At 43.6% G+C, this 72089-nt stretch overlaps 1 long non-coding RNA gene across 1 annotated transcript; it reads left to right on the top strand.

Moving 5' to 3' along the window:
* Positions 1 to 28226: 28226 nt before the first annotated feature.
* On the top strand, positions 28227 to 61073 carry LOC128639715 (uncharacterized). The gene is made up of 3 exons (XR_008399246.1): positions 28227 to 28324; positions 28975 to 29105; positions 59518 to 61073. It is a non-coding gene; the product is annotated as an uncharacterized LOC128639715 (long non-coding RNA).
* Positions 61074 to 72089: the final 11016 nt, after the last annotated feature.

Here is a 72089-nt window from a genome sequence, read left to right as displayed (position 1 = left end):
CCCCCCCCTTCCCCCTTCTCTCCCCCCCCTTCCCCCTTCTCCCCCCCTACTTCCCCCCTTCTCCCCCTTCCCCCTTCTCTCCCCCCTTCCCCCTTCTCTCCCCCCCTTCCCCCTTCTCTCCCCCCCCTTCTCTCCCCCCCCTTCTCTCCCCCCCTTCTCTCCCCCCCCTTCCCCCTTCTCTCCCCCCCCTTCCCCCTTCTCTCCCCCCCCTTCCCCCTTCTCCCTCCCCCATCTCTCTCCCCCTTCTCTCTCCCCCTTCTCTCCCCCCCCTTCTCTCCCCCCCCTTCTCTCCCCCCCCTTCTCTCCCCCCCCTTCTCTCCCCCCCCTTCTCCCCCCCCCCTTCTCTCCCCCCCCTTCTCTCTCCCCCTTCCTCTACTCCCCCTTCCCCCCTTCCTCTACTCCCTTCCCCCCTTCTCCCCCCCTTCCTCTACTCCCTTCCCCCCTTCTCCCCCCCTTCCTCTACTCCCTTCCCCCCTTCTCCCCCCCTTCCTCTACTCCCTTCCCCCCTTCTCCCCCCCCTTCCTCTACTCCCTTCCCCCCTTCTCCCCCCCTTCCTCTACTCCCTTCCCCCCTTCTCCCCCCCCTTCCCCCCTTCTCTCCCCCCCCTTCCCCCCCCTTCCTCTACTCCCTTCCCCCCTTCTCCCCCCCCCCCTTCTCTACTCCCTTCCCCCCTTCTCTCCCCCCCTTCCTCTACTCCCTTCCCCCCTTCCTCTACTCACTTCCCCCCCTTCCTCCCCCTACTTCCCCCCCTTCCTCCCCCTACTTCCCCCCCCCTTCCTCCCCCTACTCTCCTTCTCCCCCTACTTCCCCCCCTTCCTCCCCCTACTCTCCTTCTCCCCCTACTTCCCTCCCCCTACTTCCCCTACTTCCCCTACTTCCCCTTCCCTCCCCCTACTTCCCCTACTCCCCTAGTCATTCTTTGCCTCTGCAACTTGGAGGAAGGCAAAGATAGTGCTCTGAAGAAAATCGGATTTAAGTCTTTTAATGGGTAGTTTCCCTGCAAGATAGGACTGGGGTCAATGCTGTGTCCATGTCATCCTCTTAGTAAGAGTACTGTTAGCTGCAGGGTGTCACAGAGAACTTTTCTGTCCCCCACAAGGCAACCAGTGTTAGCTTACACTGCTTTCCTTTCTACCTCAGGTCCCTGTCAGAAGTTGGATGAAGCTGTCAGACCTGGATGTGCTGTGCCTGCTCCCCAGCAATGGCCCTAGCGGGTAAGTCCCTTTTTTTTTTCCCTCCCCTCTAGGGGACCTACTAATAATGGGACATTGTCTCTGGTGACCGGATGGCACCTATTCCATGCAGCTCATATCCTTGGCTCAGGATACTTTTTATGAGCAGGATGATCAGGGTTTTGGCTGCACGTATATTTATCAGGTCAGCTACGGATGTGCTGATTTTTAGGGATTCTTTGTATATTGCTAGTGGCATACTAGGGCTGTGGGCTTTTATTGAGGATATGAATACATATTTGGCCGCTTTGTTAGAGCGATTTACGCGGTCCTCTTATCAGGGATTAACTTCACTTTAGCGCGATTTACACACTTATATTTTTCAAATTATCCTTTTTGTTTGGCGCGATTGCGGCGCCGTGTTTGCGCGCTTGCATTTTTTAACTACGGGCCTTGATCGCGGTGCCACATTATGCGGCGCGCAATGTATTTGCTTCTCTCTGCTCCGATATTGATCGGAGGTGTTTGCAGCAGCTCCTAAACCTCCTGAGAGGGGAGGTGGCGAGTGCTGCAACACAGGCAGGGGTTCTTTGTGTTATCTTATGTGTAAGGCCTGAGCTTTATCTCATGTTATCCAGGGCTCATTATCCGTCCATTTGCTGTTTATAGCCTAGATGGCAGAGTTCACTGGGTTTTTTTATGTTATCAGGATGTTTCTTCACCTTACTTGGGAGGATATTCTTTATTAAAGGGACATTATACACTAATTTTTTCTTTACATAAATGTTATGAAGATGATCTATTCATATAGTCCATCAAGGTTTTCTTTAAATGTATAGTTTCTTTCTAATGACACAATGAGTCCACGGATCATCTAATTACTATTGGGAATATCACTCCTGCCCAGCAGGAGGTGGCAAAGAGCACCACAACAAAGCTGTTAAATATCACCTCCCTTCCCTCCCACCCCAGTCATTCTCTTTGCCTACGTTAGAGCAAGGAAGTGGTAAAGTTAGGTGTTAGAAAAGATTCTTCAATCAAGAATGTATTATTTTTTAAAGTAGTGCAAGATTGTGCTGCTTTGTGCTAGGGTGTAGCCGTAGTCCATATCAGTCTCTTCAGTAGAGCATTGGTGGCTTTAGAGCAATGGGAACTTGTGGGACATAATTCTCACTGCGCCTCCCATGTAGTTAATGCTGCCCTAATACTGAAAGCCTGAGTAAGATTACTCGGTCTTTATCTCTTGTTTCCACAGGTCCATGTGAGGGAGAAGACCTCTCAAACCTAGTGAGCTGCCTTGCTTCCTTGCAGATTTATGAGGTAAGTGCTGACTATTTTTCTGGGTACAACAGGATAAAGTGGGCACTTTATTCAATAAGGGACATTTCTCCTATATGTTAAGGGGAACATATAATGGCAGTATGTTATGGCAGGCACTGGGGCTGAGGATTGTTAGAAAAAAGGTTCATGTTATGTGGTTTCATTTCTCCCGGCGGCTTGAATCTATAATATGCCGACCGGGAGGTGCATTTTTTTTTTAGATGCCCACGATGTGCGTGGCTAACTGAAGCAGCGGTTTACTGTTGCGCACCATTTTCCCCTGCATTCACTGTGACCGGATAACAATCTCCCTGGAAAGCGCATAATAAGTTTTTAAAACTGCGCTTTTAGGATCGGACAGCTGCTCATTATACTGCAGACGCTGTTGTTGCTATTTTGCGAGTTCCGGATCTTTTAATAGAGAGATTCTATCCGGTGTCAGCAGGGCAGGGAGGCACCTCAGCAAAGCTGAGGTGTGCAGGTTGTTAATAGTACTTGCATAACACTATTCAGTTACTTACTGCAGAATATAAAAAAAGGTTAAGTTTTAAAATTTAAAGTGATAGTAACATTTTTTTTGTGTTTACATTTTTATTAAAATTTAAGTATTTTTTTGTGGTAATTTGTTCCATTGTGAGTCAGAATGGACCAAGATGCCTTGCAAATTGATTGTTTTGGTGCTAATGTGGAACCACCTATCCCTTCTGAACTTTAAATTACAGGGATAGACTTTTTTTTCTGAGCCGACATTGTCTAAGGCGGATGCTGTTCAGGTGCTTAAAGACAATGTTCAATATATACCGCAGATTTTTCTCCTCAAGTGTCTAGAAAATGTTATCGCCCACTCAAACAGTGCCCTGCTCTTCCTCTGTAACTCCACCTGGAGTTAAGTTGCAAGACATCGCTTCCCTCATGCCCTCTGCAGTCTCTGATGCGTTGTCTGCTTTTCCCATGCTGCAGGGAAAGCGCAAGAGGAAAAGTAAACATTCAGTAAGTGAGGTTGCTGACGCTGTTGTTGCTTTTTTGAATGCCCCCTCCCAGAAGCCTGAGGAGGAGGATACTTTGGTAGCATCTGAAGGTGAAATCTCAGACTCAGTGTAATTTCTCCTACTGATTCTGAAGTTGTATCCTTCAGGTTTCAGCTACACCATGGTTGCTGTCAATCCTATAAAGTCCAGTAAGCTACATAAGTATTTTGATGTACCTTCTAGGGTGGAAGTTTTTTCCTGTACCAGATCGAGCTACTGAGATTATTGCTAAGGAATGGGAGAGACTGGGTATCCCTTTTTCTCTATCCCTTTTTCTCTATCCCTTTTTCTCTATCCCTTTTTCTCTATCCCTTTTTCTCTATCCCTTTTTCTCTATCCCTTTTTCTCTATCCCTTTTTCTCTATCCCTTTTTCTCTATCCCTTTTTCTCTATCCCTTTTTCTCTATCCCTTTTTCTCTATCCCTTTTTCTCTATCCCTTTTTCTCTATCCCTTTTTCTCTATCCCTTTTTCTCTATCCCTTTTTCTCTATCCCTTTTTCTCTATCCCTTTTTCTCTATCCCTTTTTCTCTATCCCTTTTTCTCTATCCCTTTTTCTCTATCCCTTTTTCTCTATCCCTTTTTCTCTATCCCTTTTTCTCTATCCCTTTTTCTCTATCCCTTTTTCTCTATCCCTTTTTCTCTATCCCTTTTTCTCTATCCCTTTTTCTCTATCCCTTTTTCTCTATCCCTTTTTCTCTATCCCTTTTTCTCTATCCCTTTTTCTCTATCCCTTTTTCTCTATCCCTTTTTCTCTATCCCTTTTTCTCTATCCCTTTCTTTCATGTAATTAGCAAGAGTCCATGAGCTAGTGACGTATGGGATATACATTCCTACCAGGAGGGGCAAAGTTTCCCAAACCTCAAAATGCCTATAAATACACCCCTCACCACACCCACAATTCAGTTTTACAAACTTTGCCTCCGATGGAGGTGGTGAAGTAAGTTTGTGCTAGATTCTACGTTGATATGCGCTCCGCAGCAAGTTGGAGCCCGGTTTTCCTCTCAGCGTGCAGTGAATGTCAGAGGGATGTGAGGAGAGTATTGCCTATTTGAATGCAGTGATCTCCTTCTACGGGGTCTATTTCATAGGTTCTCTGTTATCGGTCGTAGAGATTCATCTCTTACCTCCCTTTTCAGATCGACGATATACTCTTATATATACCATTACCTCTGCTGATTCTCGTTTCAGTACTGGTTTGGCTTTCTACAAACATGTAGATGAGTGTCCTGGGGTAAGTAAATCTTATTTTCTGTGACACTCTAAGCTATGGTTGGGCGCTTTGTTTATAAAGTTCTAAATATATGTATTCAAACATTTATTTGCCTTGACTCAGAATGTTCAACTTTCCTTATTTTCAGACAGTCAGTTTCATATTTGGGATAATGCATTTGATTTAATCATTTTTTCTTACCTTCAAAAATTTGACTCTTCCCTGTGGGCTGTTAGGCTCGCGGGGGCTGAAAATGCTTCATTTTATTGCGTCATTCTTGGCGCGGACTTTTTTGGCGCAAAAAATTCGTTTCCGTTTCCGGCGTCATACGTGTCGCCGGAAGTTGCGTCATTTTTTGACGTTATTTTGCGCCAAAAATGTCGGCGTTCCGGATGTGGCGTCATTTTGGCGCCAAAAAGCATTTAGGCGCCATATAATGTGGGCGTCTTATTGGCGCGAAAAATATGGGCGTCGCTTTTGTCTCCACATTATTTAAGTCTCATTTTTCATTGCTTCTGGTTGCTAGAAGCTTGTTCTTTGGCATTTTTTCCCATTCCTGAAACTGTCATTTAAGGAATTTGATCAACTTTGCTTTATATATATGTTGTTTTTTCTCTTACATATTGCAAGATGTCTCACGTTGCATCTGAGTCAGAAGATACTACAGGAAAATCGCTGTCTAGTGCTGAATCTACCAAAGCTAAGTGTATCTGCTGTAAACTTTTGGTAGCTATTTCTCCAGCTGTTGTTTGTATTGATTGTCATGACAAACTTGTTAAAGCAGATAATATTTCCTTTAGTAAAGTACCATTGCCTGTTGCAGTTCCTTCAACATCTAAGGTGCAGAATGTTCCTGATAATATAAGAGATTTTGTTTCTGAATCCATAAAGAAGGCTATGTCTGTTATTTCTCCTTCTAGTAAACGTAAAAAATCTTTTAAAACTTCTCTCCCTACAGATGAATTTTTAAATGAACATCATCATTCTGATTCTGATGACTCTTCTGGTTCAGAGGATTCTGTCTCAGAGGTTGATGCTGATAAATCTTCATATTTATTTAAAATGGAATTTATTCGTTCTTTACTTAAAGAAGTACTAATTGCTTTAGAAATAGAGGATTCTGGTCCTCTTGATACTAATTCTAAACGTTTGGATAAGGTATTTAAAGCTCCTGTGGTTATTCCAGAAGTTTTTCCTGTTCCTAATGCTATTTCTGCAGTAATTTCCAAAGAATGGGATAAATTGGGTAATTCATTTACTCCTTCTAAACGTTTTAAGCAATTATATCCTGTGCCGTCTGACAGATTAGAATTTTGGGACAAAATCCCTAAAGTTGATGGGGCTATTTCTACCCTTGCTAAACGTACTACTATTCCTACGTCAGATGGTACTTCGTTTAAGGATCCTTTAGATAGGAAAATTGAATCCTTTCTAAGAAAAGCTTATCTGTGTTCAGGTAATCTTCTTAGACCTGCTATATCTTTGGCTGATGTTGCTGCAGCTTCAACTTTCTGGTTGGAAACTTTAGCGCAACAAGTAACACATCATGATTCTCATGATATTATTATTCTTCTTCAGCATGCTAATAATTTTATCTGTGATGCCATTTTTGATATTATCAGAGTTGATGTCAGGTTTATGTCTCTAGCTATTTTAGCTAGAAGAGCTTTATGGCTTAAAACTTGGAATGCTGATATGGCTTCTAAATCAACTTTACTTTCCATTTCTTTCCAGGGTAACAAATTATTTGGTTCTCAGTTGGATTCCATTATTTCAACTGTTACTGGTGGGAAAGGAACTTTTTTACCACAGGATAAAAAATCTAAAGGTAAAAGCAGGGCTAATAATCGTTTTCGTTCCTTTCGTTTCAACAAAGAACAAAAGCCTGATCCTTCATCCTCAGGAGCAGTTTCAGTTTGGAAACCATCTCCAGTCTGGAATAAATCCAAACCAGCTAGAAGGGCAAAGCCTGCTTCTAAGTCCACATGAAGGTGCGGCCCTCATTCCAGCTCAGCTGGTAGGGGGCAGGTTACGTTTTTTCAAGGAAATTTGGATCAATTCTGTTCACAATCTTTGGATTCAGAGCATTGTTTCAGAAGGGTACAGAATTGGTTTCAAGATGAGACCTCCTGCAAAGAGATTTTTTCTTTCCCGTGTCCCAGTAAATCCAGTAAAAGCTCAAGCATTTCTGAAATGTGTTTCAGATCTAGAGTTGACTGGAGTAATTATGCCAGTTCCAGTTCCGGAACAGGGGATGGGGTTTTATTCAAATCTCTTCATTGTACCAAAGAAGGAGAATTCCTTCAGACCAGTTCTGGATCTAAAAATATTGAATCGTTATGTAAGAATACCAACGTTCAAGATGGTAACTGTAAGGACTATCTTGCCTTTTGTTCAGCAAGGGAATTATATGTCCACAATAGATTTACAGGATGCATATCTGCATATTCCGATTCATCCAGATCATTATCAGTTCCTGAGTTTCTCTTTTCTGGACAAGCATTACCAGTGTGTGGCTCTGCCGTTTGGCCTAGCTACAGCTCCAAGAATTTTTACAAAGGTTCTCGGTGCCCTTCTGTCTGTAATCAGAGAACAGGGTATTGTGGTATTTCCTTATTTGGACGATATCTTGGTACTTGCTCAGTCTTTACATTTAGCAGAATCTCATACGAATCGACTTGTGTTGTTTCTTCAAGATCATGGTTGGAGGATCAATTTACCAAAAAGTTCTTTGATTCCTCAGACAAGGGTAACCTTTCTGGGTTTCCAGATGGATTCAGTGTCCATGATTCTGTCTTTAACAGACAAGAGACGTCTAAAATTGATTGCAGCTTGTCGAAACCTTCAGTCACAATCATTCCCTTCGGTAGCCTTATGCATGGAAATTCTAGGTCTTATGACTGCTGCATCGGACGCGATCCCCTTTGCTCGTTTTCACATGCGACCTCTTCAGCTCTGTATGCTGAAGCAATGGTGCAAGGATTACACGAAGATATCTCAATTAATATCTTTAAAACCGATTGTTCGACACTCTCTAACATGGTGGACAGATCACCATCGTTTAATTCAGGGGGCTTCTTTTGTGCTTCCGACCTGGACTGTAATTTCAACAGATGCAAGTCTCACAGGTTGGGGAGCTGTGTGGGGATCTCTGACGGCACAAGGAGTTTGGGAATCTCAGGAGGTGAGATTACCGATCAATATTTTGGAACTCCGTGCAATTTTCAGAGCTCTTCAGTTTTGGCCTCTTCTGAAGAGAGAATCGTTCATTTGTTTTCAGACAGACAATGTCACAACTGTGGCATACATCAATCATCAAGGAGGGACTCACAGTCCTCTGGCTATGAAAGAAGTATCTCGAGTTTTGGTTTGGGCGGAATCCAGCTCCTGTCTAATCTCTGCGGTTCATATCCCAGGTATAGACAATTGGGAAGCGGATTATCTCAGTCGCCAAACGTTGCATCCGGGCGAATGGTCTCTTCACCCAGAGGTATTTCTTCAGATTGTTCAAATGTGGGAACTTCCAGAAATAGATCTGATGGCGTCCCATCTAAACAAGAAACTTCCCAGGTATCTGTCCAGATCCCGGGATCCTCAGGCGGAGGCAGTGGATGCATTATCACTTCCTTGGAAGTATCATCCTGCCTATATCTTTCCGCCTCTAGTTCTTCTTCCAAGAGTAATCTCCAAGATTCTGAAGGAATGCTCGTTTGTTCTGCTAGTAGCTCCGGCATGGCCTCACAGGTTTTGGTATGCGGATCTTGTCCGGATGGCCTCTTGCCAACCGTGGACTCTTCCGTTAAGACCAGACCTTCTGTCACAAGGTCCTTTTTTCCATCAGGATCTGAAATCCTTAAATTTAAAGGTATGGAGATTGAACGCTTGATTCTTGGTCAAAGAGGTTTCTCTGACTCTGTGATTAATACTATGTTACAGGCTCGTAAATCTGTATCTCGAGAGATATATTATAGAGTCTGGAAGACTTATATTTCTTGGTGTCTTTCTCATCATTTTTCTTGGCATTCTTTTAGAATACCGAGAATTTTACAGTTTCTTCAGGATGGTTTAGATAAGGGTTTGTCTGCAAGTTCTTTGAAAGGACAAATCTCTGCTCTTTCTGTTCTTTTTCACAGAAAGATTGCTATTCTTCCTGATATTCATTGTTTTGTACAAGCTTTGGTTCGTATAAAACCTGTTATTAAGTCAATTTCTCCTCCTTGGAGTTTGAATTTGGTTCTGGGAGCTCTTCAAGCTCCTCCGTTTGAACCTATGCATTCATTGGACATTAAATTACTTTCTTGGAAAGTTTTGTTCCTTTTGGCCATCTCTTCTGCCAGAAGAGTTTCTGAATTATCTGCTCTTTCTTGTGAGTCTCCTTTTCTGATTTTTCATCAGGATAAGGCGGTGTTGCGAACTTCTTTTGAATTTTTACCTAAAGTTGTGAATTCCAACAACATTAGTAGAGAAATTGTGGTTCCTTCATTATGTCCTAATCCTAAGAATTCTAAGGAGAAATCGTTGCATTCTTTGGATGTTGTTAGAGCTTTGAAATATTATGTTGAAGCTACGAAATCTTTCCGTAAGACTTCTAGTTTATTTGTTATCTTTTCCGGTTCTAGACTTTGGCATCTTGGTTGAAATCTTTAATTCATCTTGCCTATGTTGAGTCGGGTAAAACTCCGCCTCAGAGAATTACAGCTCATTCTACTAGGTCAGTTTCTACTTCCTGGGCGTTTAGGAATGAAGCTTCGGTTGACCAGATTTGCAAAGCAGCAACTTGGTCTTCTTTGCATACTTTTACTAAATTCTACCATTTTGATGTATTTTCTTCTTCTGAAGCAGTTTTTGGTAGAAAAGTACTTCAGGCAGCGGTTTCAGTTTGAATCTTCTGCTTATGTTTTTCGTTAAACTTTATTTTTGGGTGTGGATTATTTTCAGCAGGAATTGGCTGTCTTTATTTTATCCCTCCCTCTCTAGTGACTCTTGTGTGGAAAGATCCACATCTTGGGTAGTCATTATCCCATACGTCACTAGCTCATGGACTCTTGCTAATTACATGAAAGAAAACATAATTTATGTAAGAACTTACCTGATAAATTCATTTCTTTCATATTAGCAAGAGTCCATGAGGCCCGCCCTTTTTTTGTGGTGGTTATGATTTTGTATAAAGCACAATTATTCCAATTCCTTATTTTATATGCTTTCGCACTTTTTTATCACCCCACTTCTTGGCTATTGGTTAAACTGAATTGTGGGTGTGGTGAGGGGTGTATTTATAGGCATTTTGAGGTTTGGGAAACTTTGCCCCTCCTGGTAGGAATGTATATCCCATACGTCACTAGCTCATGGACTCTTGCTAATATGAAAGAAATGAATTTATCAGGTAAGTTCTTACATAAATTATGTTTTTTCTCTATCCCTTTTTCTCTATCCCTTTTTCTCTATCCCTTTTTCTCTATCCCTTTTTCTCTATCCCCTCTGCTCTATCCCCTCTTCATTTCGTTTTTTTGCCATACTGTCCCGCAGAGCTTCATGGTTAAGATCTTGGTCTGCAGATGTGTCATCTAAATCTAAGCTTTTGGCGATTCCTTACAAAGGAAAGACTTTGTTTGGGCCGGGGTTGACGGAAATAATTGCTGGCATCACGGGAGGAAAGGGACTTTTCCCCCTTAAGGATAAGATAAATAATCATTAGGGATGTCAGAGTAATTTTCGTTTATTTCGAAATTTCAAGGGAAATCGTTCCACTTCCTCCTCCAAGCAGGAGCAGTCCAAGCCTTCCTGTAGTCCCAATCAATCTTGAAACATGGGAAAACAATCCAAAAAGCCTGCTATTGCATCAAAAGCAGCATGAGGGGTCTGCCCCCGATCTGGGACTGGATCTTGTGGGGGGCAGACTTTCATTCTTCGTTCAGGCTTGGGTTTGGGATCCCTGGGCGGTGGACATCGTGTCCCAGGGATACAAACTAGAGTCAAGACCTTTTCTCCCAGGAGCAGTGTTCTGCTTTCAAGATTATCTGTAGACCAGACACAGAGAGGGGCGTTCTTACACTGTGTTCAGGACCTGTCCAACCTGGGAGTGATAGTTCCTGTTACAATGCAGGAACAAGGTCTGGGGTTCTATTCCAATCTGTTCGTGGTGCTCAAAAAGGGAACCTTCAGACCGGTTTTAGATCTCAAGAGTCTAAACGAATTCCTCAGAGTACCGTCCTTCAAGATGGAAACTATTTGTTCCATTCTTCCTTTGGTCCGGGGTCAATTTATGACAGTGGATTTAAAGGACGCATACCTGCATGTTCCTATACACAGGGACCATCACAAGTTTCTAAGGTTTGCATTTCTAGTCGAACATTTTCAGTTTGTGGCTCTTTCATTCGGTCTTACCACAGTTACCAGAATTTCCTCAAAGGTCCTGGGATACCTGCTAACGGTGCTCAGATTGTGGGGCATTGCAGTGGCACCTTATCTGGACAACATTCTAGTTCAGGCATCTTCCTTTCAACAAGCAAGATCTCACACGGAAATGTTATCTTTCCTGCGGTCTCACGGAAGGAAGGTGAATTGGGAAAAGAGTTCCTTTAGTTCCAATTACTAAGGTGATTTTTTTGGGAACCATAATAGATTCCTTTTTCAATGAAGATTTTTCTGACAGAAGTCAGGAAATCAAAGATTTTCGATTCTTGCCTAGCACTTCAGTTCTCTCCTCAGCCATCAGTGGCTCAGTGCATGGAGGTAATCGGGCTGATGGTAGCGGCAATGGACATCATCCTGGTCGTCCGTTTCCATCTCAGACCTTTACAGTTAAGGCGCAAGCAGTGGAACGGAGATTATGCGGATCTGTCTCCGCGATAACAGCTGGATCAGGAGGCAAGGGATTCTCTATTTTTGGTGGTTGTCTCTGGATCATCTCTCCCAGGGATCCTGCTTTCGTAGAACCTTTTGGGTGATTGTGACAACAGATGCCAGCCTTCTGGGGGCTCTCTAAAGGCTCAGAGAACAGGGACTCGGTCAGAGTCTGTTCTTCCCATAAACATTCTGGAACTGAGAGCAATCTTCAATGCTCTCCTGGCCTGGTCTCAGTTAACTTCAGCCCGGTTCTTCAGGTTCCAGTTGGACAATTTAGCCTCAGTGGTGTTCATCAACCACCAGGGAGGAGCTAGGAGTTCCTTGGCCATGATAGTTAGCCAAGATCATTCAGTTGGCAGAGACCCACAATTGCTGTGGCTGACTTCCTGAGCAGGCAGACCTTTCACCCGGGGGAGTGGGAACTCCATCCGGAAGTGTTTTCCTGTCTGATTCTCAAATGAGGTCAGCCAGAATTGGATCTCATGGCATCTCGGCAGAATGCCAAGCTCCCGAGGTATGGGTCAAGGTCAAGGGACCCTCAGGCGGTACTGAGAGATGCTCTAGCGGTACCTTGGATTTTCAGTCTCGCATACCTATTGTCTCCATTCGCTTTTTTTTCCTCGAGTTATTGCTCAAATCAACCAGGTGAGGGCGTCGGTGATCCTCATTGCACCGGCGTGGCCTCGCAGGATTTGGTATGCAGATCTGGTGGACATGTCATCTCTTCCATGTCAGTTGGGGAAGGACCTTCTATTTACAAGGGACCTTCCTTCATACAGATCTAGTTTCTCAGAGTCGGACTGCTTGGAGATTGAACGCTTAAATTTATCTAAGCGTGGATTTCGGACTCGGTCATTGAGACCATGATTCAGGTTTGTAAACCTGCGACTAGAAAGATTTACCATAAGATATTTATATTGGTGTGAATGTAAAGGCTACTCTTTGAGTAGAGTTGGGATTCTTAGAATTCTGTTTTTTCTCCAAGAAGGTTTATTGGCAAGTTCCCTAAAAGGTCAAATATCTGCCTTCTCTATTTTGTTACTTAAGCGTCTGGGGATATCACAGATGTGCAATCGTTTTGTCAGGCCTTGGTCAGGCTCAGACCTGTGTTAAAACCAGTTACTCCTCCCCTGGAGTCTTACTTTAGTTCTTAAGGTTCTTCAAGGGGCTCTGTTGGAGCCTATGCATTCCATAGATATTAAGTTATCTTGGCAAGTTTTGTTTCTTGTTGCTATTCTTCTGCTCGTAGAGTGTCGGAGCTCTTGGCATTACAGTATGAGTCCCCTTACCTTATTTTTCATCAGATAAGGTGGCTTTATGTACTAAATTAGGGTTTCTCCCTAAAGTAGTTTCAGACCGGAACTTTTATCAGGAGATTGTTGTTCCTTCCTTATGTCCTAATCCTCCTCCTCAGGAGGAACGGCTTCTACACAATCTGGACGTGATACGTGCACTAAAATTATATTTACAGGCGACTAAGTATTTTCGTCAGTCTTCTGTTTAACGTAAGGGACAGAAAGCTATGGCTGCTTCTCTTTCTTTGTGACTGAAGAGTATCACTTGCTTTGCCTATGAAACTGCTGGACAGCAGCCTCCTGAGGGAGTAAGGTCTCTTTTTATGAGGGTTGTTTCCTCTTCTTGGGCATTCAAAGATGAAGTCTCTAGGGAACAGATTTGCAAGGCTGCAACTTGGTCCTCTCTTCACACTTTTTCAAATTGATTCTTTTGCCTTGGATGAGGCCGCTTTTGGGAGAAAGGTTCTTCAAGCAGTGGTGCCTTCCTTTTAGGTTTCCTGTCTTGTCCCTCCCTTATCTGTGTACTCTAGCTTGGGTATTGATTCCCAATAGTAATTAGATGAGTCCACGGCCCGCCCTGTTATTTAGACAGGTTGTTAGTATGTTATAAACTTCAGACACCTCTGCACCTTGTTGCTTCCTTTCTCTCCTGTACTTCGGTTGAATGACTGGGGTGGGAGGGAAGGTAGGTGATATTTAACAGCTTTGCTGTGGTGTTCTTTGCCGCCTCCTGCTGGGCAGGAGTTATATTCCCAATAGTAATTAAATGATCCGTGGATTCATCGTGTCAAGAAAGAAAGAAATTTATCAGGTAAGCATAAATTTTGTTTTTCCACTGGTTAGGCCAGTGTTGACTTAGAAAGCCCTGGGAATTGTCCTTTTTGGACTTTAAAAACCTAATCACTGAAGGGGGCGCTCAAGATGCAGTATAATCATTAATCTAGAACAAAAGTATATATGATGGGGCAATGTTAAGCTATCATAGATGAGTATATACACAATAAAGGCAGAAAACAGTAAATTCTTAGATACTGTAGTGAAAATACACTTGCAATTGTGACAAATTAGACAGTCCTTTATATGTTCTTCAAAGGATAACGATTGCTGTAGCGGCTGCCTCCTCCTCACTGGATGGTCCAGGTGGTACTATATAAGATAAAACAGAATGGAGGGGCGCCTCATGTGTGGTATCATCTATTAATTAACAATGAGTCACAGAACTATTGCCAAATGGGTACTCACAAATTTGGAGAGCACACTTATGTGCTGGTAGGGGCGGGCTGCAGAATTAAAGGTGTGACAGCTCACCCACTTGAAGGCGCTCTTGGCGTAAGATGGTGGTGCTATAAGGGAGACAAGAAATACGGGCACCACATGTGCAGACTATTAATGGTACAACCACAACAGATTCCTTAATGTGGAGGGTACTCACATATTCCCAGAGCACACCAATGTGCTTGTAGAAGCAGGCTGCAGATTGGTAGAGGTGTGGCAGCTCACCCAAACTCTAGGTATCTTGATATTTGTATGATAATGTGTTCCCTCAGGTGCTGGGCTGGTCTCTCATAGGTGAACAATGGCAGATGGTGGGTAGAAATGAATCCACTCAAAGGATAAAAGATATATCCAAATTTATTTTAAAAAGCATAAAAGTTTAAAAACAACAGCACAATGATTGCTGATGAGAGTGGATAACAGGGTGTCCAATAATCACCCAATCATGCAACGCGTTTCACGGTTCACAGATCGTTTCATCAGGCATAAAAAAATCATAATAAATCATGCTACCCTTCACTGCCTTATATACCTCACTAATGAACAGAACAAAACACCTCTTTTTGCTGGAGAATGATTGATGTGGTACACCTGTGTGGGTTAGTCCAAATCACTGGCCTAGAGGTGAAAAATGCTTCTTGACTCTGTAAACACTCACCTATGTTTGCATTTATTAATCTATTCTCTGCAGTACAATTATCTGGTGGAATAAACTTCATAGCTAATTATTGTTATTAAAAAGCTCCAAACTGGTGAACATGTAAAAAGGTTCCCTTACTGGGATAGATGATCCCTCCCACCCCTTTTATTTTACACATTTGAGGTGGTATAACCCTTCCAAAGATATTTTGGGAGTCTGTATTTGACAACACTATGATTGATGTGGTACACCTGTGTGGGTTAGTCCAAATCACTGGCCTAGAGGTGAAAAATCCCTCTTGACTCTGTAAACACTCACCTATGTTTGCATTTATTAATCTATTCTCTGCAGTACAATTATCTGGTGGAATAAACTTCATAACTAATCGTTGTTATTAAAAAGCTCCAAACTGGTGAACATGTAAATAGGTTCCCTTACTGGGATAGATGATCCCTCCCACCCCTTTTATTTTACACATTTTAGGTGGTATAACCCTTCCAAAGATATTTTGGGAGTCTGTATTTGACAACACTATGTAATGAAAAGTTATATCGAAATGCGTGTCAATTTAAATGTTTACTTCAATTTGTCTAGTTTAAACTACTAGTAGCAACTAAAACTGTATAATTCCTACTTTGTTATGAACACATACAGATCGTGTAGCGGTTCTATGTTGTTATTTACTAGCCTGAACACTCTTATTCTATTGGTCAAAGCTGCTATGTGGGCAGTGGCCGCGTGACGTGGAGGCCGACCGCCACCACCCACTTGTTACCCAGAACCAGTGATTGTTCATATTGTCATTTGACAGGGTGCCGTCTATGATAGACGCCCCCTGAGTCTCTCACAGGTGTACCACATCAATCATTCTCCAGCAAAAAGAGGTGTTTTGTTCTGTTCATTAGTGAGGTATATAAGGCAGTGAAGGGTAGCATGATTTATTATGATTTTTTATGCCTGATGAAACGGTCTGTGAACCGTGAAACGCGTTGCATGATTGGGTGATTATTGGACACCCTGTTATCCACTCTCATCAGCAATCATTGTGCTGTTGTTTTTAAACTTTTATGCTTTTTAAAATAAATTTGGATATATCTTTTATCCTTTGAGTGGATTCATTTCTACCCACCATCTGCCATTGTTCACCTATGAGAGACCAGCCCAGCACCTGAGGGAACACATTATCATACAAATATCAAGATACCTAGAGTTTGGGTGAGCTGCCACACCTCTACCAATCTGCAGCCTGCTTCTACAAGCACATTGGTGTGCTCTGGGAATATGTGAGTACCCTCCACATTAAGGAATCTGTTGTGGTTGTACCATTAATAGTCTGCACATGTGGTGCCCGTATTTCTTGTCTCCCTTATAGCACCACCATCTTACGCCAAGAGCGCCTTCAAGTGGGTGAGCTGTCACACCTTTCATCCTTTTTGGACTTACTCCTTTAGTGATTCTCTTCATTCATTGAGACTTTCTTGGACTTTGTCCGTTTTTCCTTGTGGATTGGGTCACCTTCGGGGGACTTGGCTTACCTTCGGGAGTTGGGTGTTCTTTTGCGGGACATTAGACTGTGAGGGCCTTTTGGGCTCTGGTTAGGGGCCCTTCCACGGTGTTGGGAATGCTCTGCATCTCCTCCTTGGGATAGAAGAGGTCCTAGTGGTTTTCCACTCGGGTGGTTCAGGTATGCCATTCAGGTGGCTTCCAAACCCATGTTTTTACTGTCCTCTGACTTCGAATCTGAGGTGATGTGGAGGCTTGCGGTTGCTCGGTTCGGGTGACTTGTCCTCACTGTTCCCCTTGTGTCTGGAGCTTGTGGCTAGCTAGACGGCTAGCCCAGCATACTAAAACTCTGTGGCTACTCTGTACTGTAGCAAACCGAGGGTTTCTAGTTAGATCCCCGGCGAGGTTTACTTAGCCCTTCCTCTTTCTAAGTTGATAAAATGAGCAGCGCCTTGTGTCCCGTAAGCGGGATTATCCGTGCTTTTCAAGCACACATGTTATTGTTGCTTGGACGCCTGTTGGCTCTAGTGTTGAGCTCCTGCAAGGGGTGGTCTCTTCCCTTTTGGTTGGGCTTTGCAAGGGCGCATGCTCTTGTTATCCGGGTTATTCTGGATTTTCCCCTGGGAGGTCTGTTTTTTTTATATCAGACGAGGGATTTTTGTTCCGGGACGATTGTTTAATCTAAACATTTGTGGGGCCCGGGCATCTTGTCCTGATCTTCCGGTTTTCTCAGCGTTTTCTTCTTGTGTATCCCTCTGTGGGATGTTACCGGACCTTATGATTCTTGGACTGGCCTGGTGGTTCCAGTTTCCGGGGTACTTGGGTTTAGCCCTTGTTCTAGCTGTTCTGTTTTACTACTTGGCCAGATTTACTGAGAGGCCTAAGGGATATCTACCCTGCCTAGCTAACAGGAGGCTTGGAGTTTGAATCCTGCTGTAGCAGCTTTCTTTACTTGTCTAGTGTCAGACTGTACGGTTTCCTTGGGACGGCCATCTATTGTGATCTGATGGTGGGCTTTACTGCCTAGCAACTGGATGGTTTGCGGTTGCTCGGCTGTCCCTCTTGCGTATGGTATGGGTGCTAGCACGATGGTGCTTTGAGGGCATCTTTCTGTGTTAGTTAGTGAAGCGGCCTTGTGTTCTCTTGGTTGTTCCTACGACTTCCTGCTTTTTGGGCAGGTATTTTCGATGCTCTCCTTACTGAGGTGTGGTTCCTCTTTAGGGGCCTCTCCTGTATCGGGAGGTTGGAACAGATGTTTTATCTGGTTCGGGGATTGGTCTACTCTTTGAGTTGTTCCCTTCCATCTGGGGAGCTGCTGACTCCGCATTGAGACTTAGTTGGGTTGTTTTGCTGGATCTAACGCCTGCTCGATTGTCTCTAGGTTGAGGTGGCTGCGTCCATTTCCCGCCCTTTTGGGGGCCGGTCTGGGGTTCTGTTCCCTTGCTTTCAGATCTGCCGTTGCTTGGGCTGGTCCAGCTAGGTGTAGGATCTGAGATCGGTAGTTCATCCTCAAGTCTTAGGGGGGTCAGTGGACCTTTTCTTTTTTAGAGGTTCTGTGCCTTTCCCTCTTGGAGGTTGGGCAACCTGCTATTCTGTTCGGACTCTTTTTCCTTATGCATAGAGTTCTCCGGGTCTTCCTATGGATGGCAGCGTGTTACTGGACTCAGATTTTTATCTTCTGAGTTTACTGCTTGTTATTTTTCTGTTTACTCAGTTTTTGAGCTCTGACGTTTGAGGACTTTGTCTTCAGCTGTCTTTCCATCTAAAGGGGAGAAGAGACCACGGCTTCATTAATTACTGTTGGGAATTAAAAACCTGGCCAATAGGAGGAGACAGACACACCCCAGCCAAAGGCTTAAATACCTCCCCCACTTCCCTCATCCCCCAATCATTCTTTGCCTTTCGTCACAGGAGGATGGCAGAGGAGTGCCAGAGTTTCGGAGTAGTCTCTTATGGAGGGTAGTACTCTTCGCAATGGGACTGGAGTTTTAAGTAGTCCTGTCAGCCTCTCAGTGAAAGCCTGGGCGAAAGTTAGTCCAGAGATGCAGGGAGGGTCTTTCTGCGAAACCATCCCGACTCATATTAACAGCCCCACAAGCAATCAGAGTTGACGAGTTTCACTGCCTGCTTTCTACACTTAAGTCCATGTCAGGAGTGAGGCTACTAACCTGTCACAATTGAAGGGCCATGTTCCTGTTCCACGGCGTAGATTCTGGTAAGATAGTTTCATTTTTTTTATTAATATGATAACATAGAAGACAGGGTCACAGTGTGGCACCTTTTTTTTTTTCTTTCTTACAGAATCAAGGGTTAATATTCCTGGAATGGGGATTATTGAACAGAGGGGGGGTTTATACATATTGTTTGAGTCATTGCTGCGTTATGTGCGAGATGAGGCTCTGGCAATGGGTGGAACTTTCAGGTTACTTGCGGGAATCTTCCGCAACTATTTTTTGGCGGGTGGTCCTGCAAGGCACGCCATGTGACTGGGTGTGGCTATCTCTCCTTCTCTGTTGATCTGTGACGCAGGAGACGTAACAGTTTCTAGAGTCCAGGTCCTAGGAAGTGGTGAGTGCCCCGGCCATTGGCGGTATAAGGGTGCCCTTTTTGTAAATTAAGTTAGTCTATCAACAGCGCAAGCTATGGAGGACACAGAGGGCTCTCCCTCTTTAACAAAGTCTTATTCCTGTGTTTATTGTGAGGAGGTTCTGGTAGATCAGCCTGCTCAACTATGTTCCACATGCCTTGATAAAGTCACAACATCTAAATGTAAACGGATGTCTAGTACTACTGAGCCGTCCACCTCTGAGGGTTCTTCGTCTTGTGAGGTGCGTTCCCTGCATTCATCTCCGATTGCGCATGCAGTGCCCTGAGGTCCAACCGTTACTCCTTCGGGAGAGATTCATTGGCCGTCAGACTTTGCGGACAAACTGGAATCAGCAGTTTCAAAAGTGATCCATGCCTTACCAAGTTCTGCTAAGCGCAAGCCTAGGGTTTGTCCTCGCCGATGGAAGATCCAGAGGCTCTATACGATGACGGGGCCCATTCCGACTCTTTGGAGGAGGCCCCTTCTGGGTCGGAGTCCGTGTCATCTAAACCTCCTGCTGCGGAGGAGCCTGTTTATAGGTTTAGAATGGAAAATTTGCGTTTTCTGCTGCAGCAGGTGCTTGCTACTCTGGAGGTTCCGGAACCTAAGATCCCGGAGGAACCTGCGATTCCTAAGCTTGACAAGGTATACGAGGTGATTCAGAACTTTATCAAAGCGCCAACTTAAGAAGGCCGGGTCTTGGATACACTAACACTTCACAAATGGATTTTGGTATATTTATTAGGATACAATAAAAACAATAATAACCAGTGAAATTCCAACAGTGTGTATATATGTTTTGGTTCAATCTTGTATTTAAACAATATTGGTAGCTAAAATTGGTAAATGATTTATTTTAAAACAGTCCTTCTTAAAATCTTTAAAAATAAAACGATCTAAAATCTAAAAGTCCCTCATGGATCCATGTTAACAGTCTAATAGTTCAACACTAATAATTGCTAGTTGAATTTCTGACGGTTTGGAAAGCTTCCTTAAGCAAAGCACTGAGTTGGGATAGCTTTGATATCCCAAGCAGTGCTTTCCACGTTGTAAGTGGGGAGCAACAAAAAATAGCTTTCAATGTCTCCTATTATCAGTATCAATCTGGTTTTTGTTAAAATACAAATCAACAGTGATGTAAAAATAAATAAATAGACGTTATTAAATACCGGTGTTCAGTGATGCAAATAATGTATATATCGTGTAACACTTTCAAAATTAAACTAAATGTTAAAGTGACTTCCTAAAATCAATATGAAAATCTTTCAAAAACGTGCTAAATATTCCTTTCAAAAAACGTGAAAAAGAGAACAAAGTATAATCCTCAAGTGAAAAAATATATATAAATACACTTGTGAAAAATAGTCAAATGAATGATCTTCAATTAAGTGCTAATTCCAAAACTGTATAAAAAACTATATAAAAAATGTAAAAAATACTAAACAATATAAATAGTCAATAAAAATAGTCCGTGAAAATAAGTGATGTTGTGTGAAAGTTAGAAACCTTGCTTGCAAAAAATGTCCTCACAATCCTATGCGTGCGAGATTTTTCAGGCAGCCCTGGGTCCCTTTGCCCTCAAGTGTTGGGTCCCTCAGCCTTTTCAAGCCTTTGTTCCCTCTCCTTGCTAGCTCGCGGTCCCTCTGCCGAAAAAGTATATAATAGTGTAGATTGCTACAGATATGTGGATAATATGAAATGACACTTACCAGCCAACGCGTTTCGGTCCAGAATGACCTTTCTCAAGACTGGTTTTACCTGTACTGCCGGGCATTTAAATACCCTGATGTTAATGACCTTTCCATAGCACCGGAAGTGTTTGTTTAACATCTCCGTTTTTTAAGTCATTCTAACAAATGTTTTTATCTGTAATATCTTGTATTATCCTCCTAATGTTTGCAAAACTAAGAGACTTCTGTGTATTCCTTTAATTATTAGGTTATTTTTTAACCGATTTTTGTCCTTTTCTATTGGCTATTCTGGTGGCCTAAATTTCGCCTGTGATTCGCTGTTCTTGGGGGTGTGTAAAAACTATGTTCCCTTATTGGATGGTTTGCCGTATGTGTTTGTTTATACTTCCTTACGGTGTCATTATAACGAATGTCTATGACTATAGAGTTGCAATTGTTTGCGGTCAAAAACCAATAGTAGAGGCCTTTATGTATTCATTTCTTAGGTTATTTTACAACCCGATTTTTGTCCATTTCTATTGGCTATTCAGATGGCCTAGATTCCTCCTATCAATCGTTGTTCTTGGGGGTGTGTGAAAAATATGCTTTCTTATTAGATGGTTTGCCGTGTGTATTTACTTATATTTCCTTATGACACATGGATCAAAATATCGCTACAAAAAAACGGCTTTTTCATCTACTTTAGTTGCATTCTTAATACTCATGAACTTATTCAATATGTAATTACCTCGTCATTTGTGAACTTATTAATTTATTAGGGTTTAGTTAGTTAGCTATATTGCTCCTTTACTTACTACCCTCAGGGGTGTGTGCCTTATGGGTTTTCCTATTGGGTGTTTAGACCCATTTGTGTTCTTCCCTATTGGGTATTCAAACCTCTAGACGTCAATCTATTTCCCTATATGCCAATAGGTTCTACTTTCTTCATAGTGGAAAATCGCCACAAGGGAAACAAAAAGCTTATTTTCATTAGTGGTCTTTGAATGTATATTATATGAATCTGCGAAGTTAACTTACCCTTATGTTTTCATTCTAAAAGAATGTTTCTCAACTTGAATGTTTCTCAAGTTAACTGACCTTTATGTTTAATTCTAAAAGAATGTTTCTCAACTCCTAAAAGAATGTTTCTCAACTTGAATACTTTCATGAATTTACCTTATTCCCTAATATCGCTTACAAAAATGAGATTGATTTTCTCTATAATAAGTATAATCAGTCTAATCCGCACCCTTCAATTCTGATATTCGTTCTGAATCTTTATACATCCACCAGTTTTTGCTGTCAGCAATGTATTTGACTCTTTGTCTGCCGGTTCAAATTATCCGAGCTTGAAAACTTAATATTGGTTTGTCCTAAACACTATTCGTTATGATTGGTTAGTTTTTTCTTTATCCATATGTGGTATTCGGTTTTCTATCTTTAAATTGAATTTGTACAATCCATATATTTATATAAAAAACGCTCCTAAAAGCTTCACTCTAGTGCCCGTATTCTATAGTTCTCATACTCCTCCTATTTCTAAGAGGTTCTATATGTGATTATTGGTATATTTGGGAAAGTAGTAAGAGGTTTTTTCCCATGCCACACATGCAAAGCATGTAAGAGTGGTATAAAAACAACAGAATTCCAATCGAATAACAGCAGGAAGAAATATAAAATTAAAAATTTGATTCGCTGCCACGACCAAAATGTCATTTATTTAATCCAATGTCCCTGCGGCCTGCAATATGTTGGACAAACATCGAGGCCACTAAGGGACAGAATACGGGAACATATTCTTTGTATCGAAAAACTTAACAAAGAAACCCCCCTCTATAAACACTTCTCCGAAAAACATCAGGGAGACATCAAAACCTTGAAATATATAGGGATACAGAAAGTCCCTACCAATTGGAGAGGGGGAGACCATGGAAAAAAGTTATTGACAGAAGAATCAAAATGGATATTCCATATGGACTGTCTTTACCCAAGAGGGTTGAACAACAAAGAGGATCTGGCTCACCTCCTGAATTTGAACTGAGAAAGGCTGAACATCAATTTAAAGGGATACGGTTGAACTCTTTGGCAGGCTCACCTCCTGCACTTGAACTGAAAATGGCCAAACATCAACTTTAAGGGATACGTTTGAACTCTTTGGATAGAAGAACCTAAATTCCAAACCCCCTCACCTCGCAGATCCCATCTAGTGACCAATTCCAAACCACACTTATCCTATCTGGCAGAAAGGAAGACCTGGAAAAACAAAAGGGAAAGATCTGAAAATGATTGGGCGTCCGATCACATTGATCTAAATCAAAATAAATCAAAATAAACATTTCCATGGATTTATTTTCTAATATTTGAAATCCATCTTACCACACTCAACTTGACTTAATGTCAAGGAATAACTTACAACTCACATAAAGAATATATCTCTTACTTGATATAAAAAAGATATATCTCTCACTAGCTGTAAGAGGAGCCCACAATATTTGGGGCTACCAAACATACTATATGAAAGTCCCATTGTGTATATGAAGACACTAATCCTAATTCCTGTAGGCACATAAATTTAAAGCGGAAATTTTCTCTCTGTTTATGCTAAATTATTGAATTAAAATACTCCCAAAGAAGACTTTGTAAACTTTTAAATATACAGACCATCACTCAAATATTCAACACATTGTATACCAATAATCACATATAGAACCTCTTAGAAATAGGAGGAGTATGAGAACTATAGAATACGGGCACTAGAGTGAAGCTTTTAGGAGCGTTTTTTATATAAATATATGGATTGTACAAATTCAATTTAAAGATAGAAAACCGAATACCACATATGGATAAAGAAAAAACTAACCAATCATAACGAATAGTGTTTAGGACAAACCAATATTAAGTTTTCAAGCTCGGATAATTTGAACCGGCAGACAAAGAGTCAAATACATTGCTGACAGCAAAAACTGGTGGATGTATAAAGATTCAGAACGAATATCAGAATTGAAGGGTGCGGATTAGACTGATTATACTTATTATAGAGAAAATCAATCTCATTTTTGTAAGCGATATTAGGGAATAAGGTAAATTCATGAAAGTATTCAAGTTGAGAAACATTCTTTTAGGAGTTGAGAAACATTCTTTTAGAATTAAACATAAAGGTCAGTTAACTTGAGAAACATTCAAGTTGAGAAACATTCTTTTAGAATGAAAACATAAGGGTAAGTTAACTTCGCAGATTCATATAATATACATTCAAAGACCACTAATGAAAATAAGCTTTTTGTTTCCCTTGTGGCGATTTTCCACTATGAAGAAAGTAGAACCTATTGGCATATAGGGAAATAGATTGACGTCTAGAGGTTTGAATACCCAATAGGGAAGAACACAAATGGGTCTAAACACCCAATAGGAAAACCCATAAGGCACACACCCCTGAGGGTAGTAAGTAAAGGAGCAATATAGCTAACTAACTAAACCCTAATAAATTAATAAGTTCACAAATGACGAGGTAATTACATATTGAATAAGTTCATGAGTATTAAGAATGCAACTAAAGTAGATGAAAAAGCCGTTTTTTGTAGCGATATTTTGATCCATGTGTCATAAGGAAATATAAGTAAATACACACGGCAAACCATCTAATAAGAAAGCATATTTTTCACACACCCCCAAGAACAACGATTGATAGGAGGAATCTAGGCCATCTGAATAGCCAATAGAAATGGACAAAAATCGGGTTGTAAAATAACCTAAGAAATGAATACATAAAGGCCTCTACTATTGGTTTTTGACCGCAAACAATTGCAACTCTATAGTCATAGACATTCGTTATAATGACACCGTAAGGAAGTATAAACAAACACATACGGCAAACCATCCAATAAGGGAACATAGTTTTTACACACCCCCAAGAACAGCGAATCACAGGCGAAATTTAGGCCACCAGAATAGCCAATAGAAAAGGACAAAAATCGGTTAAAAAATAACCTAATAATTAAAGGAATACACAGAAGTCTCTTAGTTTTGCAAACATTAGGAGGATAATACAAGATATTACAGATAAAAACATTTGTTAGAATGACTTAAAAAACGGAGATGTTAAACAAACACTTCCGGTGCTATGGAAAGGTCATTAACATCAGGGTATTTAAATGCCCGGCAGTACAGGTAAAACCAGTCTTGAGAAAGGTCATTCTGGACCGAAACGCGTTGGCTGGTAAGTGTCATTTCATATTATCCACATATCTGTAGCAATCTACACTATTATATACTTTTTCGGCAGAGGGACCGCGAGCTAGCAAGGAGAGGGAACAAAGGCTTGAAAAGGCTGAGGGACCCAACACTTGAGGGCAAAGGGACCCAGGGCTGCCTGAAAAATCTCGCACGCATAGGATTGTGAGGACATTTTTTGCAAGCAAGGTTTCTAACTTTCACACAACATCACTTATTTTCACGGACTATTTTTATTGACTATTTATATTGTTTAGTATTTTTTACATTTTTTATATAGTTTTTTATACAGTTTTGGAATTAGCACTTAATTGAAGATCATTCATTTGACTATTTTTCACAAGTGTATTTATATATATTTTTTCACTTGAGGATTATACTTTGTTCTCTTTTTCACGTTTTTTGAAAGGAATATTTAGCACGTTTTTGAAAGATTTTCATATTGATTTTAGGAAGTCACTTTAACATTTAGTTTAATTTTGAAAGTGTTACACGATATATACATTATTTGCATCACTGAACACCGGTATTTAATAACGTCTATTTATTTATTTTTACATCACTGTTGATTTGTATTTTAACAAAAACCAGATTGATACTGATAATAGGAGACATTGAAAGCTATTTTTTGTTGCTCCCCACTTACAACGTGGAAAGCACTGCTTGGGATATCAAAGCTATCCCAACTCAGTGCTTTGCTTAAGGAAGCTTTCCAAACCGTCAGAAATTCAACTAGCAATTATTAGTGTTGAACTATTAGACTGTTAACATGGATCCATGAGGGACTTTTAGATTTTAGATCGTTTTATTTTTAAAGATTTTAAGAAGGACTGTTTTAAAATAAATCATTTACCAATTTTAGCTACCAATATTGTTTAAATACAAGATTGAACCAAAACATATATACACACTGTTGGAATTTCACTGGTTATTATTGTTTTTATTGTATCCTAATAAATATACCAAAATCCATTTGTGAAGTGTTAGTGTATCCAAGACCCGGCCTTCTTAAGTTGGCGCTTTGATAAAGTTCTGAATCATTTTGTTTCCTTTTTTTTTTGACCACTAGGGGTCAATTTATCTGAGCCAAGGGTCAATTTCAGCAGGCGCTTGGTGAATCTATCTTAAAATACAAGGTATACGAGGACAGGGTAGTGCCTCAGACTTTCCCGGTTCCGTTAAGATGGCAAATATTATTAAGACTGAATGGGAGCGTTTGGGTTCGTCCTTTTCCCCTTCTTCTTTTAAAAAGCTGTTCCCCGTTCCAGATTCTCAGCTTGAGCTGTGGGGGACCATTCCCAAGATGGATGGGGCTATCTCTCTACGCTCACAAAGCGGACTATTCCTCTCGAGGATAGTTAATCATTTAAAGAGCCCATGGACTAAAAGCTGGAAAACATGTTGAGAAAGATGTTTAAGTACACAGGGTTTGTTTTTCAGCAGTTGCGGTGGTCGCCGGAGCTGCAACATATTGATGTGAATCCTTGTGTGATATGGTCGAAGGGGAGACTTCCATCGACGAGATACAGGAGAATATTAAGGCGCTGAAGGTTGCCAATTCTTTCATCTGTGATGCCAATATGCAAATAATTTGCCTGAATGCTAAGGTGTCAGGTTTTTCTGTTTTAGCGAGCAGGGCTCTGTGGCTAAAATCTTGGTCTGCGAACATGACCTCCAAGTCTTGGCTGTTGTCTCTGCCTTTTCAGGGAAAGATCCTGTTCAGTCCAGGATTGGATTTGATCGTATCCACGGTTACGGGAGGCAAGGGAGCTTTCCTACCGCAGGATAAGAAGGCTAAGCCCAAGAGATCTACTTTTCGTCACTTTCGTGCGGACAAGCCCCTGCGCCAGCAGCCCGCCGCGAAAGCGGATCAGTCCAAGGGATCTTGGAACAAGACTAAGCAGAACAAGAAGCCCACCGAGACTAAATCGGCATGAAGGGGCGGCCTCCGACCAGTCTCAGGATCACGTAGGGGGCAGATTATCTCAATTCTCAGATGCATGGTTGCAGGACGTTCAGGACCCTTTGGTTCTAGAAGTTGTCTCCCAGGGTTACAGGATAGGGTTCAGATCCCATCCGCCCGAGGGCAGATTCCTCCTGTCAAACCTGTCTTCAAGACCAGACTAGAGTGTGTGAGAGATCTCGCCTCTCTCTGGGTTATTGTACCAGTACCCCTAGCAGAACGGGGTCTAGGGTACTATTCCAACCTTTTCATGGTTCCAAAGAAGGAGGGCACATTCCGCCCGATTCTGGACCTAAAGTGTTTAAACAAGTTTCTGATTGTTCCATCGTTCAAAATGAAAAACAATCAGATCTATTCTGCCCCTAGTTCAAGTGGGACAGTTTGTGACGACTATAGACTTGAAGGATGCTTACCTTCATTTGCCAATTCACAGGGACCACTTCAAGTTCCTAAGATTTGCGTTTCTGGACCAACACTTCCAGTTTGTGGCCCTTCCCTTTGGTCTGGCCACGGCCCCGAGAGTCTTCACGAAGGTTCTTGGGGCGCTGCTTGCAGTGGCGCCTTACCTGGATGACATCCTAGTTCAGGCGCTGTCGCTCAGCCTCGCAGAGAATCATTCGAGGGCTCTTCTGCTTCAATCTCACGTTTGGAAGATCAACTCAGGAAAGAGTTCCTTGGTTCCCAGCAACAGGGTGGAGTTCCTGGGCACGATAATAGACTATGTCCATGAAGATATTTCTCACAGACCAGCGCCGCACGAAACTTGTGTCAGCCTGTCTTGCGCTTCAGTCCTCCACAAGCCCGTCGGTGGCTCAATGTGTGGAGGTAGAGTCCTAGAGTCCAGCACCTTTTGACCCTGGTATTTCTTTTACTGTTCCTTGGCAGAATGACTGGGGGATGAGGGAAGTGGGAGGAGTATACAAGCCTTTGGCTATGGTGTCTTTGCCTCCTCCTGGTGGCCAGGTTCTTATTTCCCAAAAGTAATGCATGCAGCTGTGGACTCTCTCCATCTGAAGAAAAGAAAATTATCAGGTAAGCATAATTTGTTTTTTCCCGCCCGGGTCATTCTGTGTCCTCTCTAGCTTGGCTATTGGATTCCCAACAGTAATGAATGATTTCATGGACTCTCCGTGCCATTGGAAACAAAACAAGTTATGCTTACCTGATAAATTCTTTTCTTTCCTGGCATTTTTTATCCTAATCTTCTGGCATCTCTATACCCCTTGTGTTTCTCCTAATTTTCTTTATTTCCTCGGCTGAATGACTGGGGGAGTATAGGAAGTGGAGGGGATACTTATAGCTTTGGCTGGGGTGTCTTTGCCTCCTCCTGGTGGCCAGGTGTTGAATTCCCAACAGTAATGAATGAATTTGTGGACTCTTCATGCCAGGAAAGAAAATAATTTATCATGTAAGCATTTCCTCTAATTCCCTGTGCCCCTTCCCCTGTTACTTCCTGTCATGTGACTGGCAACCTCTGTTCTTGCAGGTAGAAGAGAATGAGTGTGTTGTAGATTATGCATTGAAGAAGAGGAATGTGAAACTTGTGCCCACTGGGTTGGATTTTGGGAAGGAGGGATTTACAAGGTAAGTGTTACAAGCAGTATAATTTCATCTCTCTGATAATTAGTATGATGTCTCCTCAATCTAAGCCAGAGGTTAGTGACGCTGTCCTCTTGATAATGATTCACAACATTAGTGAATCACTTGCATACATCCTTAAAGGGACAGTCTCGTCAAAATGAAACTCAGGATTCAGATAGGACGTGTAATTTTAAACAACTTTCCAATTTAATTTTATCATCAAATTTGCTTTTTTCTCTTGGTATTATTTGTTGAAAGCTAAACCTAGGTAGGATAATATTCAAATTTCTAAGCCCTTGAAGGCCGCCTTTTATCTCAGTGCATTTTCACAGTTTTTTTACAGCTACACAGCGCTAGTTCATGTGTCATATAGATAACATTGTACTCACTCCATGGAGTTATTGGCTAAACTACAAGTCTGTCAAAAGAACATAAGGGGCAGTTTGCAGAGGATTAGATACAAGGTAATCACAGAGGTAAAATGGGTAATAAAAGGGATTATCTATCTTTTTAAACATTAACAATTCTGGAGTAGACTGTCCCTTTAAACTGTTAGCTAGTAAGTGCCAATTTGTTAGATATGCAGCAAAATCATATGCTATCTAGATAGAAATGACAAATCCGTAGCAACAACTTGTTCTGTTTCCTACCAGGTATAAGGAGCGTCGATTCCATCCTTCCTTGCGATTGTCTCGACGGTTTTACCCACACACTCACAATATGGACGGTTTCTTCATTGCAAAACTGCGCAAGTTCTCAAATTCTCTCCCATCAGCTCCAAAAGGTAAGAAACAAGAATTATCAACTATTCACAAAGCATCCTGTTGCCCGGTGCAGGGCCCATGCCCCGGCCGACTCTGCACAGGGCCACTGCCCCCCGGCCGACTCTGCATAGGGCCACTGCCCCCCGGCCGACTCTGCACAGTTCTTTCTGATCTTCATGTCCATGATCCAGCCCACCGGAACTTTTGATAGAAAAGTCATCTGGGTGCATTGGCAGAAACTTAGTCTGGAATCAAATATTCCCCTATTTCAGTCTGCATTTAGAGTTTTCCCTGGGTAAAGATTTGTTTATTGTGCAGACAACTGTGTGAGATTCATTTTCACTTCTGCAGTTCTTACCCAGGGAGAATTGCAGGAAAAAGGAATTGACCTTAGTAAGACTTTATAGCTATTTGTCTAGTCACAAACAATCCCAGAATTAGATCTCTGAGATCCACATGCCGTCTCTAGACTACAAAATAACAAGCAGTGACCGGAGCATCACCTTATTCCAAAACACAATGTATTTGTCAGTCACTGATGGAATTACAACCCCCAAATGACCATGCTTGTTCCCAAGCTCGAGATGTCATAAACATGATGTGCACAGCGCTATACAAATAAATGGTAATATGTGGTGGTGGCTTCAGGTCCAACTGTTTAAACATTATGGCACAACAATACTTTGATATGGTCGAGAGGTGATGGGACCATTATAGCTTCTTGATATAAAGGTTCAGTTGTCCGGAGCAGCAGACAACTGAACTGGATTATGGTCTATTCACTGATTTTTGTGTTCCTGATACTAAGAATTTTATAGGAAACGTATGGCTCTATCAGTATAGTTCAAATGATTTATATTCTTTTAATATTTTGTAATTGATGTTAGATGTACACAATAACAATATATGGTTTCCAAAAAACAAAGAATTGACATATGGTGAAACAAATTAGTATGTTACTGTTATTTTCTGTAGATTTTGCAATATTATAAAACTATTAATAAAAATATTTCAACATAAAACATAATAGCACAAAATGAAGACGTTTTTAAATAATATTGGACCCCTTAGTTTAGTTATTGTTTAAAACACCCAGATTAGCCCAAATCCATAAAAGAAAACCTTTTCTGATCTTATTAAATAGCCCTAGTAAAAAAGTGTGCAGACACCCGATCAGCCTTTGGGTATCAACTACCAAAACCTAAATGCAGAATTTATTGGAAAGATACCTTACAAGACATGAGGATGCCGGAGTATATTAGTATTTGGTAAGGCTCTTCAGCATTCTGTAAAGCTTATATATGATAAAATAAATATATTGGCAGAGAAAGCAGGGTTAACTTTTTCTTTCTAATGACACGGTGAGTCCACGGATCATCAGTAATTACTGTTGGGAATATCACTCTTGGCTAGCAGGAGGAGGCAAAGAGCACCACAGCAAAGCTGTTAAGTATCACTTCCCTACCCACAATCCCCCAGTCATTCTCTTTGCCTGTAGTGCAAGGAGGAGGTGAGGTTTAGGTGTCTGAGGTTTTCTTCAATCAAGATTTTATTATTTTTAAAGCAGAGTAAGCTTACTCTGATCTTTCCTGGGGTCTAGCCTTAGTCCAAGTCAGTCTCTTCAGTAGGGCAGTGGTGGCTTTTGAGCACTTGGGAACTTGTGGGGTACAATCCTTACTGCATTTTCTCAAGAATTTGATACCATATTTAGAAAGCCTGAGTAGGTTTACTCAGATTCTTTCTTCACAGATCCATGTGAGGTGCTGCACCCTCTTAAACCAGGTGAGCTGTCCTGCTGCTGGACAGCATTTTCAGGTAAGTGCCATTTCATTTTTCTTTTGCAAAGAAGAATCTGGCACTTTTTACAGCTAGGGGCTGTGCTATCAATGAGACTTTTATTTTATGGTAAAAACCTTCATGTTTGGGGTTAAAGGGACACTGTAGCCAAAAAAATTCTTTTGTGATTCAGATTGAGCATGAAATTTTAAGCAACTTTCTAATTTACTCCTAATATCAAATTTTCTTCTTTCTCTTGGTATCTTTATTTGAAATGCAAGAATGTAAGTTTAGATACCGGCCCATTTTTGTTGAACAACCTGGGTTGTCCTTGCTGATTGGTGGATAAATTCATCCACCAATAAAAAAGTGCTGTCCAGAGTACTGAAACCAAAAAAAAGCTTAGATGCCTTCTTTTTCAAATAATGATAGCAAGAGAACGAAGAAAAATTGATAATAGGAGTAAATTAGAAAGTTGCTTAAAATTGCATGCTCTTTCTGAATTACAAAATATTTTTTTTGGGTACAATGTCCCTTTAATTGGCAGTAACGGGCATTGAGACTGTGAGGATCAGGGATTCTTGGTGGCTCAGTTGGTTACGGTCTTTAACTTTTTTTATCATGTCAGTTTGTGTTTCTAAGCCGTTTCAGGCAGTTAGGAGCTCTTTAACCGCTAGGACCGCTCAGTACATGAAAAGGGGAGGGTCCTTTGTTGAAGCGATTCTCCTTTTGGCCCGCTTTCAGTGCGACTGTGGAAACTGACAGAGAGCTGCGGAGCTGTGACGTCGTCGTCGGCTGCTCCAGTCTCCGTTTTTACTGCATTCACTATTTTTACTCGTGTTTTTTTTTTTTTTTTTTTTTTTTTTTTTTTTTAACCCCTTAATGACCACAGCACTTTTCCATTTTCTGTCCGTTTGGGACCAGGGCTATTTTTACATTTCTGCGGTGTTTGTGTTTAGCTGTAATTTTCTTCTTACTCATTTACTGTACCCACACATATTATATACCGTTTTTCTCGCCACTAAATGGACTTTCTAAAAATACCATTATTTTCATCATATCTTATAATTTACTATAAAAAAAATTATAAAGTATGAGGACAAAATGGAAAAAAACACACTTTTTCTAACTTTGTCCCCCAAAATCTGTTACATATCTACAACTAACAAAAAACACCCATGCTAAATAGTTTCTAAATTTTGTCCTGAGTTTAGAAATACCCAATGTTTACATGTTCTTTGCTTTTTTTGTAAGTTATAGGGCAATAAATACAAGTAGCACTTTGCTATTTCCAAACCATTATTTTTCAAAATTAGCGCTAGTTACATTAGAACACTAATATCTTTCAGGAATCTCTGAATATCCATTGACATGTATATATTTTTTTTTAGTAGACATCCCAAAGTATTGATCTAGGCCCATTTTGGTATATTTCATGCCACCATTTCACCGCCAAATGCGATTAAATACAAAAAATTGTTCACTTTTTCACTAATTTTTTCACAAACTTTTGGTTTCTCACTGAAATTATTTACAAACAGCTTGTGCAATTATGGCTTAAATTATTGTAAATTATTCTCTGGGATCCCTTTTGTTCAGAAATAGCAGACATATATGGCTTTGGCGTTGCTTTTTGGTAATAAGAAGGCTGCTAAATGCCACTGCGCACTACACGTGTATTATGCCCAGCAGTGAAGGGGTTAATTAGGGAGCATGTAGGGAGCTTTTAGGGGTAATTTTAGCTTTAGTGTAGTAGACAACCCCAAGTATTGATCTAGGCCAATTTTGGTATATTTAATGCCACCATTTCACCGCCAAATGCGATCAAATTAAAAAAAACGTTAAATTTTTCACAATTTTAGGTTTCTCACTAAAATCATTTACAAACAGCTTGTGCAATTATGGCACAAATGGTTGTAAATGCTTCTCTGGGATCCCCTTTATTCAGAAATAGCAGACATATATGGCTTTGGCGTTGCTTTGTGGTAATTAGAAGGCCGCCAAATGCCGCTGCGCATCACACGTGTATTATGGCTAGCAGTGATGGGGTTAATTATGTAGCTTGTAGGGAGCTTGCAGGGTTAATTTTAGCTTTAATGTAGAGCTCAGCCTCCCACCTAAAACATCAGACCCCCTGATCCCTCCCAAACAGCTCTCTTACCTCCCCCACCCCACAATTGTCCCCGCCATCTTAAGTACTGGCAGAAACTCTGCCAGTACTAAAATAAAAGCTATATTGGGCTTTTTTTTTTGGGCATATTTACATATGCTGCTGTGTAGGATCCCCCCTTAGCCCCCAACCTCACTGATCCCCCACCAAACAGCTTTCTAACCCTCCCCCTCTGCCTTAATGGGCGCCATCTTGGGTACTGGCAGCTGTCTGCCAGTACCCAGTTTAGTAACAAAAAGTATGTTTATTGGCTTTTTTATTGCCCTTTTCTGTAGTGTAGCTTCCCCCCACCCCTTCCAGAACCCTTAGATCATCTTTTATTTTGTTAATTTTTTTTTTTTACCGTTTCTTAACTTTTTTTTCTGCAGTGTAGCGGTTCCCTCCCGCTCCCACCCCGTGCACGCGCGCTCCCGTGTGCGCCCCCGTCTCTCCCGCCCCCCTCCACTCGGCACATCGATGGCCGCCCACCCGCCTCCCAGACTTGCTCCCACCCACCAACGATACCGGCCACCGATGTCCGGTGCAGAGAGGGCCACAGAGTGGCTCTCTCTGCATCGGATGGCCAAGGGGGGTTATTGCAGGATGCCTCGATATCGAGGCATCACTGCAATAACCGGAAAGCAGCTGGAAGCGAGCAGGATCGCTTCCAGCTGCTTTCCAGACCAAGGACGTACGCCACACGTCCTCGGTCATTAACTGTATTTTTTTTGAGGACGTGTGGCGTACGTCCTTGGTCGTTAAGGGGTTAAAGAGACTTATTTTATTTTCTACTCTATCCTTATTGCATAAGATGGATCAAGAGGCCTTTCAAGTTGCTGCTTGCCAGTTATGTTTTGATGCCCGGGTGGAACCTCCAGTTCCTTTTTGTTCTTCATGCATTGAAAGACCCTTAAGCTATAGAGATAAGATGTTTGACCATGAGCCACCATTATCCCAGGTGAATGCTGTTCAGGTGTGTCCTGTAGCAGACATGCCGCAGCTTTCTCCTCAAGCGTCCCAACATTTTCAGTTTCCACATGCATAGCCCTGTGTTTCCACTTGCAATTCGGTAGGATTTTTTTTCCAGGAAATTGCCTACCATGTATCCTCTGCGGTATCTGAGGCTTTGTCAGCTTTCCCCATGCTGCAGGGAAGGCGTTAAAGGAAACTTAAGGAATCAGTAAGGTTTCTTATCAAGTTGTGGCTATCCAGTGTGTCCCTTCTCATAATCCTGAGGAAGAAGACATGTCGGTAGCGTCTGAGGGGGAAATCTCAGACTCTGATAGTGTAATTCCTTCTTCTGATGCTGAAGTAATATCCTTCATATTTAAGCTAGAACACCGATTATTACTTAAGAAGGTTTTGGCTACTTTGGACGACTCTGACACCACTATCGTAGTCAACCCTAAAAAGTCTAGTAAATTGAAGAAGTACTTTTATTTTCCCTCCGTGGTGGAGGTTTTTCCGGTTCCAGACTGTGCTACAGAGATTATTGCTCGAGAATGGGAAAAAACTGGTATTCCCTTTTCTCCATCTTCTATTTTTAAGATGTTTCCTATAGCGGACTCCATTAAGAAGTTGTGGCAGACGGTTCCTAAGGTAGGAGGCGCGATCTCCACTTTGACTAAGAGGGCTACTATTCCCATAGAGAATAGTTGTTCTTTTAAGGATCCAATGGCTAAAAAATTGGAGGCTTTACTAAAGAAGATATATGTCCACCACGGTTTACAATGGCAGCCTGCGGTGTGTATCGCCACTGTTACCAGCGCTGTGGCTTACTGGTTTGATGCGTTGTCTTAATCTCTTCAAACAGATACTCCTCTTGAGGAGATCCAGGACAGGATTCCTTTATTACAGACACTTCCTTACAGGGTATTAAACTGGGAGCCAAAATTTCTGGCTTTGCGGTCCTAGCCCGCAGAGCCTTGTGGTTGAAGTCCTGGTCTGCGGATGTTTCATCTAAGTCCAAGTTCTTGGCGATTCCTTAAAAGGGTAAGACCTTGTTTGGACCCGGTTTGGAGGAAATTATCTCGGATATTACTGGAGGAAAGGGTTCTTTTCTTCCTCAAGATAAGAATAATAAGCAGAAAGGGCATCAAAGTAATTTTCGTTCCTTTCATAACTTTAGAAGCAAGACTTCCTCCCCTTCCTCCAAGCAAGACCAAGCCAAGTCTTCCTGGAAGCCTAACCAGTACTGGAATAAGGGAAAGCAGTCTAAAAAGCCCACAGCTGACTCCAAGTCAGCATGAAGGGTCGGCCCCCAATCCAGGAGCGGATCTAGTAGGGGGCAGACTCTCTCTTTTTTTTTTTCTCCCAAGCCTGGATAAGAAAGAGATGTTCGGATCCATGGGCGGTGGACATTGTCTCCCAGGGATACAAAATAGAATTCAAGACTTTTCCTCCCAGAGGCAGGTTTCTCCTCTCCAGATTATCTGTAGACCAGATAAAAAGAGAGGAGTTCTTACATTGTGTCACGGACCTGGCCCGCCCTGGGGGTAATAGTTCCTGTTCCTCCTCAGGAACGAGGTCTGGGATTTTACTCAAATCTGTTCGTAGTTCCCAAAAAGGAGGGAACTTTCCGACCAATCCTAGACTTAAAATGCTTAAACAAGTTTCTCAGAGTGCCATCCTTCAAGATGGAGACTATACGCTCCATTCTTCCTTTGGTTCAAGAGGGTCAGTTCATGACAACCATAGACCTAAAGGATGCATACCTTCATGTTACCATTCACAGGGATCATCAAGTTTCTGAGATTTGCATTCTTGGACAATCACTTTCAGTTTATTGCCCTTCCATTCGGCCTTGCCACAACCCCCGAGAATCTTTTCAAAGGTTCTGGGGGCTCTTTTGACAGTACTTCGGTCCAGGGGCATTGCAGCAGCACCTTACATGGATGACATTCTGGTTCAGGTGCCATCTTTTCAACAAGCAAACTCTCATATGGAGATCTTGTTGTCTTCTCTTCGCTCCCATGGATGGAAGGTGAATCTGGAAAAAAGTTCTCTGATTCCATCTACAAGGGTCGTGTTTTTGGGGACCATAATAGACTCCCTGTTAATGAAGATATCTCTGCCGTTGGTCAGAAAAAGAAAGATTTTCGACTCTTGTCTTGCCCTTCAGTCTTCCCCTCTGCCGTCAGTGGCTCAATGTATGGAGGTAATTGGTCTGATTCTATCTCAGACCTCAGCAGTTATGCATGCTCAGACAATGGAACGGGGACTATGCGGATTTATCTCTGCGTATAGTTCTGGATCAGACGTCAATAGACTCTTCCCTAGTGGCTGTCTCAGGACCATCTGTCCTAGGGAACTTGCTTCCGCAGACCCGCCTGTGTGATTGAGACCACGGATTAATCATACGGCTGTTTAGCCGAAACGCGTAAGCCAATAGTGCCACACCACTTCACTTAGTTTATTTTATTGTATGGAGTTGTTTGCCTTTCCTGGATGTGAAATTTTTAATCGAATAAGAATAAATTTTGTTTTACTGTAATCCAGCGGATCTCAATGTTTTTTTACAATTAAGTATTTTACCAGCTGATCCACTGTGTACTTCCTGACTGGGGTAGGTGTGAGCAGGAGTCTCTCTGTGATTAGAGGAATCTGTTCTGGGAACTAAGGAGTAGCAATAGTGCAGCAGAGGATCCACGAGGACGCCAGCTACGCCGGTGAAGTTTCTTTAGCACTCGGAGAGACATAATGTATATGTCCGTGCTTACAAGGTATGATTTCTAAAGTCTGGTGGTAATGCTACAGGGCGAATGGTATTTGGGCAGAAGTTCTCTGCATATGTGAAGAATTCTGAAGTGGCACTTTATCCCTCTCCAACACTATATGTATAGTGTTTATATCAGCACAGGGACACCTCATTTAATGACCGGTATTTTATGGTAGACTTTACGTCATTCTGCTAATCCAGTCCAATTCTGTTACATTTGAACCTTATTTTTACAGTCTTAAGTTATTGCGATTTGGAGTCTGTTAGCTTTAGCCTGGTTTATCAGGTTCCAGTTGGACAGCATAACCTCGGTGGCTTACATCAACTCCAGGGGGGAACTCAAAGTTCCTTGGCCATGGCAGAAGTGTCCCAAATTATTCAGTGGGCGGAGACCCACAACTGCTTTTTTTCTGCGATCCACATTCCAGGAGTGGACAATTGGGAAGCAGACTTTTCACCCCCCGGGGAGTGGGAACTTCATACGGAGGTGTTTTCCAGTTTGACCCTCAAATGGGGCAGCCAGAACTGGATCTCATGGCTTCTCGACAGAATGCCAAGCTCTCAAGGTCAAGAGATCTGCAGGCAGTTCTGATAGATGCTCTGGCGGTTCCTTGAAACTTCAGTCTAGCATACCTGTTTCCTCCGTTCGCTCTCCTTCCAAGAGTCATTGCTCGGATCAAGCAGGAGAGGGCATCGGTAATTCTCATAGCCCCGGCGTGGCCTCGCAGGATCTGGTATGTAGACCTTGTGGAAATGTCATCCTTTCCACCTTGGAGACTCCCTCTGAGGAAGGACCACCTACTTCAGGGTCCCTTCCTTCATCCATATCTCGTTTCTCTGAAGCTGATTGCTTGGAGATTGAACGCTTAATTTTATCTAAGCATGGTTTTTCAGTCTGTCATTGAGACTTTGATCCAGGCTCGTAAGCCTGATCCTCGTAGGATCTACCGTAAGATCTGTCATAAATATTGTGAATCCAAAGGATACTAATTTGCGAATCCAAAGGATACTCCTTGGAGTAGAGTCAGGATTCCTAGGATTTTGCCCTTTTTCTCCAGGACGGTCTGGAGAAGGGTTTGTCGGCAAGTACTCTGAAGGGTCAGATTTCGGCATTGTCTATCTTGTTGCTTAAACACTTGGCCGATGTGCCAGATGTGCAATCATTTTGTCAGGCCTCGGTTAGGATCCAGCTGGTGTTTAGATCGGTTACCCCTCCTTGGAGTCTCAACCTTGTCCTTTAAAATTGTACAGCAGGCTCCGTTTGAGCCTATGCATTCCTGAGATATTAAGTTATTATCTTGGAAAGTTGTATTTCTTGTTGCTATTTCTTCTGCTCAAAGAGTTTCTGAACTCTCAGCACTTCAGTGCGATTCTTCTTATCTTCCATTCTGATAAGGTGGTTCTGCGTACTAAGTTTGGTTTCCTGCCCAAAGTTGTCTCGGTCAAGAAAATTAATCAGGAAATTGTTGTTCGTTTATTCGTTTAGCATATGAGACTGCTGGACAGCAACCTCCTGAGAAAATCACAGATCATTCCACAAGAGCTGTTTCTTCTTCCTGGGCCTTCAAAAATGAGGCTTCTGTGGAACAGATTTGCAAGGCTACAACCTGGTCCTCTCTACATACTTTTTCCAAATTCTATATATTTTATACTTTTGCCTCGGCAGAGGCTTCTTTTGGGAGAAAAGTTCTTCAAGCAGTGGTGCCTTCCGTTTAGGTTCCCTGTCTTGTCCCTCCCTTATCATGTGTCCTCTAGCTTGGGTATTGATTCCCAATAGTAATTAGATGATCCGTGGACTCACCGTGTCATTAGATAGAAAAGGAAATTTATTTTTACCTGATAAATTTTTCTTTTACGATAAGATGAGTCCACGGATTTCATCCTTGTGGGATATTGCCTCCTGGTCAGCAGGAGGCGGCAAAGAGCACCACAGCACAGCTGTGTATATATAGCTCCTCCCTTCCCCCCCACTCCAGTCATTCGACCGAAGTTAGGAAGAGAAAGGAAAAGCCAAGGTGCAGAGGTGACTGAAGTTTAACAAAATTAAAGACCTGTCTTAGAAAAACAGGGTGGGCTGTGGACTCATCGTATCGTAAAAGAAACAAATTTATCAGGTAAGAATACATTTCCTTTTCTTTTACAAGATACGATGAGTCCACGAATGTCATCCTTACTTGTGGGATACAATACCAAAGCTAGAGTACACGGATGAAAAGGGAGGGAAAAGACAGGGAACCTAAACAGAAGGCACCACTGCTTGAAGAACTTTTCTCCCAAAAACAGTCTCAGACAAGACAAAAGTATCAAATTTGGAAAAGTGTAAAGAGACAACCAAGTTGCAGCTTCGCAAATCTGTTCAACAGAAGCATCATTTTTGAATGCCCATGAGGAAGCCACAGCCCTAGTGGAATGAGCCGTAATTCGTTCAGGAGGCTGCCGTCCAGCAGTCTCACATGCAAAATGGATGATACTCTTCAGCCAAAATGAGAGTGAGGTAGCCGTAGCTTTCTGACCCCTACGCTTCCCCGAAAACATAACAAACACGGAAGACGATTGACAAAACTCCTTAGTTGCCTGTAAGTAAAACTTCAAGGCACGGGCCACGTCCAAATTATGTAACAGCCTCTCCTTCTTAGGAGGATTAGGACACAAGGAAGGAACAACAATTTCCTGATTAATATTTGTATGTGAAACAACCTTAGGAAGAAAACAAGGTTTGGTTCGTAACACCACCTTATCCAAATGGAAAATAAGATGAGGAGAATCACATTGTAATGCCGGAAGCTCGGATACTCTGCGAGCAGAAGAAATAGCAACCAAAAATAAAACTTCCCAAGACAATAACTTAATGTCTATGGAATGCATAGGTTCAAACTGAACCCCTTTAAGAACTGTAAGAACTAAATTCAAACTCCAAGGAGGAGCAATTGGTATAAACACAGGTCTGATTCTTAGTCAGAGCCTGACAAAAAGATTGAACATCTGGAACATCGGCCAGACATTTGAGTAACAATATAGATAAAGCAGAAATCTGTCCTGCTAAGGAACTTGCTGGCAACCCTTTCTCCAATCCGTCTTGGAGAAAAGATAAAATCCTGGGAATCCTACTCCATGAGTAGCCCTTGGATTCGTGAGAAGGTCTTTCCTCAATGGAAGCTTCCACAGTGGCTGAGATGACATGTCCACCAGGTCAGCATACCAAGTCCTGCGAGGCCACGCAGGAGCGAAGAGGATCACCGATGCCCTCTCCTGTTTGACTCGAGCAATCACCCTGGGAAGGAGAGCAAATGGAGGGAACACATAAGCTAGGCTGAAAGACAAAGGTACTGCCAAGGCATCAATCAGCACGGCCTGGGGATCCCTGGACCTGGACCCGTATCTCGGAAGCTTGGCATTCTGACAAGACGCCATAAGATCCAACTCCGGACTGCCCCATCTGAGAATCAGGTTGGCAAATACCTCCGGATGGAGTTCCCATTCTCCCGGATGAAAAGTCTGTCTGCTCAGAACATCCGCCTTCCTTGTTTTCCACACCTGTGATGTGGATTGCCGACAGATAACAAGAGTGAGATTCCGCCCACTGAATTATCTTGGCTACTTCTGTCACTGCCAAGGAACTCCTTGTTCCTCCCTGATGATTGATGTAAGCTACAGTCGTGATGTTGTCCGACTGGAATCTGATGAATTTGGCCGAAGCCAACTGAGGCCAAGCCCGAAGCACATTGAATATTGCTCTCAACTCTAGGATATTGATGGGAAGGAGAGACTCCGTTCGAGCTAAGGCCAGAACTGTAATTCCTGTTATATCCTAAAGGAACTCTATAGTTGTGTGCTTCTGTTCCCCTAAGTCACAAAGGAGGAATGCACACCAAGAAACAGCAGTGATGTCCTAATAAAAATTACCCTTACTGTCACTTTAACTGTTAAAACTGAGCAAATGATATTCGCGTACAATCTTGCATAACATAATCAACAAATAGAATTAAAAACTCCTTAATACTAGAATACCAGCACACATCAAACACGAATTGCACTCTGGAAGCAATTCATAGGAGAACACAAATAAAATACAAAAAAGATGTGGCGCTAGAAAGCTAAGTATTCAAATAAATCAAATAATGCTAAAAAGGAATATATATATCTTAAAAGCACTGCAATAAAAGTCATAAAGTACAAATAAATTTAATATATATACTAATATTTAATGGGACACAGCAAGATTAAATATTTATAACATATAATAAATAACACCTTATATACTAAACAAAAATAATAACAATATGTATACCACCGGTGGTTTGTATGATTCACAAAAAAGTACTTAATTAATGTTTAAATAAAATTGATCTAATAAAATCGGTATGATGCTTAGATACTGTGAATACAGTTTAATCCAAAAGACGATCGTTATTTAACGATACTAGGAGGAAAACGTTCAATGAGTGGTTTAAGGCAGTCTGTCGTTCAGCACTTTGTAAGGTTACAGTTAGCCAGTTCAAAGATAATTATTCCCACTGAAGCAAAAGCGTTTCCAAAATGCAGTTTACAAATACCTTAGGCTACGGGACTGTGTATCCAGGGCAGACTCTCTTAGGTTCAGAGTCCCGATATGGGTTTAGAGATCACCTTAATTCTTGGGTGTCCACGTCCTCCTCGTAGCTAGGGATTTCCTCCGTCGGAAACTTTCGGCGTGTGACGTAGTTACACTAGTCACATGGGGTAATCCTCCAATCACTGAGGGAGTTTCTCCGCTTCCAAATCCAAATGCGGGAAGTTTGAAATCAGTTCACACAGAGCGCTCTGTAATGGTGATAGTTCTCCCCAAGTATTACAAATCAAGATCAGTGTTGCATCTACGCGTTTCAGCCGTATGAGGGCCTTTATCAAGATGTATAAACTGATCCAAGAACTGCCTTTATATAGCCTTAACCACTTCCTGTATACAATCAATTCATTTCTGATTTGTAAAGTCCAATCTTACTTTTTAGCATCTTGAAGGAAATTTAAAAAACATATATAGATCACTTAATAAATTTAAAACTTTAACTAAAAATGAAAATTCATTAAATATTTTAAATGTTATAAATATATGATAAAACGGAATATACAAATCCTAAATTCATAAAAGTTGTGCCAATTATATATACACTAAGTTAATAATAACAAAGAACACAAATAAATCCCAAAATCCAGCAATTCAATGTCTAACCTTATCATTACAATACGGAATCCTTAACAATTACATATGTAATGGAGAAGAAATTATATAAATAAAATTGCAATGTTAAATAAATATATAATATACTAAAATTCATTGATATAAAACCATATATATATATAAAATATACTAAAATTATCAAAAAAGTATATTAATATCAGTGTCAGTGTTATATGTACTTTATATGTTTATTGTTAATAATAGGGCGAGGACCATTTATAATATGTACCCAATATATTCTTAAAATAATGTGAAGACATATATTATAGAATATTAAAATTGGTTTTAAAAGGTCCCTATATCACTGGAAGGAACAAAGCTTATTAAGATGTGACCAAAACTAACAAACTAAACTGCCTTAATGTAAAAATGGATTCAAGTCTAATTCAGCATTTAACCCCTCAGGTGTTAATGAACCAAAACTATAAATCAGTTCTGCCTCTTTATATAAAATCATTCTTTCAAAATCACCCCCTCTACCATCTTGTTTAACCTTTTTAATGCCCCACCAGCATAGATCCTTAGCATTACTATTATGGCATTCCTTGAAATGTTTAGAGACCAAGTGGCCCTCAAAGCCATTTTTGATGTTATTCACATGATCTCTTATTCTGTCCCTCAACTTTCTCTGGGTTTGTCCTAAATATTGTTTCCTGCAAGAACACTGGAGGAGATAAATCACCCCTTTGTCACTACATCTAATTAGGTCCTTAATAATATAAGTGTAGTCTCTAGTAGTAGAGGTTATTTTCTTTAATTTTGAACTGTATTTACATGCTACACAACTACAGCAAGGAAAAAAACCCATTAATTTAGATCCATTTAAATCCACATCAGACCAATTGTTATTACTCCTATACATACTTGGGGCTAAATTGTTTTTTAAATTCTTTGCCTTAGTATAAATAATTTCTGGATGATTTTTCACATGGTCACCTAGTATATGGTCCTTTCTTATGAGATGCCAGTGTTTATTTAAAATACATTTTATATGGCCATGTTGAGCGTTAAATTTAGTTATAAAGGGAATATTTAGTTTTTCTACCTGATTATTACCTGCAGAACTTTTTTCTTTACCTCTAAGGAGTTCTTCCCTATCTTTTAACCTCACTTTTTCAATTGCTGTATTTACATTTTTTTCATCATAGCCTTTATCTAAAAATCTATCTTTTAAAACTTGTGACTGGGTTTCAAAATCTTCGGGATTATTACAGTTTTTCTTGATTCTGGTGAACTGACTGGTGGGTATATTCTCAATCCATTTGGTCAAATGGCAGCTTTCCATGTGGACGTAATTATTAGCGTCCACTTTTTAAAAAAATGTTTTTGTGTGGATTTTACTGTCAATGATGTTTATTTCTAGGTCCAAAAAATGCAAGCTTTTACTATTAATCTCACTTGTAAATTTTAGGCCAAGATTATTTTGGTTTAGATCTTCCAAGAATAAACTAAGGAGTTCATAATCTCCATTCCAAATTATAAAGATATCATCTATAAATCTTTTATATGATACCAAGTTCGCACCCCATGCTCCATTAAAGATAAAAAATTCTTCTAAATATCCCATGAAGATATTAGCATAACTGGGTGCGAACTTGGTACCCATCGCCGTTCCTTTTTGCTGCAAATAATATTTCCCATCAAATATAAAATAATTATTATTTAAAATAAAATCAATACATTCCAGGATAAATTGACATTGGTCCATCATTAGATTCTCATCTTTCTCTAGAAAATGTTTAACCGCCTTCAGCCCTAGTTTATGATCAATGTTTGTATAAAGGCTAGTCACATCACAGGAAACCATTAAATATTTTTCATTCCAACTCATTTGATTTAATAAATTTAACAATTGTGTTGAATCTTTAAGGTAGGCTGGTAATTTTACAACATATTTTTGAAGGAATTGGTCAATATATTGTGATAAGTTAGAAGTCAGGGAATTTATTCCCGAAATGATCGGGCGCCCTGGTGGATCTATAAGGGACTTGTGGATCTTGGGCAAAAAATAAAATCTTGCATAACATAGTCACTCTTCTGAAAATTACATGTAAATTTAGGCGCCTGCCAATCTAGGGATGTAGGCATCAGTAAAAGGGCACCCATCGTGGGACACTTTACTAAAAAGTGTTACTGACTCTTTTAATCTTAAAAACAGTAACTAGATATGTCACTGAGCAGAAAAAAACTTAGGTTAACAAAAGGTTTATTTCAAGACCAGCTAATAGAGTGTACAGAGATCAAAAGTCCCCCTTTTGTGCCATGTCTTATTTTAAATAAATTTGTCTAAATTATCCTCTTTGAAAAGGTACTAGAGGCAAGCATGGCATGAAATATTTGCAAGTGTTAGAATGCTGCTTAAAGCATCTAATTCTGAAATTACTTCCATGAAAACTTTGGGAACAGAACAATCTGAACGATCCATATTAGAATCGAGACATAACAGAAAAGCAACAAAATGTGTGGGACAGTTGTCAAAAACAAATGTACTGCTTTATGCGACTGAAATAAAGAAAAAATCCGTTAAACTTTTTATTGTCACTTTAACCACGGTTTCATTTACATCCCAATTACATCACTCAGGAAAGACCAGTTGAAGGTTTTCATTAAGATGTTTGTCTATCCCTGACTGGGACACTGACAATAGGCATAAAAATAGAAAGTGTCTTAAGTACCGCGTGCTTGCGACGCCCCTCTGCCTATTTTTACGTGACAGAGAAAGCGCTCCATACACACAAAGACTCCTCAGTCAGCGCGAACAACTTTCTCAGCTGTATGTGTAAAAACACAGCCGAGGAGGCAACCGGCGGTCCATTTGAAAACTGAGCCAAACAGCGCGCAAACAATGGCGCCTAACGAAGCTCCGCCCCTTCCGTGCAGCGTATCGAGCTCAAACATGCCAAGACAAAATGGAGCTGCCGGGACATCAATATTTAGCCGAATGCCGCGCACACCAAGGCGCGAAACGAAGCTCCGCCAATCGTGGGCGTATCGAGACCAATCTCCTGCGCGGACAAACATGGCCAAAATGGAGCCGCCGGGAGAACAAAAGTAAAAACAAACAAACAAACCTGTATTCAGCTTTCAATAAACTGATAGGGACAGATCTCCCTGCCGGTTGCCTTCTCAAAAGTGCCCCAACATGAATGACTCTAACAAAGGCAACTCTCCCTGTCGGCTGAAAATATTTTTGTTTTCTAAAAAATAAGCCGTAGCGATAAGGGGACCGGAAGGAAAAGAACAAGTAATACCTGTATATCTTACTAAGGTAAGATAACTCAGTCTGTCAGTTCCGAAACCTATTATCTAAATAGGATCACCCTGTCTGTCGGCTTCCAATTTGCAAAGCGAAAGTAACAGGGATTATTGTGTATAAAAACTGTAATCCTATGCTGTCCTCCCTGTCGGCTGTTAAAGTAGAGATAAGCCGCTGGGAGACATACAGAGACATGTTGCTTCTGAGCCAGAGCTGCCCTTGAAAGACTCATCCCCATTCCCGGGAGAGAGCAATACATGGAGCGTCAGTCCCTGGTATACATTAGGTAATGACCTGTAGAGAGCCTCACAGGTCATGTCCCCATACATGTGAAAAGGAAGAAACTATAGTGCCTGATGACATGATTTGCATGACAACCCCACACTATGTCAAATAGGAAAGCCCTTCCAGAGAGCCTCTGATTCCCAACAACTGAAAGTACAGCCATGTCTGAGGTAGCATGGCCCTGAAAAAAAAAAAGACTGCACTTACCTCTATGCTGAGCGACAGCATGAAACGTCTCACAGGATCAAGAGGTCTTCTCCCTCCTGCAGTCTGTGGACACAGAAAGGGCCTTAGTTACCATTTGCTAAGACCATCAATCCAGAAGGGCAGCACAAGTATGGGATGCGCAGTGAGACTAAAACCCCACCAGTTCCCATTGCTTTAAAGCCGCCTGTAGCTCTACTCTAGAGGCTGACAAGGAATACAGCTACACACTATGTAAAATAGCACACATTGGCACCATTTTAAAAATAATAAACTCTTGATTGAAGAATCTAAACTAACACCTCACGTTACCTCTTCCTATCACTAACACAGGCAAAGAGAATGACTGGGGTGGGAGGGAAGGGAGGAGCTATTTAACAGCTCTGCTGTGGTGCTCTTTGCCGCCTCCTGCTGACCAGGAGGCGATATCCCACAAGTAAGGATGAAATCCGTGGACTCATCGTATCTTGTAAAAGAAAACAAAATTTATAATTACCTGATAAATTTCTTTCTTGACACAGTGAGTCCACGGCCCACCCTGTTTTTTTTTTCAGACAGGTTTTTGTTATATAAACCTCAGGCACCTCTGCCCCTTGTGTTGCTTCCTTTCTCTCCTTTCCTTTGGTCGAATGACTGGGGGATTGTGGGAAGGGAAGTGATACTTAACAGCTCTGCTGTGGTGCTCTTTGCCCCTCCTGCTGGCCAGGAGTGATATTCCCAACAGTAATTACTGATGATCCGTGGACTCACCGTGTCAAGAAAGAAAGAAATTCATCAGTTAAGCATTAATTTTGTTTTTATACAATAGATAGCTAAAAACAGACAAAGTTTCAGCGCTACTGATAAGAAATGGAGTACTATATCACTCTAAAAGTAAAATACATAAAAATCCAAAATAAGCTAAGCCAAAAACAATATTAAAAATAAATTAAAATCCTAATTGAACAATAGCTGTAGAAAATTTTCTGCACAATTCACATAGAATATTGCACAAAAATATTACACAGTATAAAACATCAAAAAAGTCCCAATGAGAATAAATATTGTAATGTGTTAAGTCCCAAAATGGAAAAGAAACAAATGAATGGTGTGTGCTGCTCTTCTGAGGGTGTATCACACAAAATCCCTGAAGGAGCGGAAAAAGCTGAAAGACACAGAGAGGAGAGCGCAACTGGACTCAGGTGTAGTTTATTTAAACCAATTAAAACAAGAACGGTTAAAACCATAAAATGGTAGGTAACTGTGCGTACCAAATTCACAAAGTAAATGTGTACATAGAAAGTCTTTAAGAGTTCAACAGATTACCGCTCCCCAGGACGCCTTCTGATCCAGCCAGGGCACGTACTGTTTTCGCAGCTGATCACTCTGAAATGCGTGTGTGTGACTCGTCAGCTGTTTGGTCTCTGGAGGAAAGCCGGAAGTCTGTGTTTCTTAGAAAATTGATACAATGTATCACAGGAATAGAAGTCCTCGACGGCCATTTCGTTCCCTAACGAGGGAACTTTTTCAAGAGGTTGCTAATAGTTACCTGCAAGCTCTGTCTTATCAAGACTCTGAATTTGAAATGAGCAGTAGATTTTTGCCAGCCCCCTGTGATACAATCAATTTTCTAAGAAACACAGACTTCCGGCTTGGACCGGAACCGGCTTTCCTTTAACCGTTCTTGTTTTAATTGGTTTAAATAAACTACACCTGAGTCCAGTTGCGCTCTCCTCTCTTTGTCTTTCAACAATAGATAGATATTTTACACCTACTCATTTTCTGCATTAATTATAAAATCCAAAATTTTGGGAGGGAGAACTGATAATACCTGTGGGGTAATACAAATCTGTGTTTGAAAAACGTAGGAAATAATTACTTGTAACATAGTTACATAGTAGATGAGGTTGAAAAAAGACCGAAGTCCATCGAGTTCAACCTATACAAATCTAAAATATATACAAAAAGCTCCAGTTAAGCTTAAATAATCCCACTAAAAGGTGACCCATTTAATACTAGCAATCATATCCATGAATTTTGTTTATAGACAGAAATGTATCCAAATAATTTTTAAATGTATCTAGGGTATTGGCATTCACTACCTCCTTTGGTAATGAGTTCCAAAATGTTATTGCTCTTACAGTGAAAAAACGTTCCCGCTGCAGGAGATTAAATCTCCTTTCCTCCAACCTTAAATTGTGACCTCTGGTCACAAACAATTTTCTTGGAATAAACAGCGCTTCTGCCATTTCTGTATATGGGCCTTGAATATATTTATATAAAGTAATCATGTCACCTCTCAAGTGTCTTTTTTATAGAGAAAACAGACCCAGTTTGGCTAGCCTCTCATATCTTAAATTCTTCATTCCCCTTATTAGCTTTGTGGCCCTTCTCTGAACTTTTTCTAGTTCTGCAATATATATTTTTTTCAATGCTTTACTTTAGATTCTGACATCCTGTGGGACATGTTTTGTACTTTTTCATGCTCTTTTTTTTCTATTCTCAATTTAAAACACACAACACTGTACCCCCCTACTGTGTCACACTGTTAGAGGGGCCCTGCATGATATCCCCCAATATACAGCACTGATCCCCCCCCTACTGTGTCACACTGTTAGAGGGGCCTGCATGATATCCCCCAATATACAGCACTGACCCCTCCTACTGTGTCACACTGATAGAGGGGCCCTGCATGATATCCCCCAATATAAAGCACTGACCCCTCCTACTGTGTCACACTGATAGAGGGGCCCTGCATGATACCCCCAATATAAAGCACTGACCCCCCCCCCCCCCCTACTGTGTCACACTGATAGAGGGGCCCTGCATGATATCCCCCAATATAAAGCACTGACCCCCCCCCTACTGTGTCACACTGATAGAGGGGCCCTGCATGATATCCCCCAATATAAAGCACTGACCCCCCTACTGTGTCACACTGATAGAGGGGCCCTGCATGATATCCCCCAATATAAAGCACTGACCCCCCTACTGTGTCACACTGATAGAGGGGCCCTGCATGATATCCCCCAATATACAGCACTGACCCCCCTACTGTGTCACACTGATAGAGGGGCCCTGCATGATATCCCCCAATATAAAGCACTGACCCCTCCTACTGTGTCCCACTTTTATAGGGGCCCTGCATGATATCCCCAATATACAGCACTCATCCCTCCTACTGTGTCACACTGATAGAGGGGCCCTGCATGATATCCCCCAATATAAAGCACTGACCCCTCCTACTGTGTCACACTGATAGAGGGGCCATGCATGATATCCCCCAATATAAAGCACTGACCCCTCCTACTGTGTCCCACTTTTATAGGGGCCCTGCATGATATCCCCCAATATACAGCACTGATCCCTCCTACTGTGTCACACTGATAGAGGGGCCCTGCATGATATCCCCCAATATAAAGCACTGACCCCTCCTACTGTGTCACACTGTTAGAGGGGCCCTGCATGATATCCCCCAATATAAAGCACTGACCCCCCCCCCCCTACTGTGTCACACTGATAGAGGGGCCCTGCATGATATCCCCCAATATACAGCACTGATCCCTCCTACTGTGTCACACTGATAGAGGGGCCCTGCATGATATCCCCCAATATAAAGCACTGACCCCTCCTACTGTGTCACACTGTTAGAGGGGCCCTGCATGATATCCCCCAATATAAAGCACTGACCCCCCCCCCCCCCTACTGTGTCACACTGATAGAGGGGCCCTGCATGATATCCCCCAATATAAAGCACTGACCCCCCTACTGTGTCACACTGATAGAGGGGCCCTGCATGATATCCCCCAATATAAAGCACTGACCCCCCCCTACTGTGTCACACTGATAGAGGGGCCCTGCATGATATCCCCCAATATAAAGCACTGACCCCCCTACTGTGTCACACTGATAGAGGGGCCCTGCATGATATCCCCCAATATAAAGCACTGACCCCCCTACTGTGTCACACTGATAGAGGGGCCCTGCATGATATCCCCCAATATACAGCACTGATCCCCCCTACTGTGTCACACTGTTAGAGGGGCCCTGCATGATATCCCCCAATATAAAGCACTGACCCCCCCCCCCCTCCTACTGTGTCACACTGATAGAGGGGCCCTGCATGATATCCCCCAATATAAAGCACTGACCCCCCCCCCCCCCTACTGTGTCACACTGATAGAGGGGCCCTGAATGATATCCCCCAATATAAAGCACTGACCCCCCCTACTGTGTCACACTGATAGAGGGGCCCTGCATGATATCCCCCAATATACAGCACTGACCCCTCCTACTGTGTCACACTGATAGAGGGGCCCTGCATGATATCCCCCAATATAAAGCACTGACCCCTCCTACTGTGTCACACTGATAGAGGGGCCCTGCATGATATCCCCCAATATAAAGCACTGACCCCTCCTACTGTGTCACACTGATAGAGGAGCCCTGCATGATATCCCCCAATATACAGCACTGCCCCCCCCCCCTACTGTGTCACACTGATAGAGGGGCCCTGCATGATATCCCCCAATATAAAGCACTGACCCCTCCTACTGTGTCACACTGATAGAGGGGCCCTGCATGATATCCCCCAATATGAAGCACTGACCCCCCCTACTGTGTCACACTGATAGAGGGGCCCTGCATGATATCCCCCAATATAAAGCACTGACCCCTCCTACTGTGTCACACTGATAGAGGGGCCCTGCATGATATCCCCCAATATAAAGCACTGACCCCTCCTACTGTGTCCCACTTTTATAGGGGCCCTGCATGATATCCCCAATATACAGCACTGATCCCTCCTACTGTGTCACACTGATAGAGGGGCCCTGCATGATATCCCCCAATATAAAGCACTGACCCCTCCTACTGTGTCACACTGATAGAGGGGCCCTGCATGATATCCCCCAATATAAAGCACTGACCCCTCCTACTGTGTCCCACTTTTATAGGGGCCCTGCATGATATCCCCCAATATACAGCACTGATCCCTCCTACTGTGTCACACTGATAGAGGGGCCCTGCATGATATCCCCCAATATAAAGCACTGACCCCTCCTACTGTGTCACACTGTTAGAGGGGCCCTGCATGATATCCCCCACTATACAGCACTGACCCCTCCTACTGTGTCACACTGTTAGAGGGGCCCTGCATGATATCCCCCAATATACAGCACTGATCCCTCCTACTGTGTCACACTGATAGAGGGGCCCTGCATGATATCCCCCAATATAAAGCACTGACCCCTCCTACTGTGTCACACTGTTAGAGGGGCCCTGCATGATATCCCCCACTATACAGCACTGACCCCTCCTACTGTGTCACACTGTTAGAGGGGCCCTGCATGATACCCCCCCAATATACAGCACTGATCCCCTCTACTGTGTCACACTGATAGAGGGGCCCTGCATGATATCCCCCAATATACAGCACTGACCTTTCCTACTGTGTCACACTGATAGAGGGGCCCTGCATGATATCCCCCAATATAAAGCACTGATCACCCCTACTGTGTCACACTGATAGAGGGGCCCTGCATGATATCCCCCAATATAAAGCACTGACCCCCCCTACTGTGTCACACTGATAGAGGGGCCCTGCATGATATCCCCCAATATAAAGCACTGACCCCCCCTACTGTGTCACACTGATAGAGGGGCCCTGCATGATATCCCCCAATATAAAGCACTGACCCCCCCTACTGTGTCACACTGATAGAGGGGCCCTGCATGATATCCCCCAATATAAAGCACTGATCCCTCCTACTGTGTCACACTGATAGAGGGGCCCTGCATGATATCCCCAATATAAAGCATTGACCTCTCCTACTGTGTCACACTGATAGAGGGGCCCTGCATGATATCCCCCAATATAAAGCACTGATCACCCCTACTGTGTCACACTGATAGAGGGGCCCTGCATGATATCCCCCAATATAAAGCACTGATCCCTCCTACTGTGTCACACTGATAGAGGGGCCCTGCATGATATCCCCAATATAAAGCACTGACCCCCCTACTGTGTCACACTGATAGAGGGGCCCTGCATGATATCCCCCAATATAAAGCACTGACCCCTCCTACTGTGTCACACTGATAGAGGGGCCCTGCATGATATCCCCCAATATACAGCACTGACCCCTCCTACTGTGTCACACTGATAGAGGGGCCCTGCATGATATCCCCCCCCTACTGTGTCACACTGATAGAGGGGCCCTGCATGATATCCCCCCCCCTACTGTGTCACACTGTTATAGGGGCCCTGCATGATACCCCCCAATATACAGCACTGACCCCCCCCTACTGTGTCACACTGATAGAGGGGCCCTGCATGATACCCCCCAATATACAGCACTGACCCCCCCCCCCTACTGTGTCACACTGATAGAGGGGCCCTGCATGATACCCCCCAATATAAAGCACTGACCCCCCCCTACTGTGTCACACTGATAGAGGGGCCCTGCATGATACCCCCCAATATACAGCACTGACCCCCCCCCCCTACTGTGTCACACTGATAGAGGGGCCCTGCATGATACCCCCCAATATACAGCACTGACCCCTCCTACTGTGTCACACTGATAAAGGGGCCCTGCATGATATCCCCCAATATAAAGCACTAACCCCCCCTACTGTGTCACACTGATAGAGGGGCCCTGCATGATATCCCCCAATATAAAGCACTGACCCCCCCTACTGTGTCACACTGTTATAGGGGCCCTGCATGATATCCCCCAATATACAGCACTGACCCCCTCCTACTGTGTCACACTGATAAAGGGGCCCTGCATGATATCCCCCAATATAAAGCACTGACCCCCCCTACTGTGTCACACTGATAGAGGGGCCCTGCATGATATCCCCCAATATAAAGCACTGACCCCCCCTACTGTGTCACACTGTTATAGGGGCCCTGCATGATATCCCCCAATATACAGCACTGCCCCCCCCCTACTGTGTCACACTGATAGAGGGGCCCTGCATGATATCCCCCAATATACAGCACTGACCCCCCCTACTGTGTCACACTGATAGAGGGGCCCTGCATGATATCCCCCAATATAAAGCACTGACCCCTCCTACTGTGTCACACTGATAGAGGGGCCCTGCATGATATCCCCCAATATAAAGCACTGACCCCCCCCCCCCCTACTGTGTCACACTGTTAGAGGGGCCCTGCATGATATCCCCCAATATAAAGCACTGACCCCCCCTACTGTGTCACACTGATAGAGGGGCCCTGCATCATACCCCCCAATATAAAGCACTGACCCCCCCTACTGTGTCACACTGATAGAGGGGCCCTGCATGATATCCCCCAATATAAAGCACTGACCCCCCCTACTGTGTCACACTGATAGAGGGGCCCTGCATGATATCCCCCAATATAAAGCACTGACCCCCCCCCCTCCTACTGTGTCACACTGATAGAGGGGCCCTGCATGATATCCCCCAATATAAAGCACTGACCCCTCCTACTTTGTCACACTGATAGAGGGGCCCTGCATGATATCCCCCAATATAAAGCACTGACCCCCCCTACTGTGTCACACTGTTAGAGGGGCCCTGCATGATATCCCCCAATATACAGCACTGATCCCCCCTACTGTGTCACACTGATAGAGGGGCCCTGCATGATATCCCCCAATATAAAGCACTGACCCCCCCTACTGTGTCACACTGATAGAGGGGCCCTGCATGATATCCCCCAATATAAAGCACTGATCCCTCCTACTGTGTCACACTGATAGAGGGGCCCTGCATGATACCCCCAATATACAGCACTGACCCCTCCTACTGTGTCACACTGATAGAGGGGCCCTGCATGATATCCCCCAATATAAAGCACTGATCCCCCCCCTACTGTGTCACACTGATAGAGGGGCCCTGCATGATATCCCCCAATATAAAGCACTGACCCCCCTACTGTGTCACACTGTTAGAGGGGCCCTGCATGATACCCCCCCAATATAAAGCACTGACCCCCCCTGCTGTGTCACACTGATAGAGGGGCCCTGCATGATATCCCCCAATATACAGCACTGACCCCTCCTACTGTGTCACACTGATAGAGGGGCCCTGCATGATATCCCCCAATATAAAGCACTGATCCCCCCCTACTGTGTCACACTGATAGAGGGGCCCTGCATGATATCCCCCAATATAAAGCACTGACCCCTCCTACTGTGTCACACTGATAGAGGGGCCCTGCATGATATCCCCCAATATAAAGCACTGACCCCCCTACTGTGTCACACTGATAGAGGGGCCCTGCATGATATCCCCCAATATAAAGCACTGACCCCTCTTACTGTGTCACACTGTTAGAGGGGCCCTGCATGATATCCCCCAATATAAAGCACTGACCCCCCCCTACTGTGTCACACTGATAGAGGGGCCCTGCATGATATCCCCAATATAAAGCACTGACCCCCCCCCTACTGTGTCACACTGATAGAGGGGCCCTGCATGATATCCCCCAATATACAGCACTGATCCCCCCTACTGTGTCACACTGATAGAGGGGCCCTGCATGATACCCCCCAATATAAAGCACTGACCCCTCCTACTGTGTCACACTGATAGAGGGGCCCTGCATGATATCCCCCAATATAAAGCACTGACCCCCCCCCCCTACTGTGTCACACTGATAGAGGGGCCCTGCATGATATCCCCTAATATAAAGCACTGATCCCTCCTACTGTGTCACACTGATAGAGGGGCCCTGCATGATATCCCCAATATAAAGCACTGACCCCCCCCCCCCCTACTGTGTCACACTGATAGAGGGGCCCTGCATGATATCCCCTAATATAAAGCACTGATCCCTCCTACTGTTTCACACTGATAGAGGGGCCCTGCATGATATCCCCCAATATAAAGCACTGACCCCCCCTACTGTGTAACACTGATAGAGGGGCCCTGCATGATATCCCCCAATATAAAGCACTGACCCCCCCCTCCTACTGTGTCACACTGTTAGAGGGGCCCTGCATGATATCCCCCAATATAAAGCACTGACCCCTCCTACTGTCACACTGATAGAGGGGCCCTGCATGATATCCCCCAATATAAAGCACTGACCCCCCCCTCCTACTGTGTCACACTGTTAGAGGGGCCCTGCATGATATCCCCCAATATAAAGCACTGACCCCCCCCTACTGTGTCACACTGATAGAGGGGCCCTGCATGATATCCCCAATATAAAGCACTGCCCCCCCCCCCTACTGTGTCACACTGATAGAGGGGCCCTGCATGATATCCCCCAATATACAGCACTGATCACTCCTACTGTGTCACACTGATAGAGGGGCCCTGCATGATATCCCCAATATAAAGCACTGACCCCCCCTACTGTGTCACACTGATAGAGGGGCCCTGCATGATATCCCCCAATATACAGCACTGACCCCTCCCTACTGTGTCAAACTGATAGAGGGGCCCTGCATGATATCCCCAATATAAAGCATTGACCTCTCCTACTGTGTCACACTGATAGAGGGGCCCTGCATGATATCCCCCAATATACAGCACTGACCCCTCCTACTGTGTCAAACTGATAGAGGGGCCCTGCATGATATCCCCAATATACAGCACTGACCCCTCCTACTGTGTCAAACTGATAGAGGGGCCCTGCATGATATCCCCAATATACAGCACTGACCCCTCCTACTGTGTCACACTGATAGAGGGGCCCTGCATGATATCCCCCAATATACAGCACTGACCCCTCCTACTGTGTCACACTGATATTGGGGCCCTGCATGATATCCCCCAATATACAGCACTGACCCCTCCTACTGTGTCACACTGATAGAGGGGCCCTGCATGATATCCCCCAATATAAAGCACTGATCCCTCCTACTGTGTCACACTGATAGAGGGGCCCTGCATGATATCCCCCAATATAAAGCACTGACCCCTCCTACTGTGTCACACTGATAGAGGGGCCCTGCATGATATCCCCCAATATACAGCACTGACCCCTCCTACTGTGTCACACTGATAGAGGGGCCCTGCATGATATCCCCCAATATAAAGCACTGATCCCCCCCTACTGTGTCACACTGATAGAGGGGCCCTGCATGATATCCCCCAATATAAAGCACTGACCCCCCCTACTGTGTCACACTGATAGAGGGGCCCTGCATGATATCCCCCAATATACAGCACTGACCCCTCCTACTGTGTCACACTGATAGAGGGGCCCTGCATGATATCCCCCAATATAAAGCACTGACCCCCCCTACTGTGTCACACTGATAGAGGGGCCCTGCATGATATCCCCCAATATAAAGCACTGACCCCTCCTACTGTGTCACACTGATAGAGGGGCCCTGCATGATATCCCCCAATATAAAGCACTGACCCCTCCTACTGTGTCCCACTTTTATAGGGGCCCTGCATGATATCCCCCAATATACAGCACTGACCCCTCCTACTGTGTCACACTGATAGAGGGGCCCTGCATGATATCCCCCAATATAAAGCACTGATCCCTCCTACTGTGTCACACTGATAGAGGGGCCCTGCATGATATCCCCCAATATGAAGCACTGACCCCTCCTACTGTGTCACACTGATAGAGGGGCCCTGCATGATATCCCCCAATATAAAGCACTGACCCCTCCTGTGTCACACTGATAGAGGGGCCCTGCATGATATCCCCCAATATAAAGCACTGACCCCCCCCTACTGTGTCACACTGATAGAGGGGCCCTGCATGATACCCCCCAATATACAGCACTGACCCCTCCTACTGTGTCACACTGATAGAGGGGCCCTGCATGATATCCCCCAATATAAAGCACTGACCCCTCCTACTGTGTCACACTGATAGAGGGGCCCTGCATGATATCCCCCAATATAAAGCACTGACCCCTCCTACTGTGTCACACTGATAGAGGGGCCCTGCATGATATCCCCCAATATAAAGCACTGACCCCTCCTACTGTGTCCCACTTTTATAGGGGCCCTGCATGATATCCCCCAATATACAGCACTGATCCCTCCTACTGTGTCACACTGATAGAGGGGCCCTGCATGATATCCCCCAATATACAGCACTGATCCCCCCCTACTGTGTCACACTGATAGAGGGGCCCTGCATGATATCCCCCAATATAAAGCACTGACCCCTCCTACTGTGTCACACTGATAGAGGGGCCCTGCATGATATCCCCCAATATAAAGCACTGACCCCTCCTACTGTGTCACACTGATAGAGGGGCCCTGCATGATATCCCCCAATATACAGCACTGATCCCTCCTACTGTGTCACACTGATAGAGGGGCCCTGCATGATATCCCCAATATAAAGCACTGACCCCCCCTACTGTGTCACACTGATAGAGGGGCCCTGCATGATATCCCCCAATATACAGCACTGACCCCTCCTCCTGTGTCACACTGATAGAGGGGCCCTGCATGATATCCCCCAATATACAGCACTGACCCCTCCTACTGTGTCACACTGATAGAGGGGCCCTGCATGATATCCCCCAATATAAAGCACTGATCCCTCCTACTGTGTCACACTGATAGAGGGGCCCTGCATGATATCCCCCAATATGAAGCACTGACCCCTCCTACTGTGTCACACTGATATTGGGGCCCTGCATGATATCCCCCAATATACAGCACTGACCCCTCCTACTGTGTCACACTGATAGAGGGGCCCTGCATGATATCCCCCAATATAAAGCACTGATCCCTCCTACTGTGTCACACTGATAGAGGGGCCCTGCATGATATCCCCCAATATGAAGCACTGACCCCTCCTACTGTGTCACACTGATAGAGGGGCCCTGCATGATATCCCCCAATATAAAGCACTGACCCCTCCTACTGTGTCACACTGATAGAGGGGCCCTGCATGATATCCCCCAATATAAAGCACTGACCCCTCCTACTGTGTCACACTGATAGAGGGGCCCTGCATGATATCCCCCAATATAAAGCACTGACCCCCCCTACTGTGTCACACTGATAGAGGGGCCCTGCATGATATCCCCCAATATAAAGCACTGACCCCTCCTACTGTGTCACACTGATAGAGGGGCCCTGCATGATACCCCCCAATATACAGCACTGACCCCTCCTACTGTGTCACACTGATAGAGGGGCCCTGCATGATATCCCCCAATATAAAGCACTGACCCCTCCTACTGTGTCACACTGATAGAGGGGCCCTGCATGATATCCCCCAATATAAAGCACTGACCCCTCCTACTGTGTCCCACTTTTATAGGGGCCCTGCATGATATCCCCCAATATACAGCACTGATCCCTCCTACTGTGTCACACTGATAGAGGGGCCCTGCATGATATCCCCAATATAAAGCACTGACCCCTCCTACTGTGTCACACTGATAGAGGGGCCCTGCATGATATCCCCCAATATAAAGCACTGACCCCCCCCTACTGTGTCACCCTGTTAGAGGGGCCCTGCATGATATCCCCAATATACAGCACTGACCCCCCCCCTACTGTGTCACACTGATAGAGGGGCCCTGCATGATATCCCCCAATATAAAGCACTGACCCCTCCTACTGTGTCACACTGATAGAGGGGCCCTGCATGATATCCCCAATATAAAGCACTGACCCCCCCCCTACTGTGTCACACTGATAGAGGGGCCCTGCATGATATCCCCCAATATAAAGCACTGACCCCCCTACTGTGTCACACTGATAGAGGGGCCCTGCATGATATCCCCCAATATACAGCACTGATCCCCCCTACTGTGTCACACTGTTAGAGGGGCCCTGCATGATATCCCAATATAAAGCACTGACCCCCCCCCCCCTACTGTGTCACACTGATAGAGGGGCCCTGCATGATATTCCCCAATATAAAGCACTGACCCCCCCCTACTGTGTCACACTGATAGAGGGGCCCTGCATGATATCCCCCAATATAAAGCACTGACCCCCCCTACTGTGTCACACTGATAGAGGGGCCCTGCATGATATCCCCCAATATAAAGCACTGATCCCCCCCCCCTACTGTCACACTGATAGAGGGGCCCTGCATGATATCCCCCAATATACAGCACTGATCCCCCCCTACTGTGTCACACTGATAGAGGGGCCCTGCATGATATCCCCCAATATACAGCACTGACCCCTCCTACTGTGTCACACTGATAGAGGGGCCCTGCATGATATCCCCCAATATAAAGCACTGACCCCTCCTACTGTGTCACACTGATAGAGGGGCCCTGCATGATATCCCCCAATATACAGCACTGACCCCTCCTACTGTGTCACACTGATAGAGGGGCCCTGCATGATATCCCCCAATATAAAGCACTGATCCCTCCTACTGTGTCACACTGATAGAGGGGCCCTGCATGATATCCCCCAATATAAAGCACTGACCCCTCCTACTGTGTCACACTGATAGAGGGGCCCTGCATGATATCCCCCAATATAAAGCACTGACCCCTCCTACTGTGTCACACTGATAGAGGGGCCCTGCATGATATCCCCCAATATAAAGCACTGACCCCTCCTACTGTGTCACACTGATAGAGGGGCCCTGCATGATATCCCCCAATATAAAGCACTGACCCCTCCTACTGTGTCACACTGTTATAGGGGCCCTGCATGATACCCCCCAATATACAGCACTGATCCCCCCTACTGTGTCACACTGATAGAGGGGCCCTGCATGATATCCCCAACACAACACTGAACCCCACCACCACCACCACACACACACATTGTCACAGTGGTAGAGGGGCCCTGCATGGTACCCCAACAACAAGTTGAGTGCTTTCACCTCCTTGACCAACATGTGCAAACTGCAACTCATTTTTGAATTACATTTTTATTTTCAGGTGAAGAAACAGAATCTTCAGTTCCGGATCAGCAGGAAGCCGGAGATGCTGTAACCCAGAAGGGTAAAGAAAAACCACCAAAGAAACAGAAGACAGCGCTAAAAGAGAAAAAGAAAAAATAAAGTGTTACCAATGTCCTCAGTCTGTCAGCCCTTCCAGTACAACCTCTGTAATTCTGCGTTCTCCATAGTGAGGTGGGATGCTCAGCTAATACCTTTTTCCGGAACAGTCTTTGTGGCCCATTAAACTGTACACGAGTTGCAATACTCTGAAGCTGGATAATCTAGTTCCACTGATGCTCTGTAGGGTTCCTCTGCAGCTGGATAGTCTAGTTCCCACTGATGCTCTGTAGGGTTCCTCTGAAGCTGGATAATCTAGTTCCACTGATGCTCTTTTGGGTTCCTCTGCAGCTGGATAGTCTAGTTCCCACTGATGCTCTGTAGGGTTCCTCTGAAGCTGGATAATCTAGTTCCCACTGATGCGCTGCAGGGTTCCTCTGCAGCTGGATAGTCTAGTTCCCACTGATGCTCTGTAGGGTTCCTTTGCAGCTGGATAGTCTAGTTCCCACTGATGCTCTGTAGGGTTCCTCTGAAGCTGGATAATCTAGTTCAACTGATGCTCTGCAGGGTTCCTCTGAAGCTGGATAATCTAGTTCCCACTGATGCCACTGATGCTCTGCAGGGTTCCTCTGCAGCTGGATGGTCTAGTTCCCACTGATGCGCTGCAGGGTTCCTCTGCAGCTGGATGGTCTAGTTCCCACTGATGCTCTGTAGGGTTCCTCTGAAGCTGGATAATCTAGTTCCACTGATGCTCTGCAGGGTTCCTCTGAAGCTGGATAATCTAGTTCCACTGATGCTCTGTAGGGTTCTTCTGAAGCTGGATAATCTAGTTCCACTGATGCTTTGTAGGGTTCCTCTGAAGCTGGATAATCTAGTTCCACTGATGCTCTGCAGGGTTCCTCTGAAGCTGGATAATCTAGTTCCACTGATGCTCTGTAGGGTTCCTCTGCAGTTGGATGGTCTAGTTCCACTGATGCTCTGCAGGGTTCCTCTGAAGCTGGATAATCTAGTTCCCACTGATGCTCTGTAGGGTTCCTCTGCAGCTGGATGGTCTAGTTCCACTGATGCTCTGCAGGGTTCCTCTGAAGCTGGATAATCTAGTTCCCACTGATGCTCTGCAGGGTTCCTCTGCAGCTGGATAGTCTAGTTCCACTGATGCTCTGCAGGGTTCCTCCGCAGCTGGATGGTCTAGTTCCACTGATGCTCTGCAGGGTTCCTCTGCATCTGGATGGTCTAGTTCCACTGATGCTCTGCAGAGTTCTTCTGAAGCTGGATTTTCTAGGCTGATGCTCTGTAGGGTTCCTCTGCAGCTGGATAGTGTAGTCCCAATGATGCTCTGCAGGGTTCCTCTGCAGCTGGATGGTCTAGTCTGATGCTCTGTAAGGTTCCTCTGCAGCTGGAGAGTCCAGTTCTACTAATGCTCTGCTGCTATGGTAGTGACAATGGAAAACAGTTTCTTAAATGACCTTTTAATTTGAATAAACCTTAAAATGAAAATGATTGTACAAAGCATTGATGTGAGCATTGGGTGTAAGGGAATGATCTAGGTATGATGCTGGTTCAGAAGTAATGTGCAGTAGTCGCCTTATAACTATTGGCTTTGGGCACGTGGTGAGCGCGCAGAAGGGGGGAACGTATGTTGATGTAACATAAGGTGTGGAGCAGAGAGCAGGATAGAATGTTAGTGAGTGTCAGCAGCACTGAGGTAAACAGTTTATCAGGATGGTGGGTATGGTGAGCATGGGGTGCACTGGGGGAAAATGTATCTGGTAGGTATGGTGAGCGTGGGGTGCACTGGGTGAAAATGTATCTGTATGGTAGGTATGGTGAGCGTGGGGTGCACTGGGTGAAAATGTATCTGTATGGTAGGTATGGTGAGCGTGGGGTGCACTGGGGGAAAATGTATCTGTATGGTAGGTATGGTGAGCGTGGGGTGCACTGGGGGAAAATGTATCTGTATGGTAGGTATGGTGAGCGTGGGGTGCACTGGGGGAAAATGTATCTGTATGGTAGGTATGGTGAGCGTGGGGTGCACTGGGGGAAAATGTATCTGTATGGTAGGTATGGTGAGCATGGGGTGCACTGGGGGAAAATATCAGGATAGTGGGTATGGTGAGCGTGGGGTGCACTGGGTGAAAATGTATCAGGATAGTGGGTATGGTGAGCGTGGGGTGCACTGGGTGAAAATGTTTCAGGATAGTGGGTATGGTGAGCATGGGGTGCACTGGGTGAAAATGTATCTGTATGGTAGGTATGGTGAGCATGGGGTGCACTGTGTGAAAATGTATCTGTATGGTAGGTATGGTGAGCGTGGGGTGCACTGGGGGAAAATGTATCTGTATGGTAGGTATGGTGAGCATGGGGTGCACTGGGGGAAAATATCAGGATAATGGGTATGGTGAGCGTGGGGTGCACTGGGTGAAAATGTATCAGGATAGTGGGTATGGTGAGCGTGGGGTGCACTGGGTGAAAATGTTTCAGGATAGTGGGTATGGTGAGCGTGGGGTGCACTGGGGGAAAATGTATCAGGATAGTGGGTATGGTGAGCGTGGGGTGCACTGGGTGAAAATGTATCAGGATAGTAGGTATGGTGAGCGTGGGGTGCACTGGGTGAAAATGTATCTGTATGGTGAGCGTGGGGTGCACTGGGTGAAAATGTATCTGTATTGTAGGTATGGTGAGCGTGGGGTGCACTGGGTGAAAATGTATCTGTATGGTGAGCATGGGGTGCACTGGGTGAAAATGTATCTGTATGGTGAGCGTGGGGTGCACTGGGTGAAAATGTATCAGGATAGTAGGTATGGTGAGCGTGGGGTGCACTGGGCAAAAATGTATCTGTATGGTGAGCGTGGGGTGCACTGGGTGAAAATGTATCTGTATGGTAGGTATGGTGAGCGTGGGGTGCACTGGGTGAAAATGTATCAGGATAGTGGGTATGGTGAGCGTGGGGTGCACTGGGTGAAAATGTTTCAGGATAGTGGGTATGGTGAGCGTGGGGTGCACTGGGGGAAAATGTATCAGGATAGTGGGTATGGTGAGCGTGGGCTGCACTGGGTGAAAATTTTTCAGGATAGTGGGTATAGTGAGCGTGGGGTGCACTGGGCGAAAATTTATCAGGATGGTGGGTATGGTGAGCATGGGGTGAAAATTTATCAGAATGGTGAGTGTGGGGGTCACTGGGGCAACTGGTTTATCAGGATGGTGGGCATGTGAGCATTAGGGATACTGGGGCAAATTGGTTTACAAGTTGGGGAGCGCTAGAAGAGGTGTGGGTCAGTAGTGGTGAGCATAAGGTGGAGTTGGGAGCTGTTACTGGGATTAAATTTGATGCGTTAATATATTAAGTCTGACTTATTTATGTGAAGACGTCACTAACCTGCTGTAGTCAGTATCCCTAAAGCTCTGCGCACTCAGTGACACAAACACCCTTTGTTTCAATTCATTCTCTGCAAATCTCTTATTTAGCGCTAATTTGCTAGGGTTAAAAATTTACATATTTGTGCACAATGTACAGCTTTATGCAGAGAATATTTTATCAACACCAAGTGCATCTGACCAGGTCATAAAAATTCAAAGACAAACTCTCTATCTCTGTCTTATTATAAGTTTAACATTAAATACACAATAAAGAGAAAATATGTACAAAAGTTAGGTGCAAAAAGCTAAATCCTAGCAGAGCCATTAAAGGGACATTAAACCCAAACATTTTCTTTCATAATTCAGACAAAGAATACAATTTTAAACAACATTTCAATTTACTTATATTATCTAATTTGCTTCATTATTTAGATATCCTTAGTTAAAGAAATAGCAATGCACACAGGTGAGCCAATCACATGAGGCATCTATTTGCAGCCACCAATCAGAAGCTACTGAGCCTATCTAGATATGCTTTTCAGGAAAGAATATCAAGAGAATGAAGCAAATTAGATAATAGAAGTAAATTTAGAAAGTTGTTTAAAATGGTATTCTCTATCTAAATCATGAAAGAAAAAAATGTGGGTTTAATGTCCCTTTAATAAAGAAGAAAGAGAAAACTAGAAATATTATCAACAGCAGCTATCTATCCAATACTTACCAAGTGAGACCCCATTCGATGCAGGGTGCATGGACACACATATACCTGGCTTCTTCCTCAGTCAGTCCTTGACTTGTCCATCAATACAATAAATGGCTAGGGATGGACCTTGGTTGGTATTGGATAGGATATAGATGAAGATATGGATTACTTTACAATACTTACCAAGTGAGACCCCATTCGATGCAGGGTGCATGGACACACATATACCTGGCTTCTTCCTCAGTCAGTCCTTGACTTGTCCATCAATACAATAAATGGCTAGGGATGGACCTTGGTTGGTATTGGATAGGATATAGATGAAGATATGGATTACTTTACAATACTTACCAAGTGAGACCCCATTCGATGCAGGGTGCACGGACACGCATATACCTGGCTTCTTCCTCAGTCAGTCCTTGACTTGTCCATCAATACAATAAATGGCTAGGGATGGACCTTGGTTGGTATTGGATAGGATATAGATGAAGATATGGATTACTTTACAATACTTGCTAAGTGAGATAATTAAAAAGTATAAAAGGGTGGGAACAGAAGACCCCGGACAACTATGTAAATTGGGTTGAGGCAGACTGTAGGATATATGTGTGTGATGTTTTCCAGACTATGAGAAATGTCACAGAAATGCCAAAGTTGTAGCTATTGCTCTTGTAGAATGTGCCCTGAGTTAATTGCTTTAGTGATGCACCGGACAATCCAGGAAGTGATTATGGTCTTTGCCAGCAGGTGACCTTTATGGTGTCCCAGAGGAGTCGCACACAGTTGAAATTTTTTTTCTTTCTAATGAAAGAGTGAGTCCACAGATCATCATCAATTACTGTTGGGAATATCACTCCTGGCCAGCAGGAGGAGGCAAAGAGCACCAAGTAAAACTTAAAGGGACAGTTCACCCAAAAATGTTCTCCCCTTATTATTATTATCGGTTATTTGTAGAGCGCCAACAGATTCCCCTTTAAATTATTCCCAATCATCCTTTCAACCTGCTAGAGTGTATTAAATTGGTTACAAGTAGCTCCTTTACTCTTATTTCAGCATTTGAAATAGCTGATTTATCCTGTGGTATCGCCATCTATACTGAACAAATTAATACTGGAGTATAGGCTATTGAATAGCCTAAGTATACACAGCCAGCAGAAGAGATTACACTCTCAGTGGGATGCAGGATAGTTAAGTAATAAAATGATCATTTTCCATTGTTCTCTCTGTATTGAGCTTTGGTGTTCCAGCCAAATAAAAGATAAGGAAGCAAATCTGTTTACACAAACTTAGAACATAAAGAGATCTGATATCACCTTTAAGTTCAACCCATTGTAATAGGCTGTGGTTTCAAAGCACAAAATCAGCTACTTCATATACACAAGCATGAAAATTGAATTTCTCAAATATTTTATACTCTGCAGTTGGTATAACAAGTCATTTAAAATACATTAATGGAAAAACAATTTTACAGTGTACTGTCCCTTTAAGTATCTCTTCCCTACCCACAACCCCCAGTCATTCTCTTTGTCTGCAGTGCAAGGTGGAGGTGAAGTTTAGTTGTCTGACAAGAAGTTTTCTTCAATCAAGATTTTATTATTTTAAAGCAGAGTAGGTTTGCTTTGATCTTTTCTGAGGTATAGCAGTAGTCCACATCAGTCTCTTCAGTAGGGCAGTGGTGGCTTTTGAGCACTTGGGAACTTGTGAGGTACAATCCTCACTGTGCTTTCTCTAGAATTTGCTGCCCTATTCAGAAAGCCTGAGTAAGCTTACTCAGATTCTTTCTTCTTCCACAGGTCCATGTGAGGTATGGGAGCCTCTCAAACCAGGTGAGCTGCCCTGCTGCCGGTCAGATGATTTTAAGGGAAGTGCCATACTTATTTTCTTGGGAAGGAGAATATTGGCACTTCTGCAACTAAGTGTTGCCTATAAAAAAGAAGGGACGTTTAATTTTACCCTTGGTAAGAGTTAATATTAACAGGCAGTTTGACAGGGGACTGTGCTGGGGAGAAACTTTATTTTTGGTGGCTCAGTAAGTACAAGCTCCGGTTAGGATACGGGCTGTACTTTTGATACAGATAGCGGAGAATCCGATTTTTATTTGTGTGAGAAACGGCTCTGTTATGCCGACGGACCCGCTCATTACTAAAAGGGGAAGATCCCTGTAAGGGGGCGTGTAATGCCGTTGGCGCGCTTTCCAGGGCTTTGTCGGCTGCTGAGAGTGACGCAGTTGTCAGCTTCGTAGTTAGTGCTGTCATTGCGAGTTCCGGAAAGGAATGTTGGCTATACCTCTTCAGGCTACAGGACAGATAGGCAGTAAACTGCTGAGGTGTTTGGGTGTCTGGGGAATAAATTTAGGGCTAATTTCTGTTAAAGGCACAGTCTAGGCCAAAATAAACTTTCATGATTCAGATAGAGCATGTAATTTTAAACAATTTTCCAATTTACTTTTATCACCAATTTTACTTTGTTTTCTTGGTATTCTTAGTTGAAAGCTTAATCTAGGAGGTTCATGTGCTAATTTCTTAGACCTTGAAGGCCACCTTTTCAGAATGCATTTGAACAGTTTTTCACCACTAGAGGGTGTTCACGTATTTCATATAGATAACACTGTGCTCGTGCACGTGAAGTTATCTGGGAGCAGGCAGTGATTGGCTAAACTGCAAGTCTGTCAAAAGAACTGAAATAAAGGGGCAGTTTGCAGAGGCTTAGAGATAAGATAATCACAGAGGTAAAAAGTATATTATTATAACTGTGTTGGTTATGCAAAACTGGGGAATGGGTAATAAAGGGATTATCTTTTAAAACAATAAAAATGCTGGTGTAGACTGTCCCTTTAAATTAAAATTACCAGAATATTTAAGTACAAAGAAATAAAAAATATTTTTCACTTCTCATTTTTATCAAACTGGACCAAGAAGACTTACAGACTGTTACATGTCAACTTTTATTCTCAGGTGGAACCTCCAGTTCCTTTTTGTTCCTCTTGTATAGAGAGAACGTTAAGTTATAGAGTTTTTTGTTTTGTTTTTTTGAGCCACCATTAGCTAAGGCGGATGCTGTCCAGATGTCTTCTGAAGCAGTCATGCCGCAGCTTTCTCCACAGTCCCAGTCCTTTCAGTCTCCACATGCAGTGCTCTGTGTTTCCTCTCACAATCCGGTAGGATTTACTTTACAGGACATTGCTACCCAGGTATCCTCTGCGGTATCTGAAGCATTGTCTTCCTTTCCCATATTGCAGAATAGGCGTAAAAGGAAACTTAAAGATTCAGTAAGTAAGGTTTCTGATCAGGTTGCGGCTACTCTTGGTGTCGCTTCTCAGAAGTCTGAGGATGAAGATACTTTGGTAGCATCTAAAGGTAAAATCTCAGATTCAAACAGTATAATTCCTGCTTCTGATGCTGAAGTGGTATCCTTCAGATTTAAGCTAGAACACCTTTGCATGTTACTTAAGGAGGTTTTGGCTACCTTGGACGACTCTGATACGACTGTTGTAGTCAACCCTAAGAAATCTTGTAAGCTAAACAAGTACTTTGATGTTCCCTCCGCTGTGGAGTTTTTCCCGGTTTCAGACCGTGCTACAGAGGTTATTGAACGTGAATGGGAGAGACCTGGTATTTCCTTTTCTCCATCTCCGATTTTCAAGAAAATGTTTCCAATAGCGGACTCTATTAAGGAGTCTTGGCAAACCGTCCCTAAGGTGGAAGGAGCGATTTCCACTTTGGCTAAGAGGACGACTATTCCCATAGAGGATATTTGTTCTTTTAAGGACCCAATGGATAAGAAGTTGGAAGCATTGTTAAAGAAAATGTACGTTCACCAGGGCCTCCAATGGCAGCCTGCGGTCTGTATTGCTACTGTCACCAGCGCTGGTTTGATGCGTTGTCTGATTCTATTCGGACAGATACTCCTCTTGAGGAGATCCAGGACAGGATTAAGGCTCTCAAGTTAGCCAATTCCTTTATTACGGATGCTTCCTTACAGGTCATTAAGCTGGGAGCTAAAATTTCTGGTTTTGCGATTCTAGCATGCAGAGCCTTATGGTTGAAGTCCTGGTCTGTGGATGTTTCGTCCAAGTCCAAACTTTTGGCTATTCCCTACAAGGGTAAGACCTTGTTTGGTCCTGGTTTGACTGAGATTATCTCAGACATTACCTTATCCTTTCTTCCTCAAGATAAGAATAAGCAGAAAGGACGTCAGAGTAATTTTCGTTCCTTTCGTAACTTTAAAGTTAAACCCACCTCTCCCTCCTCCAAACAAGATCAAGCCAAGTCTTCCTGGAAACCTAGCCAGTCTTGGAATAAGGGGAAGCATTCTAAGAAGCCCGCAGCTGACTCCAAGTCAGTATGATGGGTCGGCCCCCGGGAGTGGATCTAGTAGGGGGCAGACTTTCCTTCACTCAAGCCTGGATGCGAGATGTCCTGGATCCCTGGGCGGTGGACATTGTATCCCAGGGGTACAAAATAGATTTTAAGACCTTCCCTCCCAGGGGAAGGTTTCTTCTCTCCAGATTATCTGTAGACCAGATAAAAAGAGAGGCGTTCTTACATTGTGTCAAAGACCTTGCCACTCTTGGAATTATAGTTCCTGTTCCTCTTCAGGAACAGGGTCTGGGATTTTACTCAAATCTGTTCGTAGGAGGAAACGTTCAGGCCAATTAAACAAGTTCCTCAGGGTTCCTTTCTTCAAGATGGAGACTATTCGCTCCATTCTTCCCTTGGTTCAAGAAGGTCAATTCATGTCAACCATAGACCTAAAGGATGCGTACCTTCATGTTCCCATACACAGGGATCATCACAAGTTTCTGAGGTTCGCCTTCTTGGACAATCACTTTGTTTGTAGCTCTTCCATTCGGCCTTGCCACAGCCCCCAGAATTTTCTCAAAGGTTCTGGGAGCTCTGTTGGCAGTTATCCGGTCCCGGGGCATAGCAGTTGCGCCTTATCTAGACGACATTCTGGTTCAGGCCCCATCTTTTCAACAAGCAAAATCTCATACGGAGATCTTCGCTCCCATGGTTGGAAGGTGAATTTAGAAAAAAGCTCTCTGATTCCAGCCACAAGAGAGCAGTTTCTTTTTTAAGACACGATGAGTACACGAATCATCTTAATTACTACTGGTATATTCACCTCCTGGTCAGCAGGAGGAGGCAAAGAGCACCACACCAGAGCTGTTAAATAGCTCCTCCCTTCCCTCCCACTCCAGTCATTCTCTATGCCCACGTTAGTGATAGGAAGAGGTAAAGTGAGGTGTTAGTATAGATTCTTCAATCAAGAGTTTATTATTATTAAAGTAGTGCCAGATTGTGCTGTTTTGTCCTGGGGTGTAGCCGTAGTCCATATCAGTCTCTCTACAGGAGAGCTTTGGTGGCTTTAGAGCAATGGGAACTTGTGGGACATAATTCTCACTGCGCCTCCCATATTTCTTGCTGCCCTATATCCTTCAGTCTGAGGTATTTATTTACTCGGCATTTTATTATCCTCAGGTCGATGTGAGGGAGAGGACCTCTCAAGCCTGAGAGCTGCCTTGCTGTCAGGGTGCCAGGAATCAGACTGAGACGAGAAGTGCAAAAATAATCACACCTTTATTAATAGCAAAAAATAATAAAAAGTCCACAAGTCAAATAAGCCAGGAGTCAAAACCAGAGCTGGTAGTCAGACGAGCCGAGTCAAGAGCCAAAGCGAATAGTCAGACGAGCCGGAATCAGGAAGAAGAAAACAGCAGAGTCAGGAACAAGCCAGGGATCAGGAACCAGGAAGGACGTCAGGCAGCCAGGTAATACACAGGAACTCTCACAAACAGGTCTGAGACAAGGCAAAGCATACTGAACAGAGGCCCTTTAAATAAGTGATGACATCACAATTCTGAGACTGCATCCTGTCTCACATGGATGATGCACACCAGTCTGGCCATAAAAGGAAGTGCAGTAAATGAGCAGCATCCCCCACAATGCACCATAGTCAGGAAGAGAGGTGAGTGAAATGGCTGCCAGCAGCACATGGCAAACACAACAGGGAGAAAACCCTGACAGTACCCTCCCCTCAACGACCCCTCCCCCACGGGAGGACAAAAGGCTTATTGGGGAAACGGGCATGGAAGGCACGGAGGAGGGCGGGAGCATGAACATCAGAGGAGGGAACCCAAGAACGCTCCTCCGGACCGTAGCCCCTCCAGTGAACCAAATACTGTACACGGCCCCTGGACATACGAGAGTCAATAATGCTGCTGACCTCATACTCCTCATGGTTGTTAACAAAGATAGAACGGGGACGAGGCAACACAGTGGTAAACCGATTACAAACCAATGGTTTCAAGAGGGAGACATGAAAAACATTGGAGATGCGCATAGCAGGAGGAAGGTCGAGAGCGTAGGCCACAGGATTAACCCGTCGGAGTATTCAAAAAGGGCCAACATAACGGGGAGCCAATTTATTGGAAGGCACACGAAGGTTCAAGTTGCGGGAGGACAGCCAAACTCTCACCAACCTGATAGGAAGGCGCGGGCAGACGCCTACGATCAGCCTGGAACTTTTGGCGCTGCATAGAACGATGAAGGCAATCCTGAATCTGCACCCACGTGGAACGGAGTTGCCGGAGATGCTCCTCCAGAGCCGGAATACCCTGAGACATGAATGAATCGGGCAACAAGGATGGTTGAAACCCATAATTCGCCATGAACGGGGATTACTTGGGGGAAGCATTAATAGCACTGTTACGAGCAAGGTAACAGTTCAGACCAATTATTGTGGTGATTTGAGACATAGCAACGGAGGAACTGTTCCAGAGCTTGATTAGACCGTTCCGCAGCCCCATTGGATTGAGGGTGATATGCGGAGGAGAAGGAAAGCTGGATCCCCATTTGAGCACAAAAGGAACGCCAAAATCTGGAGACAAACTGGCTACCCCTGTCCGACACTATCTCCTTGGGTAACCCATGTAAACGGAACCAGCAGTACCTGGTTACTCGGGACCAGGAAGCATGGGAGGAGAGGGAGGCATGGGTGGGAACGAACACATAGGAGACAACGGAACAGAAGGCTTCCGCAAGCGCTCCTTGAAAGAGGGCCTCTCTCTGAGTCTGATGTCAATTAGGATAAAAAAAGACACCAATGCCTCGAGATCCTCTGGTAAATCTCTGGCAGCAACTTCATCTTTAATTGCATCAGAGAGCCCATGAAAGAAGGCGGCAACAAGGGCTTCTTTGTTCCAACCTACCTCTGCAGCAAGCGTACGGAACTCAATAGCATACTGAGCAACAGATCTTGTACCTTGCTGAATGGACATGAGTCGTTTAGCAGCAGAGAAGGAGCGAGCCGGAACATCAAATACCCTTCAAAAGGAGGCCACAAATTCAGAGTAATTTGAAATCACAGGTTTATTAGTCTCCCACAAGGGATTAGCCCAGGCAAGAGCTGTGTCAGAGAGTAACGAGATGAGAAATCCCACCTTAGCTCTGTCAGAGGTAAACGCCTGAGGTAACGTTTCAAAGAAAATGCCCACCTGGTTCAAAAACCCTCTGCACTGAATAGGATCGCCTGCATATCGCTGAGGTAGAGGTGCAGAACCGAACATGCTCCTGGTAGGACTAGGTGCAGCAGCGGAAACAGGAGCAGCCATAACTTGCGGGACACTTTGGTCCAAATGTGCAGTGCGAGTCAGCAGGGTTTGCAGGGCTAGTGCAAATTGATCCAAGCGGTGATCCTGTTCATCCATCCTGGAAATGATGGCAGGTAAAGGTGGATTATTAGCACCATCAGGATTCATGGCCCTTGTGTAATGTCAGGGTGCCAGGAATCAGACTGAGACAAGAAGTGCAAAAATAATCACACCTTTATTCATAGCAAAAAAATAATAAAAAGTCCACAAGTCAAATAACAAGCCAGAAGTCAAAACCAGAGATGGTAGTCAGACGAGCCGAGTCAGGAGCCAAAGCGAATAGTCAGACGAGCTGGAATCAGGAACAAGGAAAACGGCAGAGTCAGGAACAAGCCAGGGATCAGGAACCAGGAAGGACGTCAGGCAGCCAGGTAATACACAGGAACTCTCACAAACAGGTCTCAGACAACGCAAAGGCAAAGCATACTGAACAGAGGCCTTTTAAATAATAAGTGATGACATCACAATTCTGAGACTGCATCCTGTCTCACATGGATGATGCACACAAGTCTGGCCATAAAAGGAAGTGCAGTAAATGAGCAGCATCCCCCACAATGCACCATAGTCAGGAAGAGAGGTGAGTAAAATGTCTGCCAGCAGCACATGGCAAACACAACAGGGAGAAAAAGCTGACACAGGCAGAAGGTAAGGTATGTGCTACTTTAAATTTCTGGGGCATAAGGAGACTCAGAATATTTTTTAGCACACAATGAACATAAGGGGATCTGTAGGAGATTGCTCTTTACGTTAGGACATTTTATTCATTCATGTGGAGAAAGTATTTGGGCAGTGGTCTGTAGCAGGC

Source organism: Bombina bombina, chromosome 9, assembly GCF_027579735.1.
Source record: "Bombina bombina isolate aBomBom1 chromosome 9, aBomBom1.pri, whole genome shotgun sequence".
Taxonomy (NCBI): Eukaryota; Metazoa; Chordata; class Amphibia; order Anura; family Bombinatoridae; genus Bombina; species Bombina bombina.
The sequence above is the reverse complement of the archived record's forward strand: the minus strand, read 5'-3'. Positions and strand labels throughout refer to the sequence as shown.